The sequence below is a fragment of the Aquarana catesbeiana genome, linkage group LG01, assembly GCF_042186555.1.
Source record: "Aquarana catesbeiana isolate 2022-GZ linkage group LG01, ASM4218655v1, whole genome shotgun sequence".
Classification (NCBI taxonomy): Eukaryota; Metazoa; Chordata; class Amphibia; order Anura; family Ranidae; genus Aquarana; species Aquarana catesbeiana.
This window is the reverse complement of record NC_133324.1, coordinates 540,700,518-540,772,606: the sequence shown is the minus strand read 5'-3', so window position 1 is coordinate 540,772,606 and position 72,089 is coordinate 540,700,518. Positions and strand designations below refer to the sequence as shown.

General features: G+C 44.1%; 1 protein-coding gene across 1 annotated transcript; it reads left to right on the top strand.

The window, feature by feature from the left end:
- The first annotated feature begins 36,858 nt into the window (after positions 1-36,858).
- Positions 36,859-71,357, top strand: MYDGF (myeloid derived growth factor). The gene is made up of 6 exons (XM_073595015.1): positions 36,859-37,029; positions 58,874-58,924; positions 60,901-60,962; positions 61,052-61,133; positions 61,283-61,337; positions 70,754-71,357. The coding sequence occupies exons 1-6, from the start codon at positions 36,895-36,897 to the stop codon at positions 70,831-70,833; spliced, it is 465 nt and encodes a 154-aa protein (XP_073451116.1). The 5' UTR covers positions 36,859-36,894; the 3' UTR covers positions 70,834-71,357.
- Positions 71,358-72,089: the final 732 nt, after the last annotated feature.

Genomic DNA, 72,089 nt, shown 5'->3' with positions numbered 1-72,089 from the left:
AAATAGGGCAGTCGCCTAAGGCCCGCGCTCCCAGGGGCCTCGCAGCCGACTAATTTGCCTGATGTGCGTGTGGAAGATGGGAGGGAATGTCCCCCGTCAGTGTCCCCAAGCTGGCAGGGTGAGTGGGCTGGGCTGGTAAAGCGTCACCACTGGCTGCTGCAGACGAATTGTAGAAGAGGCGGAGCTGCCAGCCACTGCTGAACCCGCCAGGAAGTAGGGGCGGACTGGGCAGAGGGGCCCCGTAAAAATGGCGCTTGCTCTGCACCGCTGCAGACAGCCATGACACCCGCCGGCCGCCGCTGCACTGTGTGAAATCTGCAGCAGAGCGGTGCGAGTATGCAGAGGTGGCCTCTTAATTAGGCGGTCGCCTTAGGTCTCGCCCTCAGAAGGGCCTCGCTCTTGCGGCCGCCTAATTTGCCTCAGGAGTGTAAGGAAATATCGGTCAGTGTGCCCAAGCAAGCCGGCGGGGTGAGCGGGCGGCGGGCGCTCCACACAGACTGACGCTTTGGCCGCCTGTCTGAGCTGAGCCACCGGGTCCGTGGACAAGGGAGAAGAACAACACACATCATCTCGGCTGCCGCTGTGTCCAATAGCAGGCTCCACCATCGTGGCGCCGTTCTCCTAGCCTTTCCCGCAAAGTCGGCGGCCCCAGTCCATGGCGGGTAGTTCTCCACAGCACAGACACACAGACTTCAACTTGGCCCTCTGCAGAGACAACTCCCAGATTGCACTGCAGGGCACTCAGAGAGAACATCACGTGCTTCTCTTGCTGCCTTTAGTAGGGGACCAAGGCGAGGAGCAGGTAGGTACATCTTACTACGTGCTGTCTGTACCCTGTCTGTCTATGGTCTCATCATGGGGCACAGTGGCAGCATTTGATGGGAACAGTGGTGGCATTTGATGGGGCACAGTGGCAGAATTTGATGGGGCACAGTGGTGGCATTTGATGGGGCACAGTGGCGGCATTTGATGGGGCACAGTGGCGGCATTTGATGGGGCACAGTGGCGGCATTTGATGGGGCACAGTGGCAGAATTTGATGGGGCAGTGTGGCAGAATTTGATGGGCACAGTGGCAGAATTTGATGGGGCACAGTGGCAGAATTTGATGGGCACAGTGGATGCAATTGATGGGCACAGTGGCTGCATGTGATGGGTACATTGGCTGCGTTTGATGGGCACATTGGCTGCGTTTGATGGGCACATTGGCTGCGTTTGGTGGGCACAGAGGCTGCATTTGATGGGCACAGTGGCTGCATTTGATGGGCACAGTGGCTGCATTTGATGGGGCACAGTGGCAGTATTTGATGGGCACAGTGAGGCTGCATTTAATTGGACACAGTGAGGCTGCATTTGAATGGGCACAGTGACTGCGCTTGATGGGCACAGTGGCTGCGTTTGGGCACAGTGGCTGCATTTGATGGGCACAGTGGTAGCATTTGATGGGGCACAGTGGCAGTATTTGATGGGGCACAGTGGCAGTATTTGATGGGGCACAGTGAGGCTGCATTTGATGGGCACAGTGAGGCTGCATTTGATTGGGCACAGTGGCTGCATTTGAAGGGCACAGTGGCTGCATTTGAAGGGCACAGTGGCTGCATTTGATGGGCACAGTGGTTGCATTTGATTGGGCACAGTGAGGCTGCATTTGATTAGGCACAGTGAGGCTACATTTCATTGGGCACCATGGCTGCGTTTGGTGGGCACAGTGGCTGCGTTTGGGGGGCACAGTGGCTGTGTTTGATGGGCAACACTGAGGCTGCAATTGATGTTTTTGTTTTCCTGAATTTTTCAGTTTGTTTGCGCCTCCCCAAAAATTTTGAGCACCAGCCGCCACTGGATGGGATCATCATTGTGCTGCTTCTCCTTACTCGTTGAATGACAGGCTGAGGGCATGTACATTCCAGTGTGGGCTTCAAGGAAGGCCGTTGAATGAGGCTGGCTGTCGTTCAAACTGGAGGGCTTATTTTATTTTTAATGGGCTTTTTTTATTTATCTTGCTGCAGTTCTGCTTTCAAAATAAACGCCAGGCAAACAGCTATTCACACACATATGTGAAATGTTTCATCTACCAAAAGATTTATAATTCTGTGCTGTGATTTTTGTGATTCAAATTCCTCTGCCAGACAGTACAGCCAGAATGGTGCACCACCTTCTCTATTACAGTTAAGTAATACAGCAGTGTTATTTACCTTCTCCCTAAACCTGCTGATAATGAAGAAGCATTACACTAATAAGTTATCAATTATGCTCATTCTGTTGTTATCATGGCCGCTCAGTCTCTGACCATCGCCTGTATCATTGTCCCCACACAGTCTCTGACTGTCTCCTGTATCATTGTCCGCACAGTCTTTGACCATCTCCTGTATCATTGTCCACACAGTCTCTGACCGTCTCCTGCATCTTTATGGTGTGATTGTCTGTCAGCACCCTGTCTGTGGCTCCAAAGTTTGATACCGTGTTAGCCAGGTAAGAGTTTGCTTGTCATTACCATAATAAAACCAACTCCTGTATCATTGTCCACATGCAGTCTCTGACCATCTCCTATATCATTGTCCGCACACAGTCCCTGACCATTTCCTGTATCATTGTCCACACACAGTCTCTGACTGTCTCCTGTATCATTGTCTGCATAGTCTCTGACTGTCTCCTGTATCATTGTCTGCATAGTCTCTGACCGTCTTCTGTATCACTGTCTGTATAGTCTCTGACCGTCTCCTGTATCATTGTCTGCACAGTCTCTGACCGTCTCCTGTATCATTTTCCGCACAGTCTCTGACTGTCTCCTGTATCATTGTCCGCACACAGTCTCTGACCGTCTCCTGTGTCATTGTTCGCACAGAGTCTCTGACCGTCTCCTGTGTCATTGTTCGCACAGAGTCTCTGACCGTCTCCTGTATCATTGTCCGCACAGTCTCTGACCGTCTCCTGCATCTTTGTGGCGTGAGTGGGGCCTCATGTCTAAGTTTTGCCTAAGGCCTCACAAAGTCTAGAGCCGCCTCTGCGAGTATGCTATGAGTCCAACCGACGCATTCACTTCCCTGTCAGGCGGAGTGATCTCCGCCTAACACTCCGCCTGACAGGAGCTTCCTAGTCCTGCCCAGCGTGATTTCATTCACAGGCTGGGAGGTGGGATGAAAAGGCAGAGGAGATTGCTGCTGCACAGACCTGCGAGGAGCCAGTGAAGCCCCATGCAACAGTGCAAGTTTGCAGAGGCTAAAAACCTTACCTAAGGCACTGTTGTCACAGTGGCTTAGCTGTGTTAACTTACATGAAGCGTTTAAATCTTTGGGGGGGTTAATTTACAATGGTATTTGTAATATGCAGCATGGAGGGGGTTAATGCATTACTCTACATTAGTGACCAGTGGCAGTTAATTAACCCCTTTGTGCTGCATTAGTGGCAACAGTATCAGTGTTAATTAACACCTATATTGTGCAGCATGAAGGGGTTCATAAACACTGATACTGTTGCCACTAATGTAGCATAAAGGGGTTAAATAACTGCCACTGGTCACTAATGCATCAGTGGTGTATTTGATACTACCCCCCCACCATATACTCCGCACCCCTCTCATGTCATACTACCCACTATACACTCCGCACCCCTCTCATGTCTTACTACCCCCCACCATACACTCCAAACCCCTCTCATGTACATACTACCCACCATACACTCTGCACCCCTCTCATGTCATACTATCCACCATACACTCCGCACCCCTCTCATGTCTTACTACCCCCCACCATACACTCCGAACCCCTCTCATGTACATACTACCCACCATACACTCCGCACCCCTCTCATGTCATACTATCCACCATACACTCCGCAGCCATCTCATGTCATACTACCCCTCACCATACACTCAGCACCCCTCTCATGTACATACTACCCCCACCATACACTCCGCACCCCTCTCATGTACATACTACCCACCATACACTCCGCACCCCTCTCATGTCATACTATCCACCATACACTCCGCAGCCATCTCATGTCATACTACCCCTCACCATACACTCAGCACCCCTCTCATGTACATACTACCCCCACCATACACTCCGCACCCCTCTCATGTACATACTACCCACCATACACTCCGCACCCCTCTCATGTCATACTATCCACCATACACTCCGCAGCCATCTCATGTCATACTACCCCTCACCATACACTCAGCACCCCTCTCATGTACATACTACCCCCACCATACACTCCGCACCCCTCTCATGTACATACTACCCACCATACACTCCACACCCCTCTGCTCTACATACTACCCACCATACACTCCGCACCCCTCTCATGTACATACTACCCACCTCCATACACTCCACACCCTCTCATGTCTTACTACCCACCATACACTCCGCACCCCTCTCATGTCTTACTACCCCCCACCATACACTCCGCACCCCTCTCATGTACATACTACCCACCATACACTCCGCACCCCTCTCATGTCATACTATCCACCATACACTCCGCAGCCATCTCATGTCATACTACCCCTCACCATACACTCAGCACCCCTCTCATGTACATACTACCCCCACCATACACTCCGCACCCCTCTCATGTACATACTACCCACCATACACTCCACACCCCTCTGCTCTACATACTACCCACACCATACACTCCGCACCCCTCTCATGTACATACTACCCACCTCCATACACTCCACACCCTCTCATGTCTTACTACCCACCATACACTCCGCACCCCTCTAATGTCTTACTACCCCCCACCATACACTCCGCACCCCTCTCATGTCATACTACCCAGCATACACTCCGCACCCCTCTCATATCATACTATCCCCCACCATACACTCCGCACCCCTCTCCTCTACATACTACCCACCATACACTCCGCACCCCTCTCATGTACATACTACCCACCTCCATACACTCCATATCCCTCTCCTCTACATACTACTTGCCTCCATAGAATCCGCACCCCTCTCATGTACATATTACCCGCCGTCATACCATCCACTTTCCTCTCCTACTTAAGTTTACCGCCATTGTACAGTAGGGGCCCCTACTAGGGAGATGGTGACCGTGGCATACAGAAAAAATAGTGAGTGTGGATAAATTATGCTACCTATTGGGCATGGCTTTTTAGTTTGATTAGAAATTTTAGTCTGTTTTTTTTTTTAATTTTCTTTACAGTTTTATTTTTTATTTTTTTTACAATCTTTTTATTTATTTTTTACGTTTTTTGGTAAGAGTTTTTGGTTTCTTTGGTGATATATCAGGGGTCTAAATGGACCCCTGAAGTCTCACTTTTGAGAAAGAGAAAAGAAAATGAGGAAACACATTCCCCAGTTCCTTTCTCTATAGCGTCAGCTGCACTGCAGATGAATGAACAGGAGGCAGAGGTTCCTGTTAATTCATAAACTAAAGCATAGTATGCTATGAATGAACACAGTGAGTGATCAGTTCCAATCACTCACTGTGTTCTTTTAGAAAAGGTAGGGGCTGGTAAATGTAATTTACCAGCCCCTTTTCCCGGCCTCCATCCTGAAGATCCCCCCTACAGCAGTCAGCGGGAGAGCAGAGGAGGGAAATCGGCAGCGCTGTGGGGGGCACACTGTTATTTTTTTTATTGCTTGAATTATTTTTCCCATTATGGGCGTGAGTGGGGCCTCATGTCTAAGTTTTGCCTTAGGCCTCACAAAGCCTAGAGCTGCCTCTGCATGTATATCTTCTGTCCTCACCTTGATATACTATTTAGAAAGTGCACGTCCTGTTAGAATTTTCACTTCCTGATTCCCCTGTAGGAGGAGATCATTAATAGACACTGTGAGAGACTGTGAGACAGCTGATTGGAGGAAAGGCGCACACACCCCCTCTCCACACAGGCAGAGGTTGCCTGTGTATAGTTTAGCGGTTTGTTAATCTATTTATAGCAACCTCCTCCGACACACGCTTCTTTCTCTGGGTCTCGGAGAACTTGTCAAAAGTTCTCAGGCTGATAACAGAGGACAGGAGCAGGACAAAGCTATGAGACCTAGGGCTTCGAAGAGAGATAACAAAACACTACAGATATATTTGCCCAGCTCAAAGTTCATGAATCTGGTTTACACCCACATTAAGGACCAGGCCTATTTTTGACACTGTTGATTACAAGTTAAAATCATTTTCTTTTAGCTAAAAAAATTAATTAGAACCAAACATTATATATTGTTTTTCAGACACCCTAGAGAATAAAATGATCGTTGCAATACTTTATGTCACACTGTATTTGCGCAGCGGTCTTACAAACACATTTTTTTTGGAAAAAATACACTTTTTTCAATTAAAAATTAAGAACACAGTAAAGTTAGCCCAATTTGTCTCTAGATTGTAAAAGATGATTTTATGCTGAGTAAATCGACACCCAACATGTCATGCTTCAAAATTGCGCCCGCTTGTGGAATGGCGACATACTTTGGCACTTAAAAATCTCCATCGGCGACGTTTAAAAATTTCTACAGGTAACCAGTTTTGAGTTAGAGAGGAGGTCTTGTGCTAGAAATATTGCTCTCGCTCCAACAATCGTGGCGATACCTCACATGTGTGGTTTGAACACGGTTTTTATATGTGGGCGCGACTTACGTATGCTTTCGCTTCTGCTCGTGAGCTCGGAGGGATGGGGCGCTTTAAAAAAATAATGTATTTTTCTTATTTATTTTACTTCTTTTTATTTTTACACTGTCTTTAAAAAAAAAAAAAAAAATAGATCACTTTTATTCCTATTACAAGGAATGTAAACATCCCTTGTAATAGAAAAAAACATGACAGAACCTCTTTAATGTGAGATCTGGAGTCAAAAAGACCTCAGATCTCACATTTACACTTAAAAGCAATAAAAAACAAAAAAAAAATGTCCCTTTAAGGCTGTTGGGCGGAAGTGACGTTTGCTGTCGCTGCCGTCATCCAATGGCATAGAGTCGAGTGGGGGCCATCATTTCCTCACTTGACTTAGTGGCAAGCAGGGGAAAGCATTGGATCGTCTCCGCCGCTACCGACGGATCCAGTAAGCAGCGGAGACAAACAGGACACGGCAGGGGGGAGGCACTTCTCCCGCTGCCATCGATAAAAGTGATCTTGTGGCGAAACCGCTGCTGAGACCACTTTCATCATAAAGTGGACCACCCGCCGTTGAAGAAAATACCAGGTTATGGCAGTTATCTGCTGCCGTAACAACAGTATTTAACGTCAAAGAACAGACGTATATCGTAAAATAACAAGAAGCATAACGTAAAACACGTCCAAATAGTAGTAAAATAGCAAGTAACACCCACATAATGTGGATCAGCTTAAATGGTGGAGGACACATAATTTTTTCTGCTGTTATTCACATTTGTTTTGGACTTAATTAGAAAGATTGTTCCCTTTTGTGAGCTTTACCATCACACCCCACACTTTATGACGATAGGCGGACTGAGACAAGGCACACATTACAAGGAATTGTGCATTTGGGAGCATTCTACTTAGATTGATATGGCTGTGATTGCTGTACTTCCACACAAAGTCCACACACTGGCAGATTTGATGTGGATCATATTGGATGGGGGGAGGACATTTCATTCTTTCTGCCGTTATTCACACTTGTTTTGGAGTTTATTAGAAACATTTTTTTGCACTTTGAGCCATGGTTCACACTTATGCAATGCGGGAAACGCAGCAAACCCTGTGCGTTTCCCACAACTGCATTGCAATTGCACTGCATGTTAGATTAACGACATCCTGAAACAGCTCGCAAAATACAATGCGATTGCCAAAATTCAGGTGCAGAAAAAAAAGGGTCCTGCACCATTTTGGTGTGGATGCAATGCGATTTGAGCCATACAAAATGTATGGCTCAAACTGTACCGCACAGTCATTGCATGTGATGTGAACAGGAATGAGGTGCGATTCCTGTGCGAATCACATGTGGTGTTTGCAATGCACAAGTGTGACCCAGGCTGAGGGCTGAGTGTATTTTGTTATATTTATATAGACACATATTTCGTGATATTTTGACTATTTGTTTTAATCACACGCATGTGATCGTCGTATGAGGGTTCATATGCGAGTGTGCGTGATTAGCAATTGAAGCGTGTAGCGTTCCGCTGCTTTCAATGGGGCTGACTCATGCAGCTAATTGTGGGAACCCTTGCTGGGGTAATTGCATCCAATCGCAGGCAGGGTGCATTCACAGGGGTGAATGTACCTGTAATCTCTAATGCAGCGATCACATACACGTGTTGGGCCCTGCATAGTCTGCATCCAGGGCCAATCACTTGTATGTGATTGCTGCATGAGAGATTACATGCGAGTGGGTAAGATTAGCTGTGAGAGCCTCAATGGAGCTGACTTTCTCAGCTGATTGCGAGAACCCTGCTGGTGTTTTTGCATGTAACCAGAGGCAAGGTGCAATTGCATGTTTGAATGCACCTTAATAGCTTGTCCAAAAGGAAAGTGATCTCTGGGGGTATTGAATAGAAACAGTATTCCCTCGCTAAGACAGACAGCAGCCAATAACCCCCAACCATGTGAGTTGTTATGCTTTACAGCTTCTACCTCCTGTGCCTAGCAGAATCACTCCATCAAGTTATAATGTCAAGAAGGAACTAGCCAAGCCTGAGAAAGGGAGATGCAGCCAGGTAGAGACACTAGAAACTTCCAGAATGCTGTGGAATAGCCTCTAACTTGGGGGTTGGCAACCTGGGAATCGCGGGCAGGTGACGGGTAGATTGTGAACACGTTCCTTATTACATAGTAGGTGAGGCTAAAAAAAGACACAAGTCCATCAAGTCCAACCTGTGTGTGTGATTATAGGTCAGTATTACAGTTTCTGCCTTTTTGACCGCAAGTGATTTCCCCCTAGAGCTGAAGAGTGGCGCGTGTGCAGGCTCAGCCAATCCTAGGCCACAAAGGCATTCCCTGCCCCGCAGCATGTCCTGTGCATAAGTGCGAATAACTCAGGTTGGTTTGGGCTCTTCTCCTGAGTGTAGTATGCTCAACCCACCAGCTCTCCTATCCAATCCATCCAAGGTGCTTGTGGGTCAGGGGTGGCCCGTCCATTAAGGGCGCATGGGCGCCGCCCCCTCTCTCCAGCCACCCCCTCTACGAATAGCATGAATCTATCCATGGCCACCACCATCCCCTATTCAGGCGTCCGGACCCTTTTCGGATGCCGGGCGCCCGAATTACAGCGGCGGGGGTGTATTTGTGAAGCACCTGATTAGAGCCATAGGCTCAAATAGGCTTCAAAAAAGGTGGACTTGGAGCGCAAAGCATTGCGCTCTGAGTCCACCCAGGTGTGTTAGAAAAGCACTGAACCGCCTCTCCGCCAATCAAGAAGCGCGGGTCTGTTACCGGTCACCTGATAGGCATCCAATAGCAGTGCCTGCCCATTTAGCCAATCAGGAGGAGGGGAGGAGACGCATGAAGGACACAGCTCGCCGCTGTCTGACCCGCTGCAAGGTCCCACAGCTCGCCGCCATTATCTGCTGCCTAACCCACCACCAGGATGGGGTAAGTGCCGGTCAGATGACGGGTGAGTGGGGGGAGTCACAGTGGCTGCTATTGATGGACACAGTGGCTGCAATTGATGGGGCACAGTGGCAGCATTTGATGGGGCACAGTGGCAGCATTTGATGGGGCACAGTGGCAGCATTTGATGGGGCACAGTGGCTGCAATTGATGGGGCACAGTGGCTGCATTTGATGGGGCACAGTGGCTGCATTTGATGGGGCACAGTGGCTGCATTTTATGGGACACAGTGGCTGCATTTGATGGGTACAGTGGCTGCATTTGATGGGTACAGTGGCTGCTATTGATTGCACAGTGGCTGCATTTGATGAGTACAGTGGCTGCATTTGATGAGTACAGTGGCTGCTATTGATTGCACAGTGGCTGCATTTGATGGGTACAGTGGCTGCATTTGATGGGTACAGTGGCTGCATTTGATGGGTACAGTGGCTGCATTTGATGGGTACAGTGGCTGCATTTGATGGGTACAGTGGCTGCTATTGATTGTACAGTGGCTGCATTTGATGAGTACAGTGGCTGCATTTGATGGGCACAGTGGCTGCATTTGATGGGCACAGTGGCTGCATTTGATGGGCACAGTGGCTGCTCTTGATGGGCACAGTGGCTGCTCTTGATGGGCACAGTGACTACATTTGATGGGCACAGCGGCTACATTTGATGGACACAGTTTCTGCAATTGATGGCACTGTGGCTGCAACTGATGGGCACAGTGGCTGCATTTGATGGGCACAGTGGCTGCATTTGATGGCACACTGGCTGCAATTGATGGCACAGTGAGGCTGCAATTTATGGGTTTTTTTTTTAGCATTTTTCAGAATTTTTCAGTTTGTTTGCACCCCTCCAAAAGATTTTGAGCACCAGCCGCCAAAGTTGTGGGTGATATTATGCGGGAAGGAGGCAAAAGGAGGGACAGTGGGTATCAGCACCAGAACAGGTAGATCTGCCATAGCAGCTTCCTTGTGCCACTCTTCATCAGAAAACAACCTCTATGCCCTGCTGACACCACAGTGCCATGCCCTTCTGACCCCCAGTCCTGTGCCAGATGGTGCCCGTGGGAAGTAGCAGGAGCCAGGAGACAAGCCAGCTCAAAGCCAAGGTCAGGTACAGTGTGTGGACAAGAGCAAGCATAGTCAGGAGGATAGTCAAGGTCATACGCAGAAGATCAGTATAAGACAGTCTGTTTAACAAGCCAAGGTCAGATCAGGAGGCAGGCAGAAGGCAGGTCCAGGGGCAAGCCAAATCGGTAACAGGCATCCACAGATGCAAAGGTAACACAGGAACAAATGCACTGGAGAGCTGAAGATCAACCAGCAATCACAGAGGGTGACTGGCCCATTTATGAAAGCTGTTTGGTGCCGGTCTGGGCCGGGAGCATGCACGACACCATTCCTGCAGCCATGTAAAATACTGACAGGACTGACAGGTCTTTGTGAGCCTCTGCTATGGATAGTGCCCTGACAGAGATACACATACACTATGTTATAGGGAAAATTGTGCTATAGTAATCTCCCACACATTCAGGGTCAGGGCAGACATACACAGTGTCAGATTCAGAATATTTTATTAATCCCAAAGGGAAATTGATAATCCCAAGGGGAATTTATTGTCAGGATTGAAAACACAGGCACATAGACAAATGTCAGGACACACACAAACACACTATCTGCCCCTAAGCCCACTAAGCTTTGCATTGTCTGAAATTAGCAAAGCCAGTAGAACAGCATTTCCATTTGGAGCTTCCATATGCTGTCCCATAAAATTATCCTATAAAAAGGTTATACATCTATATCCTTTTTGTACCAGCACTGCCTGTCACGTACCTGGTAGGAGTCTGAAATGACGAAGTCAGCCTCTCTTGTATCTCCAATCCAAGCCCCACTGGAGGTGGAACAGATGGTGGCAAGGATCAGGAGGAACACGAGTGCCTGTGAATGCTGCGTGCAGAACTTGCAGGAAGTGTTGCAGACTGGAAAGTGCAGGCAGGGTTTCTGGTGAAGAACTGGAACCAGCAAAGCTGAGAGGATGGACGGCCAGCACAGGTACTCGGAAACAGTGTGGAGCCAAACAGGAGACAGGAGCGAGGTCATCAGGTAAGCCGGGTTCAGCAACGGGCAGGCAGCGAGGTAACAAGGCATAAACAGGAGCAAGGTCAAACAGGAAGCCAGGATCAGGAACCGGTAATCAGAGTAATCAGAGTCCAGAAACAGGGTCAGGAAAGCCAGGGTTCAGCAACAGGAAATCAAGTCAGACAAACAGGGTTTCAGAATCTCAGGACACAGCTGAAGATCAAGCAGCACTTGTCAGAAGTCAGAGCAACCCTTAAATAGGCTAGCTGGCGCCAATTGTGGCCAGATGTGTGCTCCTGCACGTGCACGCAGTGCGACGCGCATGCGCATTGGTGTGCAGGGAAATCTGCCGATGCCCGTGAATGCGCACATGTGCGCACCGGGCGCATTCTGACAGTTCTCTTACACTGCCATTACACCAGTCAATTCTAGGGAAACTGAAATCTCTCATTATTGTTCCTGTACCAGCACTATTTGCGTCAGGAGCTGAGCCTCTGCCGCAGACTGTAACATATTTCAATAATTAAAGTGGTTGCAAACCTCATTTATGAAATTTGACCTAAGCATATATATCAGTAGTGTTTACTTGACTCTCACCAAAGCTCTATGTGCCGTTTCTTTCTGTTGCTCCATTCCTCTGTTATCAGCAGTCATTTCTGACAAATTCTTCAACACACGAGATAAAGGCAGCTGAAAATTTGTGTCGGGGAGGGCGCTTAGAGGTAAATAGGCAGAGAGCTTGTCTAGTCATAATACAGCTCTGCAAGTTCCTTTGTTCCTCTGCCTAAGTGGAGGGGGGTATGTCTCCTTCCTATAATCAGCTCTCACATAGTGTAAGCCCAGACTCTCCACCCACTGCTGAAACAGAAAGAAAGATTTGTAACACGATCTGCACTTTCCAAAGAGTGTAGAAAGGGAAAGACAGCAGATATACATATATAGTAAAACCTATGTAGGGGGGATTTGTTTCCTCTCTGTGTGAGGGTTTAAAACCACACAAGGGACTAATCATATTGCCCATAATGCCTCAGTACCATCACACGCTTTACTAAGAAGGTCCTCTTTCATTAAACATTTAGAGAGATGTTACAGCTCCAAGCCGGTATGAAAATCTCTCAAACTTTGTAACTCCATGTGCTGACCCAGATGCAATCCGTCTTTGCTCTATGAACTCAATAGGAAAACAGGTCACATTTATCATGTCAGCTCGCACCCATCTTTAAAAAACCTGGACACAGAACACAGAAGCCCCACCTAGAACAGCTCCGCTCTACTGTTTCACCCAATATGGACCTGATCGTGGTCATCTTTCACACTCACTTTTAGATAACTTCTCACAGATACCACCACTCTTTCCATTTACCATGTCCTTACCAAAGAAAACAAATCCAGAGATATCACCAGGCCAGTAATGTAAACAATGAAGAAAAGATTCTGCAATACCAATGAAATCATAGTAATTTTCATCTTTTGGAAGGATTAAAGATTGAGTGTATTTATCAAGCACTGGTACAAAAACAAACAGGAACCAAAAGGGAAATCATTAGATTGATGTAATATAAATATAAATATAAAGAACAGCTCCTGCAGGCCATACATGGCCTGCTCTTGCTTTCCAGGGTCATGTTATCAATTGTATTCCTAGAATACAAATACGGAGAACAGAACAGAATTCAAATACGGAGTCTCTTTATGCCTCTCTTTGACCTACAAAGGAAATCAATATACATGGGAAATGCCAGAGGGGGCACAGATCTGCTTGACCCTCGCCCACCCACTGCTCCATCTAGCTCACCTCCCGGTCATGATGGATCCACAATGCCAAGCCCTACATGCAAAGTCCACTCTCCAGGCAACAAGTTAAGGAAGTAGGCCTCTAGATAACAGACAGGTCACTGCTCCACATTCCCTAAGTCAACATCTGAAGGTTGAAGACCAATGATTTTAGAACCTCTTGATGAAAAAGACTCTGATGAGTAGACTACTTTTTGTTGATACCCATGCTAACTGTAGCTGTGGATTGAAGCAACAACTGTTAATCTCATACTCGTTCTGCAGACTCACTTATAAGTTCCCAGCACAGCTAAATCTTAAAATATACAAAGAATACTGTCCTGGCTTTTGCTTGCATACAGGAATGCACGCCTTCACCTGTATATAACTTATCCCTGCTGAAATCACGAGCAGTTTCCAATCCCCAAAAAATTGATGTCCACAGTGAATTCCTACTTCATAAACCTATTTTTATATATTTCTGACATCCCACTGGAATGATGGTAAGCTGATTTCCCCCCTGCAACTGCTCTAACGCAGAAAGCCCAAACCCTTATCTCGGATAGGATTTACATAAGGGCTCATAAATACTGCATATCATATTTAATCTACTTAGCTTGAATGGACTAAAGATGTAACTGACAATTACACATGCCACTTTCACCAAATGACTTCATAGAAGATGTTATGCTAATGTATTCCAGAAGGATAAGCCAGGACATTACAGCTTGGCTTTTCAGTGACCCTAAATGCAGGAGACAGACAACAGTTTATATTAACAAATACCAACTTAGTTGGCCAATACTATTTACTAATTACTAAGTATTATTAATACTAATACCTACTAATAATCAGTACTCATTTTTTCAAGCATATCTATAGCTTATAGTGGAGCTTGACAAATTTGCTTTGACTCTAGGAGCCAGCAAAAAAAGTTAGGAGCCAGTTTTTTGTTGGGTTTTTTGCAGACATTTAAAAAAATAATTTTAGGCCTGAAGATTACCTAAAACCTCCAACAATATGGATTTTCTTAAAAGCAGACACCCTAAAGAATAAAATAGTGGTAGTTCCACTTAAATTAAAAGCCGAGGTTGCACCGAGTAAATAGATACTCAACATGTCAAACCTTAAACATGTCAGTACCCTATATTTTCCATAGGAGATGCTTTAAAAACGCCTTTTAAGTCATCAGTTTAGCGCTACGAAAGGAGGTCTAGTACTAGAATTATTATCTCATTGCGGGGTGCGCGGTGATAAGTAACATGTGTATCGCATTCAACGTTTTTAGGAGTAGGTACCCCACCACGAGCGCTTACGTTTGTATATGTGGGGGGCCTCAATTTTTTTTGTGGGGGGGGGATTTTATGTGCTTGGGTGTAACTTTAATTTCTTACAATTAAAAAACTCTTTTTTTTTTATTTAACTTTTTCTTTTCCATCACAAAGGGCACAAAAAGTCCCCTAAGTGAAGATTTTTTTTGGTTCTCTTTAACCGCTTGCCGACCGCCGCACACAGATGTATGTCGGCAGAATGGCACAGGCAGGCAAATGGGCGTACCTGTACGTCCCTTTAATTTTGCCGCTTATCGGGAGCAGGCGCGTGCCGCACGCTGTGGGAGCGTGCCCCCGGGTCCCAGGAACTCGATGTTCGCTGGTGGCCCGTAATTGTGGTGTTGAGAGGTAGAACGGGGTGAGGTTGAAAAAAGACACAAGTCCATCAAGTCCAACCTATCCCCATTCTGCCTTGTGACATGACAGAGACCTACTGCTCCCTGTCATCGGGAGCAGTGATCGCTGTCATGTCAGTGGAAGCCCATCCCCCCCACAGTTTAACACCTCCCTAGGACACACTTAACCCCTAGTGTTTAACCTCTTCCCTGCCAGTGTCATTTACACAGTAATCAGTGCATTTTTATAGCACTGATCGCTGTATAAATGACAATGGTCCCAAAATAGTGTCAAAAGTGTCCGCCATAATGTCGCAGTCACGATAAAAATCGCAGATCGCTGCAATTACTAATAAAAAAAAATTACTACAAATGCCATAAAACTATCCCATATTTTGTAGATGCTATAACTTTTGTGCAAACCAATCAATATACGCTTATTGTGATTTATTTTTTTATATGTATTTATATATTTGTATTTATATGTAGAAGAATATATATTGGCCTAAACTGAGGAAAAAATTTGTTTTTTTTATAAATATTTGGGGGATATTTAATATAGCAAAAAGTAAAAAATATTGCTTTTTTTTTTTTCAAAATTGCTCTTTTTTTGTTTATAGCGCAAAAAATAAAAACCGCAGAGGTAATCAAAATACCATCAAAAAGAAAGCTCTATTCGTGCGAAAAGAAGGACGTCAAAAAAATGCTCTGGTCAGGAAGGGGGTAAAATCTTCTGGGGCTGAAATGACTAATCAGATCCAGGGTCTAAAGGACCCTGCATGTCTCCCCTATGCTCCACTGAATATAATGCAATGCACATCGCACTGCATTACATTCTTTCCCAGCATTGATGGCCAGGGAAACCGTCAAAGGGGACCCCGAAGTGACATCACATCCAGGTCAAAAACTAGAAGGGGAGGAGAGCAGACACATGTCCGCTCCCCACCACTAACCCCTCTACCTAGCGGCACCCGCTATGCTGGTCCTAGGCTCACAGATGGGCAAGCAGAGCACGGGATACATAGCGGGGCGGCGTGTGGGGAGAATTCAGGCGGCAGCCCAGGCACCAGATCGAAACTTCTGGTCACAATGGCGAACTGGCGCCTGTGGTTTGTCGAGCCCTGGTTTATAGCAATGACTTCTAACTGTGCACTGAAACTGTTAACCCCCGACAGGAGAGGACTCCCTGGGACTAAGAAGCCCTATGAGACTGCCTTTGGTACTTGCTGCAAGATATACCTACATTTACCTCAGTTAGGAACTTCTACTCTATTATAGCACACTGAATACTGAATAAAAACCTTGACACGGCAGTGCAGATTCTACATGTTTGTTCCAAATGTTGTGCAACTATAACTTATTTTAGACAGGAAAATTTGAAACAGCCCTAACAGCACCTCTCTGGCGGTAGTTCCCTTAAGAACTACATGTGCCTTTTTAGGACAAGCATTTCCACCTGTGTTGGTAACATTACCGATACATTACATAGCTACATAGTTTAGACGGTGTGTGTGTGATTTTTATTCTCTATCAATTCTCGCAGGTCTGCATATTCTGTTTGCTGAGGAAGCCATATACTGTAAGTTGTCGACACTCTGTCTCATTCTAGTGACTCACTTCCTGGGGGAGGTAGTTTCACATTTTTACTACTATAACCTAAAGAACTCTTTCCTCAATTTAAGGTTAACCAGTTCGGCTCCAGGGCAATTTTTTTTTTATTTTTGGCATACATGTAAAAATCTTAATTTTTGGCAACAAAGTTTATTAAACCCCCAGAACATTATATATTTTTTTAAAGTAGAGGTCCTGTACAATAAAAAGGTGATAGTTTCAAATTTTTGTTTCACATGATATTTGTGCAACTGTTTATTAAATGCTAATTTTCAGAAAATAATATAATACAATGAATTTTAGTGCAAAACCACACCATATAATACCCATTTTTGGTTAAAATATAAAATATGAAGTTGCATTGAGTAAATAGATACCACACATTCCATGTCTTAAAATTACTTGCGCCCGCAATATCGCCAACAAAAGATGCTGCCCAAAAATCCCCATAGGTGATGCTTTAAAAGCCTTTACAGCACATCAGTTTAAAGTTAGCTAGTAGCTCTTGTGCTAGAATTATTGTTCTAACTCTAACGTTTGCGGTGGTATGTCACTTGTGGGATGCGACAGCGGTTTACATGCACAAGCACACCCTGGGCTCGCATTTGCGCAGGTGTGCGGGGCTACAGGGGCTTTCGGTGATTTTTTCTTTTTTTTTTAACTATATTTAATTAGATTTTTTTTTTTTACTTTTTTGCTTTTATTTTTATATTTATTTTTACTTGATTGCTATCACAAGGGGTTAATAAACCCCTATGTGATAGCATTAGGCAGGTGACAGGTACTCTTTAAGGAGACATTAGGTGTCTGATAGACCCAAATGTCTCCCCTACCATCACACCATCTAACCAAGCACAGATCGGCTTGGTTAGAAGTGTCCCCTGGCTGTGCTGGCCAGAAAAGGATGCATTATGAAACCGGAAGTGACATCACTTCTAGTTTCACTGTTTGCATTTGAAATCGAGGCATGGATTTGCCTCGGTCTCACTGCAATCTCTCTCCCCCACCTGGCACGTGTTCTTAAGCTTCAGTGTGTGCAGGACAGCCCAGGAACCATGGGAGGAGGAGGATGCGCCGGCGGGGCAGAAGCAGGAAGGGGAGGGGGAGGCACTGCGCGGCTGACTCTGAGAAAGTGGTCGGCAGCTTTGAAGCCGGTTTCACTTTGAAGCCGGTCGCCTGCTGAACAAAACCTACATAGGCTGATAGCGGCTGCTGCTGCAGCCATTAGCCTGTGATTAAGGGTTCACTCTTTGGACATACATAATACGTCCAAAAAGCTCAATTGGTTAAAGTGTTTGTGAACATAAAATAAGAAATCATGTTCCTGTCTCTTTAAGGCACGATAAACTGCATAGTGATCTTGCAATGGTATTTAGTCCTTTCCATGTTGTATGTATGTAACATGTTGGTGAGAATTGTCAGAATTGACTGGGCAGTAAGTGCTTAATTATGCACTGTATCTAGTTCACCATTACCAAGCTCCATGTGTTAAAGACTTCACCCAAGACTCACACCCAAGACTCATTTTTCAGGTTTGCAGGGGTGCCTGTAGGCTGAATCAACTCTTTTCTCAAAGTTGCTGGCAATGAAATTTGTGCCAAGATCCTTGCTACCCCTATCTGCTGCTGCCGTGATGGATGTTATGAAGAATGCAGCAGAGTGATATTCTGTGGCAGGAAGGCAGAGCACAAAACCCATGTGAGTAAATCTGTCTGGCATATCCTCCCATAACTAAAATATTGGTCTGGGTTGGAGTGACTGTTTAAAGACACTATAATGGCACACAATATCAAATTATATTTTAATACCAGCATATTTCTTCATTTCCAAATAATTGTGAGGTGTACTGGCTGTCTTTTTGATTTATAGATGAAAAAAAATGGAATAAAAACACTTAGTGTTTATTAAACACTCAAAAGGATGGTCTAGCTGTCCAAAATTATATTAAATTAATTTGGGTACAATGTTGCATGTTGTAATTTGTCAGTTAAACTATCACAGTGCTGAAAATTAAAAACAAATGAAGGGAGTGTAACATGCTGGTACTGAGGGCATGGGCGTCTGCAGAACTTTTTTCGGGGGGCATCATTTTAAGGTTACCCATTCTCCACCCCTTTTTTGACAATGTCATGAGGGGGAGGGGCTTAGTCATTATTACATAAAGAGCAGGCCAGGGTCCCCCATATAGATTCCCTTTAGAGCAGGCCAGTGCAGGTCCCCCATAGAATAGACCCGTCTTTACTTAGTCTTCTTACCTTTTTTCACCACTCCGCATTACATGGTGGGCACAGCACATTATACGGTGAGCACTGTACTTTACACAGTGGGCACACCACAATACAAGTGGGCACAGCACACCACATTACATATGGGTACACCACACGGCATTGTGGAAACAGCACATTACACAGAGGGCACACTACTCTGCATCACATGGTGGGCACTGTACAGCACAGGAGATGACATGATGGGCACAGCACATTACACAGAGGGCACACTACTCCGCAATACATGGTGGGCACTGAACAGCACAGCAGATGACATAGTGGGCACAGCACATTACATGGAGGGTATGCCACTCAGTATTACATGGTGGGCACAATGCATCACATGGTGGGCACAATACATCACATGGTGGTCACTGCACATGGTGGTCACAATACATCACATGGTGGTCACAATACATCACATGGTGGTCACTGCACATGGTGGGCACAATAAAGCACATGGTGGGCACAATACATCACATGGTGGTCACTGCACATGGTGGGCACAATACATCACATGTGGTCAATGCACATGACATGGGGGTAAGCAGCAGCTTGTCCCCCAGGACAATCATTTCACCCCCAAAGGTCAGTTTCTACACAATCCCCCCTGTTTACTGACCTCGTTTTAGCAGCATGGTAGATATTCTTTCTCCCGGGCTCCTGCTGAAGGGGGTGACATCTTTCGGCAGTCCTACAGTGGCCCCGACCCGTGGGTTTACGTCCTCTGCAGCGTTTCCTAGGCTTTGCCAACTATTATCGGGAGTTTATTCGTAACTTCTCGTCTCTGGTCAAGCCCTTGACTGATATGACCAGAAAGGACGGTAACCCACAGAGTTGGTCTCCGGAGTCCATTAAGGTCTTTGAGAGTCTCAAGGCTGCCTTTTTTTCTGCTCCTGTGTTGGCACATCCTGATCCTACGTTGACTTTTATCCTAGAAGTTGCTTCTGAGACTGGAGTTGGCGCCCTTCTGTCTCAACGTCCTAACTCTGAGAGCACTATGCATCCATGTGGCTACTTTTCCAAGAAATTGTCACCTGCAGAGTGCAATTACGAGATTGGTGACAGAGAGCTGTTGGCGATCATTTTAGCCCTGAAAGAATGGAGACATCTCCTTGAAGGTACCACTGTGCCGGTTCTCATTCTTACTGACCATAAAAATCTCACATTCTTGTCTGAGGCTAAGTGCCTCTCTCCCAAAAGGGTGCGATGGGCTCTTTTCTTGTCGAGTTTTAATTACATTGTCTCATTCTTACCCGGTACTAAGAATGTAAGGGCTGACGCCTTGTCACAACAATTTTCCTCCACTTCCAAGTTGGAGTCGGTTCGGGTTCCTGTGATTCCTCCTGATCATATTCCGGCTACGGTTCGCACCAGTCTTACTTCTCCTTTGGATGACAAAATTCTTGCTGCTCAGGTCCATGCTCCTCCTGAGAAACCTTGTGACTGCTGCTTTGTCCCAGAGAGTCTCCGTACTGCCCTGCTCCAGACTTACCATTTTCCTAAGACAGCTGGCCACCCTGGGAAGAATCAACTCGTATGGGCCATTTCCCAACAATTCTGGTGGCCTAGTCTACGGGCTGATGTAACTGTCTTCGTAGCTGCCTGTTCCGTGTGTGCTCAGAGTAAGACTCGACGACACCTTCCAGTGGGCCTCCTACAACCCATACCCAATGGAGAGAGGCCCTGGACCAACCTGTCCATGGATTTCATTGTGGAGTTACCCAACTCCCAAGGCAACACTGTTATCCTTATGGTGGTTGACCGGTTCTCAAAGATGTGTCATTGTATTCCACTTAAGAAGTTGCCCACTTCTAAGGAACTGGCTTCCATTTTTTGAGATCTTTCGCTTACATGGGCTACCCAAGGTGATTGTCCCGGACAGGGGTAGTCAGGTTGTCTCTCGGTTCTGGCGAGCCTTTTGTGCACAGTTGGGAATTCAGCTTGCTTTCTCCTCTGCGTACCACCCGCAGTCTAATGGGGCCACAGAATGAGCCAATCAGTCCTTGGGGCAATTCTTACGTTGCTATATTTCTGACCATCATAACAACTGGTCAGACCTATTACCGTGGACAGAGTTTGCTCACAACAGTGCCTTGAATTCTGCTTCCCGATTGTCCCCGTTTATGGCTAATTATGGTTTCGAACCTCCCATGTTGCCTAACTCGTTTGTTCTGCAGAGTATTGCTACGTTAGAGGAGCATCTCCGTGGTCTTCGTTCAACTTGGGCACAAGTTAAGGAGACTTTGCAATATGCTAACGATAGGTACAGACTCCATGCTGACCGCTGATGCCTGCCTGCACTTCCTACCAGGTTGGGGACAGAGTCTGGCTGTCGTCTCGCAACTTCCGACTTCGTGTTCCTTTTTTGAAGTTCGCACCTTGGTTTATTGGGCCTTTCCGTATCCTTTGCAGGATTAACCCAGTGGCTTACGCCTTGGACCTTCCTCCTAGTATGCGCATCTCAAATGTGTTTTATGTCTCCTTATTGAAACCTTTGGTCTGCAATCACTTTACCACCTCGGTGCCACATCCTCACCCTATTCAGGTTGAGAACCATGAGGAGTATGAAGTACAATCCATTGTTGACTCCCGTAGGTTCCGTGGGCGCATACAGTATCTGGTGCATTGGCAGGGGTACGGTCCGGAGGAGCGCTTTTGGTTCTCATCCTCAGACGTACATGCCCCTGTCCTCCTCCCGTGATTTCCATAGATGTTTTCCCCTCAAGCCCGGTGGTCCTCCAAGGGGGAGGGGTCGTTGAGGAGGGGGTACTGTCAGGACTGGGCTCAGCCCTCTCTGAGCCCTCTCTGAGCTGGCCACTCAGCTGTCGGCTAATTGCCAGCTCCCATCTCTCTCCACAGTTACCCAACTGTTGCTGATTCTGTTCATCAGTCCTGCCTACTTAAAGGCGTCCAGCTCACTTGATCTCTGCCTCCGCCTTTGTCAACATCACAGAGACTTTCTCCTGCATTCCTGTTGAAGACTCACTTGGCTGACTTTCCTTCTGGCTCCTGATCCTGCTTGCTGTACTACTACATTTATCTCTGGCTCTCTGACATTTGCTTGGCTGACTACCCGATCCGGTTACTGAACTCTGGCTTGTTTTGACTACGCTTACTTTGTTTACCTTATTATTATTATTATTATTATACAAGTGTGATTTAACTTTACTTCTGTCTCAGTCTGATTCATGGTTCCTGATACTGCAGGAATGAAATCATGCGAGTTCAGCTGAACTCGCACGATTTCATTCCCGCATGTCAGTCCCGACTTCAGGGGCGATTTCAGAAACATCTGGGTGGGTTTCTGCACAGATGTCAATAAAAAAAATCATACCCCAAAATCGCCAAAAGTAGTACAGAAACTTCTTTTGGGAATCGATGTGGCGTCGCACAGTTTCGGACGCTGCAATTGCCACCGATTCGGCATGTGATTTGACATGTTAAATCGCATGTGAACCAGGGCTGAAGGCTAGAGATTCACTGCTGGAGTCCAGTTCTGCACTAATTGGTCTTTGTGACATCATCATGCTGTTGCAGTTATTAAGACCTAACAAGGCCACATTGCTGGGCAGCCTATTGGGATCGTCATGCAGCTGTGTGCATTGTTCCATAGACAATAATGCACCTATGTTCAGATCACATCACATGTTTTATTCCCATGTGCAAGAGGCCAAAGGCCTTGTTCACATGAGGCTTACTACAGCAAAGCGGTTGCTAAAAGTTAGCTTATTCGCCTAAGGCGCAACTGTACTTTTAAGCAGGACTTTCCAATGCAGGCCTCCGATCTTAAGACTAAGTTTGTGGAAAAAGGATACCTTAGTACTGATTTGGACAGAACCATTGATGAGGTTGCCCACATGGATAGGGCCTTAATGTTGAAGGGTAAAAAAAGGGTTGCCAATAATGATAACACACATGAGTTCTCTTTGGTAACCACTTACTCTCGGCAACATTATATCAAGAAAATCCTCAAAAAACATTGGGCTGTGTTAAAGAATGATAAAGTGTTGGGTCCATCTTTACCTGAATGTCCACAAGTCATCTATAGAGGAGTACCTACCTTGAGATTACAGGTTGCCCCCAATGTACTCGATGCCCCAAATAGGGTCTCCTTCTTCCAGAACTCTAAAGGTTTTTTCCCGTGTCGTAAATGTAAAGTGTGTCGTATTAACAGCAATAAAAATAAGAGAATTTGTCAATTTAAGTCAAATTCCACCGCCAGGGTTTATGATATAGACACTTTTATTACTTGCACATTTAAGAATGTTGTATATTTGTTGACCTGTCCATGCGGTCTACAATATGTGGGCCGCACTATGAGAGCCATGAATGTGCGGGTCAAAGAACATCTAACCAACATTAAGAAGGGTTTTCCTAAACATACAGTCTCACGTCATTATCTTGAATGCCACAATAAAAACCCGGCAGGGACCATGATCACCGCTGTTGATCGTTTCACACCCCATTGGAGAGGCAGTTACACCAAGAGAGAAATCTTGAGGTTAGAAACCCGATGGATACACACCCTGAAATGCTATACGCCCCATGTGCTAATTGTTGATTGGGACGTTAATAGCTTTATTAATAACAGCTAGCTGTAACATTTCTCTCCATTTGTTTCTAGTTAGACTATTTTTTCATTTGTTGTTTCTTTTTTTTTCCTTTTTTTTTTTTTATCTGTATCCCTCTTTTTTGATTAATAGGAGCACGCTTTTTAATGATACTTATTTCTCAATGAAGTTTTACATGACATATTTTAATATATGTATTATTTTATTTTGTAAATGTAAATTTGTATCATATTACCTGTTATTTTATTGGTTTTTGACTAACTAAAAATGCCCAGCGTTTTTGCCATGTCCTTTGGGTCGTATAGTAAAGCATCCGTTAGTTCGCTGCTTGTCCGTGCTCATCTGACATGGTTCTAATCTCTTTTTCTCTTTTTTTCATTGGATGGATGGCCTGCCGATGATGCAGTATCGCGTCATCTGTTGCCATGTCCATTCCCTCTTTGCTGATGACGCTTGGTCGCGTCATTTGTTGCCAGCCATGTCCTCCCTATCTCCTTTTAGGATGTGGGCGCAGTACGCTGGTTATCTTGGTTACGGCGGAGCGACGCGATGTCGTCTGCTCACGCTATTGGATTTCGTACGCATGCGCATTGCACACCGCACGATACACGTACATTTAACTTGGTCATTGTTTACTTTTTAGTTACGTGCGGAACGACGTGATGCCGTCTCCTCACGTTATACACCAGTGGATTCGTGCGCATGCGCAATACATGCTGCACGATACACACACACTCAGCTGTTATGTGTTACACCGGATCACTCCCTCTCTGATCCTCCCACTGTTTTGACATCCGTTAGGAAGAAACATGTCAGGCAGGTTGACATCCGCACGCTGAATGCTGCAGCCGATAGTCCTTTTTTCTGATGCATGCTAACTTGAACTTCTAACTGTAAGTTACTACATTAAAGTTTTTATATTATCAATACGGGCTTCACTATGGGTCCTTCATTTCTCTTCTCGGGTTTATGATGACTACTTATTGGGAAGCCCTATCTCTGATGTGATCATTTGGAGTTGTGGAAGTGTAAAGGAAGTTACACGGAGGGTGTTGTCTGACGAGGGGTTCCAGGGAGCTGGATTTTTTTGGAAAAGGATGTTAAGTAACTAAGTTTTTACCCCGTTCGTCTTTCAGTACAGTCACCATAAAGAGGATAAGCGAGCACCTTACCTTAGGGTGGGACTACTGTCTGCAACACTTTATGCCCAAAGGCCTGATCTTTGGCTGACAGCAGGTCCAACCTGTAGTGCTTCACGAACGTGGCAAAATTGGACCACGTTGCAGCCCTACAGATCTGCTCTGGAGAAGCACCAGCCCACTCTGCTTGAGAAGTTGCCATTGCCCTAGTGGAATGTGCCTTAATACCCTCCGGGGGCTCCAACCCCCGACCACATAAGCCTGACTAATGGCCAACCTTAACCATCTGGCTATTGTACGTCTAGAGGCTCTGGACCCTTTCTTAGCCCCTGAAAATAACACAAAAAAGGAATCAGATTTCCTAAACTGTTTTGTACTAGGTACTGAAGGACGCACCTTCTAACATCCAATTTATGAAAAATATGTTCCTGTTCCCTCACAGGACTGTAGGTAAAATAATTTCTTGGCCTCTATGAAAATTAGAGGCCACCTTTGGCAAATCCGTTTTAAAAATCACACGGCCTGGGAAAACCTGAAAAATGGGTGCCCAAATAGAGAGGGCTTTGAGTTCACTCACTCTTCTTGCCGTGGTGATCGCCACCAAAAACACTGTTGAGGGTGACCAATTTTAACGTACAGGACCCCAACGGCTCAAAAGGTTCCCCTGTAAGGGCCTGTAAAACTAAAGAAAGATCCCACACGGGGAAGGGGGAGATTCTGACTGGTTTCCGCCTGCCTAAGGCTTTGAAAAACGTAGCTATCCAAGGATCCATTGCTAGCGGCTTTTCCAGGAAAACGCTCAGGGCGGATACCTGTCCTTTCAAGGTGCTAAGGGTTAACCCTTTGTCCGCTCCTGACTGCAGAAATTCCAACACTGCTACAGAGCTGCATACATCAAAGGAGCTTTCTGTGCACCAGCTATTGATGCGTCTCCACACCTTTTGGTAGATAGCTTGCGACTCCCTTTTCCTGCAATTAGGAGAGTCGCCACTAAACGATCCAAGAAGCCCTTGCCCTTCAGCAATTCCTCCTCAGTAGCCACCCTGTGAGATTCCACTGCTCCACCTAGGGACAACAGATCGGCCCCTGAGAAAGAAGATCCTCCTGGATAGGCAGAATCCAGGGAGGTTCCACAGCCAGACCCATCAATATGGAGAACCACGGCCTCCTGGGCCTGTGTGGCGCGATCAGAATGAGAGTTGTGTCTTCTGACTGAAACTTTCTCAGAACTGGTGGAATCAAAGACAGGAGGGGGTAAGGCATAACACCTTGAGAAATGCCAGCTCTGAGCCAGTGCATCCACCCCGACTGCCCTGTCCTATCTGCTCAGGGAAAAGAAAAGGCGCGCTATTGTGTTCTCCCTCGAAACGAAGAGATCCACACAAGGTACCCCCCACTTTTGAGTGACCATCTCGAAGATGTCCTGGTTCAAAACCCAGTCCCCCTCCCTCAGCATCTTCCTGCTGAGAAAGTCCGCTACCTGGTATTGTTCCCCCTTCAAATGAGTGACAGAATATTTGTTTCGGCCCACTTGAGGATGGATTCTGCCACGACCCACAAGGCCTGCTCCCGGTACCCCCTTGCCTGTTGACCGCTAAGGAGCTGACCTGCACGTGTTTTCTCCCTGGAGTTCTCTCTGAAAGGCTCTGAGTGCCAAAGCTATTGCCCTCAGTTCCCTCCAGTTTGAGGACTGCTCTGCGTCCTCTCTCCTCCAAGTACCCTGTGCCATCCCAGAATCTAGGTGCGCCCCCCAACCTGTGCCGCTCGTATTGGTTGTGACCGTCCTGGAGACTGATAGAACCCACTCCAGGCCCTGTGATAGATTGGACACCTTTCTCCACCACCACAGGGACCTCTTAACCTGACACGGCACAGATACCAGGGAGTCCAGGGACCCTTGACTGTGGTCCCAATCCTCAGGATAAACAGTTGTAGATGGCGTAAATGCAGCCCTACCCACTGATCTGCCGGGAGCGTGGGTGTCAGTAAGCTCAAAGCTGACATGGCTTTTCTTACTGAGACCTGACGGCTGCCCTGAAGCACCAACATTGCCTTGTCCACCTTCTGGATCTTTTCTAAGGGAAGGAAGACCTTTTGCTTTGTTGAGTCTAACAAGTAGCCCAGGAAGGTGACCTTTTGGGAGGGAACCAAGCTGAATTTCTCCAGATTCAAGAGCCACCCCAAGTTTTCTAGGATGTCTCTTGTTACCTGTAGATCCTGGGATAACTGCTCCGGAGAAGAGGCAAACAGGAGTAGATCGTCTATGTATGCGACTACCGAGATGCCTTTGAGCCACAGAAAGGCCAGGACTTCCACCATGACTTTGGTGAAGATGCGGGGGAAGAGGATAGCCCAAAGGGGGAGTGCCCTGAACTCTAAATGGAACGTCCCTTTCCCGGTTTTTACCACCAACCTGGTAGCCCTATGCGACTGGGATGTGCAGATAGGCATCCTTCAAATCTATCGATGCCATTAAGCAGTTCGGTGGAAGAAGTGCCTTCACCGAGTAGACAGAGTACATCCGGAATCTCCTGTAGGTAGACATTCAGAAGCTTCGGGTTCATGATAAGCCTGAACTTTCCCAAGGGTTTGCGGACCACAAAGATGTGCTGGGATTCGTAACACCACCTCCTGTTCCTCCAACTCATGTAGGAAGGATAGAAGAGCTGACAATTTTTCTGCGCATTTTGGCATCTCGTGACAAGAAGTCTATGCGGAGGAGATTCTGAGAACTTCAGCCGGTATCCTTCTCTTATGATCGCTAACACAAACTGGTTGGAGGTGATCATCTTCCACTGTGGGAGGAAGGCCCCCAATCTTCCTCCCACGGTGGTTAACCCGTTATTGGGTCTTCTTGGGCTGTTCAGGAGAGCGAAAAATCGCCCCTCTACGCCCCTTGCCCTTCCACCCCCAACCTTCTTCTGACGTTCAGCTTTTGGGGCTTCAAACTTTCTCTGAGGGCGAGACTTTCTTTTAGTCTGCTCTCCAACTTTCCATTTGATGGGAAAGGCCTTTTTCTTGTCGGCTGTCCAATCCAAAACAGCCTCCAATCCTGAAATAGGGAGAAGGGGCTGTAGGCATAAAGCCTGGGGATTTTAAAGGTGTCGATAACAAAGATTATAACAATCAATTCAAATTGTGTTGGAAATAAAAAAAGGAATTTTTATTACAATTTAGATTAAAAAGAGCCTATCAATAGGCCATACATTGTACAACATTGTCCAAACAGTTTTTTCATAAAGTGCAAATAACAATTTATGATACAAATACCACATATAGTCTCGACATGTTTCGCTCAGTGGAGCTTCTTCGGGAGATCGTGTGGTATTATTTTTAAAAAACTGAAATTAATATAAAGAGAAAAGACATCAGTACAAAATAACATATAAACGCATATTTGTAGTAGAAATAAATCTTGCAGATCAATATATCAATTTGGTAAAGTATGGCATTTAAATTTATAAAGGTCATTATTTATATTGGTTTACATTTAATTGGTATAAAAAAAAAAAAAAAAATTAATTAAATATAAATATAATGAAGTAGACTGTAACCTTACCAAGAAACAATATTTATACAGTGAAACTGGAAATTTATCAGGTAGTGAAGAGATTAATCCCTATGTTGACCCCCTCTCGTTAGGGTTCCCGGATCGCCAAATCGCTTGCAGAGGCAATATTTCTAAAGTCACAATTTTTTTGGATACATATAGATATATGTTGCCAACTGAAAAAAATTGGATACATGTAATTGAAAGAATATTAATAAATGTTTAAATTTATTAAAAAAAGAGAATTAATTAATTATGTTCAACAGCAATCATTATATTATTGGGATTTTTTACCTGAATATATTTTAAGGGTAGAATCAATTTTGCTTTGCATAGGACATCCAGGGTGTTTTGTGGGACAAGAGCACCAACCATAGGATGTAAAAAGGAAACCTCAAAAAAGGGGAGAGGTAGGGACGGTCTGAAAAAGGAAGGGATAAAGATCAGCCTTCATTTAAATCTATTAGCCATTTACATAGCCCAGTAGTAAAAGATTTACTCTCAGTTTAAATAGATCCCAGACACCTTAGAGTGGGGGAAAATCTAATAGATAAAACAATAAAAGTTAGCATTCAAAAAAGAGCTGCCTACCTTGCAGAAATATCTTGGGGTTTCAGTAAAGTGAGGGGGAGAGATCCTTCCCTCCTCCTTCAATGGTGTCCAGCAGAGAAGTGACAGCGAGATACAAACAAACTCCCTGTTTAAATATTGCACTCCGGAGCGGCTAGCGTCTGACGTCACCGCCGCTCCGCGGACGTATATGGGACCTTATTGCGCATGCGCACGCATTGGCTTAGGCGGCGTTATAAGCTGTTAAGGAACACAGCAGTCGATCGTCATTTTTAAAGTGGTTTTGCCCTCACATGATGGGAGGGGGGCTGGCGTGGCTCGGAGGGATAGATGCTGATAATACAGACATGAATGAGCCAAAATAAAAAGTAGTAGAGGTCTATTTAACAGTGCGAAGCATAACGCAGAGGGCCAGGAGAGGCATTTGGAGACGGGGCCATTGATTGGAGACCAACATTCTAACAAATGCCTGGGTGTCCGTGCAAGCTTGTAAAGGGCTAATCAGGATCGAGGAGGGGTCAAAACATAAAAGAACCAACTGATATATGAAAAAATAATAAAAATAAAATAATAACATAAAGAAATAAGTATTCATAATAAAAATTATTATCAGGAGGTAAGTGCTTAGGAAAAAATGAAAATATAAAAAAAAAAATTAATAATTGATTGAATAAATTAGAAAAAAAAATAAATAAAAAAAAAGCATATATGTATATATACAAAAATATGGCATACATAAAATACTCATACAGATAATATGTATTTAATCCAAGAGAAAAAGGGACATGTTTTGATGTTTTTTCATAGAAAGGGTTTGTAGCTTAAAGCATCATTCAGGCCTGGGGCTTTTAAAGCCTCTAAGTTTGAGATCCATTTGGCCTCACGTTGTAATAGAATTTGGTCATAATTACCACCCCTTTCTCCTGGAGGGACATATTCTAAGGCTACAAAGCGCAGCATTTTTTTCTAATTTATTCAATCAATTATTAATTTTATTTTTTTTTATATTTTCATTTTTTCCTAAGCACTTACCTCCTGATAATAATTTTTATTATGAATACTTATTTCTTTATGTTATTATTTTATTTTTATTATTTTTTCATATATCGATTGGTTCTTTTATGTTTTGACCCCTCCTCGATCCTGATTAGCCCTTTACAAGCTTGCACGGACACCCAGGCATTTGTTAGAATGTTGGTCTCCAATCAATGGCCCCGTCTCCAAATGCCTCTCCTGGCCCTCTGCGTTATGCCTCGCACTGTTAAATAGACCTCTACTACTTTTTATTTTGGCTCATTCATGTCTGTATTATCAGCATCTATCCCTCCGAGCCACGCCAGCCCCCCTCCCATCATGTGAGGGCAAAACCACTTTAAAAATGCCGATCGACTGCTGTGTTCCTTAACAGCTTATAACGCCGCCTAAGCCAATGCGTGCGCATGCGCAATAAGGTCCCATATACGTCCGCGGAGCGGCGGTGACGTCAGACGCCAGCCGCTCCGGAGTGCAATATTTAAACAGGGAGTTTGTTTGTATCTCGCTGTCACTTCTCTGCTGGACACCATTGAAGGAGGAGGGAAGGATCTCTCCCCTCACTTTACTGAAACCCCAAGATATTTCTGCAAGGTAGGCAGCTCTTTTTTGAATGCTAACTTTTATTGTTTTATCTATTAGATTTTCCCCCACTCTAAGGTGTCTGGGATCTATTTAAACTGAGAGTAAATCTTTTACTACTGGGCTATGTAAATGGCTAATAGATTTAAATGAAGGCTGATCTTTATCCCTTCCTTTTTCAGACCGTCCCTACCTCTCCCCTTTTTTGAGGTTTCCTTTTTACATCCTATGGTTGGTGCTCCTGTCCCACAAAACACCCTGGATGTCCTATGCAAAGCAAAATTGATTCTACCCTTAAAATATATTCAGGTAAAAAAATCCCAATAATATAATGATTGCTGTTGAACATAATTAATTAATTCTCTTTTTTTAATAAATTTAAACATTTATTAATATTCTTTCAATTACATGTATCCAATTTTTTTCAGTTGGCAACATATATCTATATGTATCCAAAAAAATTGTGACTTTAGAAATATTGCCTCTGCAAGCGATTTGGCGATCCGGGAACCCTAACGAGAGGGGGTCAACATAGGGATTAATCTCTTCACTACCTGATAAATTTCCAGTTTCACTGTATAAATATTGTTTCTTGGTAAGGTTACAGTCTACTTCATTATATTTATATTTAATTAATTTTTTTTTTTTTTTTTTTTATACCAATTAAATGTAAACCAATATAAATAATGACCTTTATAAATTTAAATGCCATACTTTACCAAATTGATATATTGATCTGCAAGATTTATTTCTACTACAAATATGCGTTTATATGTTATTTTGTACTGATGTCTTTTCTCTTTATATTAATTTCAGTTTTTTAAAAATAATACCACACGATCTCCCAAAGAAGCTCCACTGAGCGAAACATGTCAAGACTATATGTGGTATTTGTATCATAAATTGTTATTTGCACTTTATGAAAAAACTGTTTGGACAATGTTGTACAATGTATGGCCTATTGATAGGCTCTTTTTAATCTAAATTGTAATAAAAATTCCTTTTTTTATTTCCAACACAATTTGAATTGATTGTTATAATCTTTGTTATCGACACCTTTAAAATCCCCAGGCTTTATGCCTACAGCCCCTTCTCCCTATTTCTACTATATATGGGATGTGGTGTCTTATTTGTTGGTCCTTCTTGTTTCCTTCTTTCATCATATGAGCCTCCAATCCTGGTCCAAACAAAAGATCCCCTGTGAGTGGAATCCCGCAGAGTTTAACCTTAGACGCGCTGTCTCCCTGCCACGTCTTAAGCCATAAGGCCCTTAGTGCTGAGTTGGCCAGAGCTGAGGACCTTGCGGACATGCGCACTGATTTGGCTGAAGCATCCGCAATGTACGCCACCCCCTTAAGTAGCATGGGGAAGGAAGACAAAATAGTTTCTTTTGGTGTCCCCGCTTCAATGTGCGCCTTAATCTGAGTAAGCCAATAGTCCATATTGCGGGCCACCACTGTGACCGCCATGGCAGGCTTAAGGTTTCCCTTCGACAAGTCCCAGGACTTCTTCAAGAGCGAGTCCATCCTTCTGTCCAAGGGGTCTGAGAGTGCCCCTATGTCTTTGAAGGCCAGGTCCGTATGCCTGGAAACCTGTGAAAAAGCTGCGTCTAGCCTAGGAGATTTATTCCAGACTAGAGCCTCCTCTTCCGCAAAGGGAAACCTTTGTTTCAAAGCCCCTGAAAAGAAAGGTTTCCTTTCAGGATCTAGCCATTCCCTTTTGATGGCTTCGACCAAGACATCATGGACCGGGAACACCCTCCTTTACTGTTCCCCCAGACCTTTGTACATCTGGTCATGGAGCGATAACGCCTTATTTTACTCTTGTCTTCCCAAAGTGGTGTGGATAGCTCCTAAGAGTACCTCCACTTCAGCAAGGGAAAGTTTATAACGAGAGTTTCTTGTGGATTCCCCATCCACCCCCTCTCCATCCGACTCCCCCTGGGAGTCTGAAGCGGTGCTGTATGGCTCCTCCTAAATTTCCTCTCTGGAGTCCCCTGGTCTCTCTCCACTAACAGAAGGAATATCCACTGGACTAGGTGTAACACTCTGCTGCGCTGGTGGAGGATTACTCTGGGGCTGCGGCAACTGGAAACTAGAAAAGAGTGCTTTCTAGACTGAAAGGTGCTAGAAAGCTCCTTGACGGACGCTGTCAGGTCCGTACCCTGTTCTGCCGCCTGCTCCCTCACTAACCCCTCAATGCACTCCTTACAGAACGCCTTGGTCCAGAAATCCCCCATGGTGACTCTGCATGAGGGACATTTCTTCTTAGTACCGTGGGGTGACTTGTTTTTGTCTGTGGCTTTCTGAAACACAGAAAGAGAGAGAAGCCATAAATGTTTAAGCCCACCAGCGCTACCACAGAGGACCACCGGGAGTGCCCCCCCAAGACCAACCACCACCAGTGACAGTGCCCAACCACCACAATGACAATGCCTACACAGCATAGCTTTTCATGCCCATGCAGATAAACATGTCCCTCCATGGGCATTGCTGCCCCACATGAATGAGACCTAAATCTTGGGTCAGGAACCTGTAGATTGTGATCTACCAGTAGATCGCAGCCAGGTGATTGGTAGATCGTGGTCTGGGCTTGCTGACCCGCCATCCCAGAGCATCAAACAGAGTGCAATGTAGAGGGACTACTTGTAAAGTTAGAGCTGTAGTAGGGTACAAGAGCTGGATAAGACATGTTTTTACCATCCCAGCCCCAACCGCATCCCCTTTAGCTGCAGTGGCCAGGGGTGTACATATGTCGTAGCTGCAGCAGGAGTTATACACCCTGTCATAGTTGGTGTGTGTAGCACCTGCCAAGCATAACCCATTCAAGTGAATGAGGCCGCTCTGCAACCTTCTGCAACTCAGCAAACAAGGGGTTAAAGCAGGCATCTTTGCGTTGCTTTATCATCATCTGCTTTAACCCCTTGGACCCTGCAAAAGCATGTAGTTGTGGGCGCTTGCAGGGCTGCCCCATTTCCTTGAATGGGTCACAATTGGCAAGCGGTAGCACCCACCAAAAGCAACAGGGGGTTTAATTCCCGCTGCGGCATGTGTACACCTTTGGCTGCTGCCTCAGCAGCTAAGGGGGGTAGGGATTGGGGGAGATAAACTTAACCACAGGCCCTAAGGGTGCTGCTGCCAAATGCAACTAAGGGCTCATTCACAAGTGCAGCCAGTGGCGTCACTAGGTTTGGTGTCACCTGGTGCGGTAAAAAAAATGTGTCACCCCCCCCCCCACCCCCCTATTTTTGAGTCGGCAGCCCAGCGTTGGAGCTCGTTGGCATGCATTGCAGTGGGCATTAAGGCCTGCAAGCAGTATTAAGGCTAGAGGATAGCAGGTTAGGCACTTCCTAATGGCTCAGTCCCTAGGAACAGTAATGGATAATGGCCAACAAGCCCCCTTACCAGACCCTGTGAAAATGCAATGGTAATCCCTCTGGCTGGACGTTCGCTCACTCTGGGTTGCCCAGGCCAGCCCTGGTCAGTAGTGTAGCACAGCTGTGTACCGTGACAGTGGCTCAGTTTTTCTCCCTCTGGTGGTGCTGGGCAGTGTGGCTCTCTCTCTCTTTAGTGGTGTGGTTACAGCATTGCTCTCTCTTTGGTGGTGCTGTGCAGCAGCGTGGCTCTCTCTCTGGTGGTGGGGGTACAGTGGTACAGCGTGGCTCTCTGCGGTGGTGCGGGTACAGCGTGGCTCTCTATGGTGGCACAGATACAGCGTGGCTCTCTATGGTGGCGCAGATACAGCATGGCTCTCTATGGTGGTGCGGATAGAACGTGGCTCTCTATGATGGTGCGGGTACAGCGAGGCTCTCTCTCTCTGGTGGTGCTGGGCACAGTGTAGCTCTCTCTCTCTCTGGTGGTGTGGGTACTGCGTGGCTCTCTATGGTGGTGCGGGTACAGCGTGGCTCTCTATGGTGGTGTGGGTACAGCATTGCTCTCTCTCTGGTGGTGCTGGGCAGCAGCGTGGCTCTCTCTCTGATGGTGCTGGGCAGCAGCGTGGCTCTCTCTGATGGTGTAGGTACAGTGGTACAGCGTGGCTCTCTATGGTGGTGTGGGTACAGCGTGGCTCTCTATGGTGGCGCAGATACAGCGTGGCTCTCTATGGTGGCGCAGATACAGCGTGGCTCTCTATGGTGGTGCAGATACAGCGTGGCTCTCTATGGTGGTGCAGATACAGCGTGGCTCTCTATGGTGGTGCAGATACAACGTGGCTCTCTATGGTGGTGCGGGTACAGCATGGCTCTCTCTCTGGTGGTGCTGGGAAGCAGTGTGGTTCTCTCTCTGGTGGTGCAGGTACAGCGTATCTCTCTCTGGTGGTGCGGGTACAGCGTAGCTCTCTCTGGTGGTGCGGGTACAGCGTAGCTCTCTCTCTCTCTGGTGGTGCGGGTACAGCGTAGCGCTCTATCTCTGGTGGTGTGGGTACAACGTAGCGCTCTCTCTATGGTGGAGCGGGTATAGCGTGGCTCTCTATGGTGGTGCGGGTACAGCGTGGCTCTCTCTCTGGTAGTGCTGAGCAGCAGCATGGCTCTCTCTCTGGTGGTGTGGGTACAGCGTAGCTCTCTCTCTCTGGTGGTGCGGGTACAGCGTAGCTCTCTCTCTGGTGGTTCGGGTACAGCATGGCTCTCTCTTTTTAGCGGGACTGCGACATTGCGGTGGACAAATCTGACCCCAAGTGACACTTTTTGGGGACCAGTGACATTATTACAGTGATCAGTGCTAAAAAAATGCACTGATCAATGTATAAATGACACTGGCAGCAAAATGGTTAACACTAGGAGGAGATCGAAGGGTTAACTGTGTTCCCTGGGTGTGTTCTAACTGTGTGGGGGATGGGCTCACTGGGACAACACAGAGATCGCTGTTCCTGATCACTAGGAACGGCAGATCTTAGTATTGTCCCGTCAGAACGGGGATCCGCCTTGTTTACATAGGCAGATCCATCAAATCCCTGTTCTGCCTCTCTATACCGCGATCGTGGGTGGCCAGTGGACTCGATGTCCGCATGGGCGTGGTTTAAATTGAATTGTGGGCGTGGCTTAAATAGGGCGTGGCCCGAGGGGTGTGGTCCGAGTCTGAGATGAATGAGGGAGGAGGGAGAAAGAAAGAAAGAGATAGCGAAGGAAGGAGTGAGAAGGAAGGAAAGAAAGGGGGATGGAGGAACAGCAGGCCCACATCTTACACCACAATAGAAATGCTTATGCCAGAAAGTTTAATCATCAGCAGATAAAGATACTCCAAACACTGGTGTTAGCGCTTAAATCATCATAACACCATGGTTGTTATAGTGTCAGGATGATTGAAGTGCATTATTTCTATTATTACATTGTAATATAAAATGAAATAGTTCAACTCACCATAATGCATAATCAGTGGGAGCCCTGAGCGTGTTAATTGTCACGTCGCCTGCCACCAGAGGCCATCAGGCTTCAACAGCGGAGTGCCTCCTTACATCAGGCGTCCCCAGCGGAGGCCCTCCTTACATCAGGTGTCCCCAGCCGAGTGCCTCCTTACATCAGGCATCCCCAGCAGAGTGCTTTCTTACATCGGGTGTCCCCAGTGCAGTAGAGTCCCTTGGCTCTGCCTCTAACAGACCGGTGTTGTGCCAACATCGGTTTCCCCAAGAAAACCTGTTACCCCTGGCTCTTGGCTTCTCTAAGCTCCAAAAGCAAAATCCCGGGATTTTAATGGGATGGCCTCCGATTGGGACAAGGGTCCGAAAATTGGGACTGTTGGAAAGTATGCAATTAGAAGGCAGCAAGCGGACATCTTTTTACACCCACCGAAGTCTTGCATTTCACACTTATTTTTACCAGTAAACTGACCTTATATAGTGAAACACAGTATTTGGAAGTCCATGAAACTGTTTTGATGTTGAATTTTAAAAGCAGTGTTCTGTCAGATCAGAAAACCTGTGAGATCAGCAGGCTTGCCGCTGTTTTAAAATTCAACATCAAAACAGTCACACTGACTTCCAAATACTGTATGTCACTATATAAACTCAGTTTACTGGTAAATATAAATGAGAAATGCAAGACTTCGGTGGGTGTAAAAAGATGTCCGCTTGCCGCCTTCTCGATGTAGGCTTACTGCGGACGAGTGCGGGGTGTACCAAGATGGCTGCGACAGAACGTCACTTGCGTTGCATTTTTTTTTTTTTTGCTGGGTAGCGGTGCAGCTTTCTGATAGGACACCTGATACACAACGCTGAGTCTGTGAAGGGAAGTACAGTTACCAATACCAAAGTGTCAGCACAGCTTCACCATATCGAATCAAGTGTGTCCACGTTTATTAGAGTATGCCAACGGACTCCTACAAAATGGCAGCGGTGAAGACTAGCTCCCGAAGCTCCGCGCTACACAAACTATGCGTCAAATATTTACAAACGCATTCCGTGTATACAATTCTTTTTTTTCTTGACTACCTACCGAAATTCATTTGTATTATTTCTTGCTCTCGATAACAGGCTACGTGTATAACAAGACGTAGGCTTTTGGCTCCCCCTAGTGGTAAGTGGTAATACTGCTCTTCCTGAATATGGCGGCGTCCGTGATTGTAAGGATAGTGCTCGGTCTGCTGGTTGTTATCGGGGCTCGGGCAGAGGACACAGCGAGTACAGAAGAATTTGACGTTAAGCCAGGCGGTGTGGAGTACACATATACCCGGACACTGGTCAGATATCTTTTAATTGTTAAAACGCTAATGGAAATCTGTGCTGTCATTTTGAACTATATCACCTAAGATGTCCACCAGACAACATACTGAGCATTGTAGGTATGTGGTTCAAATGCCAAAGTAGCATCACTTCCACTGTGTGCTATTACTACATTCCTCCCAGGACGTATTGATGAAAACGTGCCAATTCAGCGCTGGACACCTGTGTGTGTGTGTGTATCTGCGGTACGAAAGCAGAAGAAAATGGGGGCCCCCTTCATTTTAAAAGAGAAGAAGTATGGGTTTGTTTTTTGGATATCAATACTTCTCTAGGAGGATGCAGCATCAGACCGATGCTGCAGCTGTCCTCCGACGCCCCTACATTGAGAACCGAGCGATCGAACATCACCGATGTCTCACTCCTCCCCAAGAGGAGAGCTGCTGACTGTCAGTCAGCGTCTCTCCTCCTCCGCGCTCATTGGAGAGCTGAGCTGTGGAGGGGCGGGGGAGCGGCCGTCTCATTGGCTTGCTGAGACTTCCATCAATCAAGGCAGCTGGCGGATCCAGACTTGGAAGTCGTAATGACGTGGTGCCTGGACTGATGGCAGTGACGTCAGTGGAGAGCGGACGTCAGACCGCTCTCCACTGAAAACGAGTCACAGGAATGCAAAACGAATTGCACTCCTGTGACCAATAGGAGAAGCTCAGGCTGGATTTCTTTTAAAGTGGAGTTCCACCCGAAAATGGAACTTCCACTTTAGGTGCAGGTGACACCCTGACATGCCACATTTGGCATGTCATTTTTTGGGGGGAGGAGCAGGTACCCTGTTTTTACAGGCACCCAGTTCCCATCTCCTCCTCTGGCTCTGCGGCGCCGGAAGGAAGATCACCTCTCCCCCCTTCCTCCAATCTTCTGGGACGTCACAGATCTGGCCATTCACAGCGCAGCTTGCGCACAGCTGGGCGTCCACAGTTAAAATGCCGGCACCGCAGAGAGGAGGGGGACAGGAGCGAGGCTTCGTACACCCGATTAGCTGGACCGTGGGATAGGCGAGAGTCTGATTATTAAAAGTCAGCAGCTATGCTTTTTATACCAGCTGAATTTTAAATGGTTGGAACTCCGCTTTAAGTCTTAAAGTGGTGTTCCGGCCGAAATTATACTTTTTAAATAAAAATACCCCTATAATACACAAGCTTAATGTATTCTAGTAAAGTTAGTCTGTAAACTAAGGTCTGTTTTGTTAGTTTATGGCAGTAGTTTGTTATTTTATAAACTTACAGCAGGCCGTGGGCATCTGAAGCCAGACTGTATTTCTTCCTGGATCTCATCCTTGCAGATCTCGCACATGCTCAGTGCAGCACAAGCAGTGTAATAGGTTTCAGGTCAGGTTTCCATAGCAACGGCCGTGTCAGAGGAAGTTGCTGCCCCTTCCCAGAAGGCATTGCAAACAGGAAATGATGCGATGGGCCGCAGCCAGGGAGGAGGAAGTGATAAATGAATACAGCAGATATACAGTAAGTGCTGAGAAAAAATTTTAAATATCCAATTCGTTTACAGTGCACAGTTTAGTGAGGGATGCTGAAGAGTTGTAAAAGTGGGTGGAACTCCACTTTAATGTACTAGTGTGCACCACATACTAATACATTATGACAGACTTGCCTGGACACAGAGCCGTCCAGCACAGCTTCCAACTTCACCCGGTCTTCTGGGTTTGCGGATTCGGGCCCAGGGCCACAATGATGTCACTCCTGCGCGGGAACTCTGGCACAAAGCTCTGAAGGTACGGGTATGCCATTGTTTGGACAAATTGTCAAACCCACGTCACTTCCTGTGACATGGCATCAGCTTTTTCACTAAGCCATGCGCACTGTGAATGGGCAGCGCGTCATCAATTGATGTCAGCGCTACTGAGGAATTTGCATGTCAAATTCCTTGACCGACAGCCATCTTGGTGCACCCCGCACTCGGCCGCAGTAAGCCTGCAGTCAGAAGTGGGCAGCGGACAACTTTTTACACCTACCAATAAACTGAGCTTATATATAGTGAAATACAGTATTTTGAAGTCCATGACACTGTTTTGATGTTGAATTTTAAAAGCAGCAGCAAGCCTGATCTCACAGGTTTGCTAATCTGACCGCTGCTTTTAAAATTCAACATGAAAACAGACGGATTTCTAAATACTGTATTTTACTATATAAGCTCAGTTTAGTCGTAAAAATAAGTGTGAAATGCAAAACTTGGGTGGGTGTAAAAAGATGTCTGCTGCCGCCTTCTGACTGCAGGCTTACTGCGGCCGAGTGCAGGGTGTACCAAGATGGCCGTCGGTCGAAGAATTTTCATACAAATTCCTCGGTGTCCTGTTGACGACATTGATGATGCGATGCGCAGTGCGTGTGGTTTAGTGAAACAGCTGATACCGCATCACAGGAAGTGACATGGGTTCGATATTCTGCCAGGTTCGACATTTTGTCTAAATACTGTAAATACTGTCCCTTCAGAATGCATGCACCAGTGAGCTCACTGGCTGCATGCTGTGTGAATATCTCCTAAACAGTGCAAGTTTAGGAGATATTCACTGTACCTACAGGTAAGCCTTTATTATAGGCTTACCTGTAGGTACAAGTTAAAAAGTGGACTTTAAACCCAACATCAAATTGTAATCTATTGCAGCTTAGCAATCATTAGATGTGGTGGCTGCATTCGTTTGTTTTTTTTTTTTTTTTTTAGGCTTTTTCTCACTCTGTTTTCACCTAGTGATCTGGCCAGTAACACACCTGTATTAGAGTGCCCCCACTATGGATAGAGGGGCACAACAAACAGCATCATTTTCAGTCTGGAGCAGTGTTTCTCAACCTTTTTTCAGTCAGGGGACCCTTTAAAATTCCACACAATCTCAAGGCACCCCATTCTAAAATTTAAAAAGCAAAACTAATAGTTTTGTATAATGAGGCAACATCCACATGCGTAGGACACCCATAGCGGTGATTTATTCTTCCAAAGCCTTTGCACACTGATACCGATTAGTATTCCAATGTTTCTCTTCTCCCTTGGTTTCCCTCCCTCTCTATCTCTCAGCTAATGTGATCGTGGGGCAGGGCAGGGGCAGGTGCCCGATGTCCTCCTTATTAACTGATGACATCGTTGGTTGTTAGGACACTGGTGGCTAGATAGTTGAAATGGTGCACAATGAAAACCTGTGGCTTTGCGTAACTAATAGGCAGGCTTGATCCACTAACTTGTATACAGTTTGTGGGCAATTTCTAGGTATTTTACTAAGACACCCTGTAGAGTTGCCCAATTCATCGTTAAAATCATGATCTCGATTCAACCCCCCTGACGATCTGTATTGCAGAGTTTGCCGATTCTTTCATATAGCAAGTGGAGAGACTTATCTGCTCACTCAGCTGTCAAAACATGAAACATTGTAACTAACTCTTCTTTCTTAGATCAAAGGGCTAAACTTCTGTGTATAAAGAAAAAATCCAGGCAGTCTGCCAAGTTTTTAACAATGTGTAAATGCAGGAAGTTTAACCACTTAAAGGCTGAATCTTTTTTCTGACACTTGTTTCTTAAGTTAAAATCAGTAATTTTTGCTAGAAAATTTCTTGGAAATTTCTTGGAACCCCCGAAACATTCAGTCTGCGACTGAATTGCCTAGCATTTCCAACCAGAATCAGTAGGTAGTGTCCGAATTGGAGAGCTAGTCGGAAGATGAAGACAATAAAGGGGCCTCAGGCTTTGCCTTTGGCCAAATAGAGCCTTTTGTAAGGGCAATTGCCTTGGGTAAACTGGAGGAAACTCTCCACAAAGTTAGAAAGCATTTCCCAAATCTCGAGAGATTAGGTCTTATTTCCTTTCATTGAAGGACTGAGTTAATCCAACAAGAATGGCAGGGGCCAGAGAAAAAGGCCTGTATAAACAATTTGTCAAATCTGTATCCCCTGAAAGAGCCAAAGGGCAATCTGCTGCCGTCGCCTCTGATGGTGGATGCATTATTAATGCAACTGGCAAGTCAGGTCACCTCGCGGTTACATTTAAGGATGCTCTAGTCCGAAAATTAGATCTAGATCTAAAGTGCTTTATGTACTGTAGCATCTGCAGGTGCCTGCAGACCAGCATTAACATTTTCAGAGGTAGACAGAGCAATATCAGGTGGACTGGTCATTTTAACCACTTAAGGACCAAGTCTCTTTCTGAGATTTGGTGTTTACAACTTAAAAACATATATATTTTTTTTTTCGCTAGAAAATTACTTAGAACCCCCAAACATTATATATTTTTTTTTCTAACACCCTAGAGAATAAAATGGCGGTTGTTGCAATACTTTGTCACACTGTATTTACACAGCGGTCTTACAAGCGCACTTTTTTTTTTTATTAAAAAATAAGACAACAGTAAAGTTAGCACCATTTTTTTTATATATTATGAAAGATAATGTCATGCTGAGTAAATTGATACCCAACATGTCATGCTTCAAAATTGCCCCTGCTCGTGGAATGGCAATGAACTTACCCTTAAAAATCTCCATAGGTGACGTTTAAAAAATTCTACAGGTTGCATGTTTTGAGTTACAGGAGGTCTAGGGCTAGAATTATTGCTCTCGCTCTAACGATCGTTGCGGTTTGAATACTGTTTTCATATGTGGGTGCTGCTCACGTATGAGTTCTCTTCTGCATGTGAGCTCGGCTGGACGGGGAGCGTTTTAAACTTTTTTTTTTCTTATTTATTTTACTTTTTTATTTTTATACTGTTCTTTAAAAAAAATGGGTCACTTTTATTCCTATTACAAGGAATGTAAACATCCCTTGTAATAGAAAAAAAAAGCATGACAGGACCTCTTTAAACATGAGATCTGGGGTCAAAAAGACCTCAGATCTTATATTTACACTAAAATGCAATAATAAAAAAAAATTAAATGTCATTTAAAAAAAAATTATATATATATATATATTTAGAAGATTTTAAGTTCATTATTATTTTAAGTGATAAAAGTTTCTGAAAAATATATGAAACACATAAATGTTATATGTAATTTGTGATGGTTTCTGAAGGTTAACAGGATGGAGGACAGAGGACAGAGGAGTGGTTTAGCTGGGTAGATATTTCTATTTTGAGTTGCTATGTCAGGACAATGGGTGGAGTAATGTTGCTTATCTTTAGACTATAGCCATTTAAAGTATATATGCAAATATGGGTGTTACTAGGATATGCTGACATAACATTTTGAAACAGTATAAGAATGGATCAGATTCATGGTAGAATAGGAATGGAGTAGGGTTAACAAGAGAAAAGTAACCCAACACTTTGGAGAATGTAACATCAAGATGTCTCCTCCTCCTCCTCCTTCTGAGACCATCACCATGCCACATGTTATCGATGTAAGTCTGGTCTTTGCTTATCTTTCTGAACAAATAAACAACCTTTCTGGAAGCATCGTATGAACGAAGGATTCTTCAATTTCTACTAAGAAACTAATTCCTAAAAGTAAGTTGGAAATGCGGCCTTGGACAAAGTACAGAAACATATCTCCTATACACCCTACCCCCTAGGAGAGAGGACACTGATATTTATATAACATAAAGACATTGCTATACATCCAGAAACGCCCCTGAGAATAAGAATTGATAATATCTAGAATTATAGATATTTATACTTTTCTTATATATATATATATATATAATCGCTTCCGCCCTGCAATGGTATGAAGACGGGTGGGGGCCATCTTCTCACTTGTCTCCATACCTCACAGGACCCGATCACCTCCTCCTCTACCGGCGGCTCCAGTAAGCAGCGGAGGGCACCAGAGCGTGGCAGAGACCACTTTTATCTGAAAGTGGACCGCCCACTGAAAAAGAGGATACCGGGGTTATGGTAGCTAGCTGCTGCCATAACAATGATATCCCTCTTCAAAGTACCGATGTATAACGACGGTGGGCCCTATTGGAGGAAATGGAGAGAGACAAGGTGGTAACCGTTTTGTAAGAGCAGAAATTGGCTGGAGACTCTGTGGCTGCGTCAGTAGACATTGTTTGATGTTCTTCAAGAGCGATGTTCCTTACGGTCACTACAAGGAGTGCATTATGGCTGAAGCCATGGTCGGCAGATTCCGCCTTAAGGGCCAGTTCACATCATAGAAACTCAGTCCGGATGCATTCCAGTTACTTTGCTGCATGCGTGTTTTTGATGCAGTCCAGTGCATTCCCTCCCCCCCCCCTTTTTTTTTTTTTCTTAACCTTAAATAAGAACATGTGTTTTACAGTGCATTTTTGTGCGTTAAGATGCATTTTACAGCGTTCCAGTACAGTGCAGGAAAAATACAGCATGTACTACTTTTTTTTTTTTTTTTTTGTTTTTTTTTTTTCCTGGAACTGCAAGCACTGGTGTGAACCATGCCGTTGAAAACCATATAACCTACTTTTCATGTGTTTTTGATGCAGAAAATAAAAACGCACTGGACTGCATGTGGTGTGGACTGACCTTTTAAATCCAGCTGGTACAAGATACCAGATGATGGCTCTAGTCTATTTGGCAGTAAATTGGATACAGACATCTCAAGGGTGACCACTGGCAGGTCAGGGCGGATATCATCTAATAAAGAATCCGAAAAGGTCCAGCATACAAATGGCAACTCGCGGGTAGATATGAGGATGCAAAATCCTACGGAGCCATAAAAATCTAAGGCACCTGTCTTGGGAGAACAGCAGAAGTCTTTTTAAGAGCCCCTTCGCACTGCCAGCGCGGGGGCGTCGGTGGTAAAGCACCGCTAAGCTTTGCCGTAGTTTCTGCAGCGCTAGCGGGGTGCTTTTAACCCCCGCTAGTGGACGAATAAAGGGTTAAAAGCGCCGCTGCCTAGGCGCTCTGCAGGCGCTTCCCATTGATTTCAATGGCCAGGGGTGCTTTAGGAGCGGTGTATACACCACTCCTAAAGCTTTTACATTGGGATTGTAGATAAGGCTAAAGCGCCTGGAAAAACCCCTAGTGTGAAAGGGGTCTAAGGGTGCACTTATACAGAGGGTGCCTGTGGCTGCAGGCATCATCCTGGTACAGTTTTTTAAAGTGGGCAGTTGGCTCTTTAGTGATAACAACCGATACGGCTAAAAGCTAAAGGAGCGGGAGAGGACGTCCCCATTCCGCCGGGAGATCCGAGCCACCAGCCGGCATGTCCGCCAGCTAGGCTGAGACCCGAACGAAGCCGGATTCGGCTCACATCGGGTCTCCGATGTAAAATCCCAGAATCAACGTCGCTTCCAGTTTACTCGGCTGCCAATGGCGCCGATTTATTAAAAAAAAAAAAAAAAAAGAAAGACAATATTCAGAATCGCCAATTTTTCTGAATACTTTTAAGTGAAAAGGAGCAATTTGGGGTCAATCCCTCCATAAAGAGTACCTGTCACCACCTATTACCATAAGGGATGTTTACATTCCTTGTGACAGCAATAAAAATGATCAAAATTTGTTTTTGTTTTTTTAAAGGGACAATTAAAAAAAATGGTGTCTGTGTGTATGTATATATGTGTGTGTGTGTGTGTGTGTGTGTATGTGTGTGTGTGTGTGTGTGTGTGTGTGTATATATATATATATATATATATATATATATATATATATATATATATATATATATATATATATATATATATATATATATATATATATTATACACACACAGTGGGGACAGAGAGCATTCAGGCCCCCTTAATTTTTTTACTCTTTGTTATATTGCAGCCATTTGCTAAAATCATTTTAAGTTCATTTTTTTCCTCATTAATGTACACACAGCACCCCATATTGACAGAAAAACACAGAATTGTTGACGTTTTTGCAGATTTATTAAAAAAAGAAAAACTGAAATATCACATAGTTATAGTTAGTCAGGTTGAAAAAAGACACAAGTCCATCCAGTTCAACCTTAAAAACAATAAATAAATAAAATAAAAAATATCGTACAATCCAATATACCCAATTTTATACCCTCAGTTGATCCAGAGGAAGGCAAAAAACCCCAGCAGAGCATGCTCCAATTTTGCTACAGCAGGGGAAAAAATTCCTTCCTGATCCCCCAAGAGGCAATCGGATTTTCCCTGGATCAACTTTACCTATAAATGTCAGTACCCAGTTATATTATGTACATTTAGGAAAGTATCCAGGCCTTTCTTAAAGCAATGTACTGAGTTGGCCAGAACCACCTCTGGCAGGAGTCTATTCACAGTAAGAGCTATGAAAATGTGGAAAAAACCTTTGCGTATTTGGAGATGAAATCTCTTTTTCCTCAAGAAGTAAAGAGTGCCTCTGGGTTGACCGTAAAGAGAATAACTCAACACCAAGTTCACTATATGGACCCCTTATATATTTGAACATGTTGATCATATCCCCCCTTATTCTCTTCTCAAGAGTGAATAAATTCAGTTCCTCTAATCTTTCCTCATAGCTGAGCTCTCCAGTTCCACAATATCCTTTTTGAGAACTGGTGCCCAAAACTGAGCTGCGTATTCCAGATGAGGTCTTACTAATGATTTGAACAGGGGCAAAACTCTCTCTCTCTGTCTCTGTCTCTGTCTCTGTCTCTGTCTCTGTCTCTGTCTCTGTCTCTGTCTCTCTCTCTCTCTCTCTCTCTGACTTTGCTCGCTTTGGAAACCTCAGCTTGGCATTGCATGCTATTATTGAGCTTATGATCTACCAAAACCCCCAGATCCTTCTCCACCACGGATTCCCCCAGATGCTCAGAATAATCTAGAGTGGGTGACTGGGGACAAAGAAGGCAAATTTATTAAATACTTTCTCACATGGTCCTAAGTATTCAGACCCTTTGCTGACACTCATATATTTAACTCAGGTGCTGTCCATTTCTTCTGATCATCCTTCAGATGGTTCTTCACCTTCATTTGAGTCCAGCTGTGTTTGATTTTACTGATTGGACTTGATTAGAAAAGCCACACACCTGTCTATATAATACCTTACAGCTTACAGTGCATGTCAGAGCAAATGAGAATCATGAGGTCAAAGGAACTGCCTGAAGAGCTCAGAGATAGAATTGTGGCAAGGCACAGATCTGGCCAAGGTTAAAAAATAATTTATGCTACACTTAAGGTTCCTAAGAGCACAGTGGCCTCCATAATCCTTAAATGGAAGACGTTTGGGGACGACCAGAACCTTTCCTAGTGCTGGCCGTCCGTACAAACTGAGCTATCGGGGGGAGAAGAGCCATGATGAGAGAGGTAAAGAAGAACCCAAAGATCACTGGCTGAGCTCCAGAGATGCAGTCGGGAGGTGGGAGAAAGTTGTAGAAAGTCAACCATCACTGCAGCCCTCCACCAGTCGGGGCTTTATGGCACAGTCATCCGACTAAAAGCCTTTCCTCAGTGCAAGACACATGAAAGCCCACAAGGAGTTTGCTAAAAAAACACCTGAAGGACTCCAAGATGGTGAGAAATAAGATTCTCTGGTCTGATGAGACCAAGATAGAACTTTTTGGCCTGAATTCTAAGCGGTATTTGTGGAGAAAACCAGGCATTGCTCATCACCTGTCCAATACAGTCCCAACAGTGAAGCATGGTGGTGGCAGCATCATGCTGAGGGGGTGTTTTTCAGCTGCAGGGACAGGACGACTGATTGCATTCGAGGGAAAGATGAATGCGGCCAAGTACAGGGATATCTCCAGAGTGCTCAGGACTTCAGACTGGGCCGAAGATTTACCTTCCAACAAGACAATGACCCTAAGCACACAGCTAAAATAACGAGTGGCTTCACAACAACTCCGTGACTGTTCTTGAATGGCCCAGCCAGAGCCCTGACTCAAACCCAATTGAGCATCTCTGGAGAGACCTAAAAATGGCTGTCCACCAACGTTTACCATCCAACCTGAAAGAACTGGAGAGGATCTGCAAGGAGGAATGGCAGAGGATCCCCAAATCCAGGTGTGAAAAACTTGTTGCATCTTTCCCAAAAAGACTCATGGCTGTATTAGATCAAAAGGGGTGCTTCTACTAAATACAGAGCAAAGGGTCTGAATACTTAGGACCATGTGATATTTCAGTTTTTCTTTTTTAATAAATCTGCAAAAATGTCAACAATTCTGTGTTTTTCTGTCAATATGGGGTGCTGTGTGTACATTAATGAGGAAAAAAATGAACTTAAATGATTTTAGCAAATGGCTGCAATATAACAAAGAGTGAAAAATTTAAGGGGGTCTGAATACTTTCCGTCCCCACTGTGTGTGTGTATATGTGTGTATGTATGTATGTATGTATGTATGTATGTATGTATGTATGTATGTATGTATATATATATATATGTGTGTATATATATATATATATATATATATATATATATATATATATATATATATATATATATATATATATATATATATAAAGCTGCACGATTCTGGGAAAAATGAGAATCGCGATTCTTTTGCTTAGAATACAGATCACGATTCTCTCACGATTCTTTAAAATGGTTAAATTTAAAAGAGAAAAATCAGCTGTAGACGGCGCATGCGCAATCAACACGCCGCTCGCTCCAGATGCTCGGGGCTGGTTATTCATTTAATACAGCAAGGGGCGGATGCTTTTCTCAAAGGGGCGGATCTATAGTTAACCATACATCTGCCCCTTTGAGAAAAGTATCCGCCCCTTGCTGTATTAAATAACCAGCCCCGAGCATTGGGAGCGAGCGGCGTGTTGATTGCGCTTGCACAGTCCAGGCCGGCACTATGCTCTATGCCGACTGACGTCAGTTCTGGTTGCTGATGTCAGTTCCAATATCGGCGCCATTTGCGTTCCACGCTGGTTCCGTGCTTCCAACTGGGAGATCCGGAAAATCGAGCTAATCCAGCTTGCAGATCGCGCGGGGGGGGGGGGGGGTTGTGAATCGAAATCGCGATCTTGTATACGATTAATCGTGCAGCTTAATATTTATTATATATATAAAATGTATTTTTTTTTTTGTTTTAAAGCATGCTAGCGCAAAAAAGAAAACGCATACGTAAGTCGCGCCCGCAAATATAAACGGTGTTCAAATTACACGTGAGGTATCGTAAGAGTAAGAGCAATAATTCTAGCAAAAGACCTCCTCTGTAACTCTAACCTGATAACCATTTTTTCGAAGCGTGGAGACTTTTAGGTACCGTAGTTTGTTGCCATTCCACGAGTGTGCGCAATTTCAAAGCATGACATGTTAGGTATCTATTTACTCGGCGTAACATAATCTTTCACTTTACTGTTTAGTTTTTTTTTTTTTTTAATTCATGGAAGTGTATTTCCCAAAAACATGCGTGTTTAAAAGACTGCTGCGGAAATACCGTGCAACATAAAATATTGCAATGATCACCATTTTATTTTCTAGGGTCTCTGCTAAAAAAAAAAAAAAAAAAAATATGTTTGGGGGTTCTAAGTAATTTTCTAGCAAAAAATACTGTTTTTAACTTGTAAGCAAAAAATGTCAAATGGGCTTGGGCTTGAAAGGGTTAAACAATGTCTACCTTCCGATCACTTCCAGCCAGCCAGACTACCGGATTTGATGGAAAAAGGAAAAAAATTCTACTCCAGTTGGTAGCTGACTGAATTTAAAAAATAAGCGATTGTGAAGATTCCAAGTACCCAGAGGAGATGAGGATTCGGTTAACCTCCTTTACATGTAAAAAAAAAAAATGTTTAAATATTAAAATCGGGCGATCTGTGCCCAGTGCTAAATTCAGAAAACTCAAGCACAGAAAGTTGGAGTCGTTCAAGATAGATAATCTCCAATCAATTCTATTAGGCCTCATGCATACTGGATGTTTTTACAGCTGCTGTTTTTAGCTTCAGGCATTTATTTTTCTGCAGCCAGTAAACTCCCCAGCATGTTATCCTATGTGTCCATGCACACATCGGCTGTTATCAGCATTTTTTGGCTGGGAAAAATAAAACAGAACTCTAGTGGGTCTTAAGAGAAGTTTTTCAGCTGTTAAAAACACTTTAACTCTGATAAAAGCTATTCTGCATTTATCAGCGTTTTTGAGCCATAAGCTTTTGTGGGAGTATAATTTTGCTAAAAAAAACCCTGAAAAACGCTACTGCAAAAACGCAGCAAAACTTATTCTACAGCTAATGATACTGGCGTTTTTATAATGTCCAGTGTGCATAAGGCCTTATTAAATCTAGGAGATTGGATGTAGGTTTATCAGACGCCTATTTGTCCCAATCCATCCTGCATTTCATTTCCACTACCAGTTTCGGTGCCTTTCCTTTTTCGTCTGTCCACCTCCTCCAGGACATTCACAAAGGTCCTACTGTCTGCCATAGCGAGGGGGATAGGAATACACCACTGCTTAGACGGCATCATTTTTCTAGCCAGCAATCAGAAAATGCTTATCCAGCATCGGGATGCTCTGCTACACGATCTACAAAATACTGATCGCTAATTAATTGGAAGAACAGCCAGCCCAAGGAATAAGGTTCTTGGGTTCATTTTTGGATACACAGAAAAAAATCTGTAGAACTTCCACGCTGGAAGATCTGTCCTCTGTTAGACAAAGTCTTAGGTGCTTTGGGAGCAGTCTCTTCCAGCAGAACAGTGTCTGAGTATCCTCCTTTTGTTCTTAATTGACCAATTGTTTCCAAATGGAACTTTATCCCGTCAGATGCCAGCCAGAGAGGTTGAAGGATACATTTCAAAGAGCAGGCTGCTCAAGGTCAGCTTACGAGGTATAGTATTTCATGCTCTCGAACAGACAGCAGCGTCCAAAGCCCTTATGGGGTGCTTTAAACACTGGAACAACGCTTTTGTTCCTTTTTTTTATAAGTGGAACAAAAGTTGTACTGTGCCTAGGTAGCAGTGGAAGGGTAGAATTCTTAGGCTGCCAGTGGAACTTCCAGTATTGATAATTGCAATTTATACCATTTTGGCTGAGGAGGCTCTGGTGTCTGTCTCTCCTGAAGTTGAGCATTGAGTCACCACTGTCTCTCTCATGGCCAGTTTTGCCATCCAGCCCCAAGAGACTACATTTGATAGCATGAGAGTTGAGAGGCAGAGACTACTAAGTCAAGGATGCTCAGTGCAGGTAGTGGCTACCTTGTGTCAAGCCAGAGAGGTCTCCATGAATAAGACTTACCAGAGAATATGGGTAAAATTCCTGGAGGCAAAAGCCTGGAGTCCTTTATCACCAAAACCAGCCAAAGTTCTGCAGTTCTTACAACTGGGGCTGGACAGGGGCCTAGGTTCAAATACGTTTAAAGTTCAACCTTGTCCGCACTTACAGGGGTTTAAGAAGCCCTTAACCCTTTAGTGATGCAATTTTCAAAGATTTGCATGAAGTTAAAGACTTGCCAGGAAACCATTGTTCCCTAAGTGGCTCTTGCCTTTGGTCCTCAAAGCTATTTCAAGGCCTCATTTCTATCCCACAGAATTGGCTACACTCTGAAATGTAACACTAAAGACTATTTCTGGTTGCTACAACCTCTGTTAAAAGGGTGTCAGAGGTGCAGGCTTTGTACTCGCCTAACATTCTACCCTGACAGAATAGTCCTAAAAAACCCCAGACACCTTTATCCATAAGGTATCTTTCTCCTTCCACTTTAACCAGGAAGTAAATTTACCATATTTGGTGAAGCAGGAGAACCACTTCCCCCTGGATGTTGGTCCAATTCTGATAGGCTACTTAGCTGCTACCTTTTCATTCAGGAAAGCTAAAATCTGTGCTTGGTCCTGCATGGCTCACCCAGAACACCTTCATTATGCCATTATGCTCATGATAGTGCGCTACTGACCATTACAAATTTTTTGCGTGCACCCTCGCATATGGCGAGTTAGTTCCTATTGTATGCTGCCATGATGCGCCAGGAAAACCGAAAATTGTATACTCGCCTTTCCATAATGTTCCTTTCTTGGTGCATGTTCATGGCAGCATACAGATTCCCACCGAAATGGTGAGCGTTAAATAGAATGCTGCAAGGCGGGTCTTTCTTTGATTTATAGTTAGTCCTATCAGGTTGTGGGGGAGGAGCCACAACCTAAAGTATGCTGCCATGAAGATGCACCAGGAAAGGAAAATTACAGAAATGTGACTACAATTTTACATTTTCTGGTTCTTTGGATCTAAATGAACTTTAAACCCTTGTAGTGTGGGGGTCCCATTCCAAGGGAGGATTTTTCCTTTCCCGAGTTCAGCTTTAGGGCTCTTGTATACAAACTACTAAAAACGCCACAATTTTAGGCATTCAGGGTTTTATTTTTTTACTGATCTAAATGCAGCCCATTGTTTTTAATGAGGCTGTGCACAGGCGCGTAAACATGCGTTGTATATAGCTCAGTAAAAAAAATACAAAAATATCCATTGTTGCACAGTTTTATTACACACCCCAGGATAAGCTAGAAGTTTTTTGTTTTTTTTTCTCTGGGGGGAGAACCTCTGGGGGAATCTAGGATGGAAAAGGACCTGGGGGTCCTAGTAGATGATAGCAGCAGCTTGGCATGGCATGCCATTGCTGAGCCTAACAAAGCAAACAGAATATTGGCATGCATTAAAAAGGGGATTAATTCCAGAGATAAAACAATAATTCTCCCGCTCTTCAAGACTCTGGTCCGGCCGCACCTGGAGTATGCTGTACAGTCCTCAGGAAGGATGTACTGGAAATGGAGCGAGTACAAAGAAGGGCAACAAAGCTAATAAAGGATCTGGAGAATCTTAGTTATGAGGAAAGGTTGCGAGCACTGAACTTATTCTCTCTGGAGAAGAGACGCTTGAGAGGGGATATGATTTCAATATACAAATACCATACTGGTGACCCCACATTAGGGAAAATTTTTTTATTGCAGAAGGGAGTTTAACGAGACTCGTGGCCACTCATTAAAATTAGAAGAAAAGAGGTTTAACCTTAAACTACGTAGAGGGTTCTTTACTGTAAGCGGCAAAGATGTGGAATTCTCTTCCACAGGCGGTGGTCTCAGCGGGGGGCATCGATGGTTTCAAGAAACCTATTAGATAAGCACCTGACATATCACACACATAGGTTGGACTTCATGGACATGGTTTTTTTTCGACCTCGCATACTATATAACTATGTAACATGCGTGTACATGCATTTATTCTACAGCTCATCTTTGTTTTTATACAGGAGGTTTTTTTTTGCCAGAAATCAGATTTTCATAGATCAGTAATGTGTGCAAATATCATATTGGCTAATTCACAGTATGTGCGCTGACAGACATTTTTACTGCATTGTAAATCTGTCACCACAAGGACGCACAGGAAACAATTGTTTCATGTGTGTCCCATTCACACTGCACCGCAGCTTGGGACTGAGCTAAAATGCAGATATGCTGCATTTTATTTCAGTGCACCATAGCGAATGTCATGGAACTGTACAGCGGGGCAGCAAAAGTACTGCTGTTCAGTGCCATGAGTGAAGTGTACATTTTGTACACTTTATGTAAAGTAGTGTTAAAGGGGGAGAACTGCATGATGTGCTGAATTGCGCAGCACACTGCCTCGTACCGCATCCGGCAATGGACAGCTGCTGGAGCAGTAATGCCCAACTCGATAATGCCCAAACAAAAATTTACTTACCTTATCCTCCCCACTGCTAGACAGGTGGTGTCAGCATAGTCTGCTCTAGGGTCCTGGCATCATCAAGACCTATTCAGAGTCCGTAGCCCTGCATTGTACATGTTGATGGAAAGAGACAGTTTACTGCCAGAGCATGGGGGAGTGCCAACTGCCAGGAGAACAGAGGATTAGGTAGATAAACTGTTTCTCTTGTCCCCTAGATAAAACGAGCAAGTAACCCTTGCAATGTGGCCACAGTCCCACTTCATGGGATAGTTTACCTTTTCTTGGAGTTGGGCTTTAAGGACTTAAGTACACTTGCCTTTGTGGGGGATGTAAAAAAACTGTGTTTGAGCTGTGTGTTTTTTACCATCAACCCCCCCCCCCCCTACCAAGCTGCAAAGGCAGCCAGATGCCAAAATTTATACCCTCTATCGCATTCAGATTTACTTGATGACATTACTGAACAACTGCAGGACAGAGCGCCAAAGAACAGTGGCTTCGGGGGACCAGTCGCACAGAGAGGGGAAGCCTTCAGCAGAGAGGGATGAAGTAAAAGTGCTTTTTAATGATACTCTAGGCAAAAATGAACATTTAACAACTTGCAGTGCAATTGAAGACCCACATTATTTTCCTGGAGTTCATCTTTTTTTAAGATAGAATTTCAATGACCCATTGGGATTGTTATCTTGATTAATAAGTGTAGAGTGCGCATTAAAATTGGGGAATGAGTATCCCTGATCTCTAGAAATGCCCTCTGATCTGCAGTACAGGTTGCAGAAGCTCTATTGGCTCCAAAAACCAGAAGCACAATGTAGGTTAGGTTGTAAGCTGTAAATGTTGGAGAGCTGTGATAAATCTGAGATAGATAAACATAGTGTAGTCTATAGTAAGGAAAAGTAATCTTAAAAGTATCAAACCAGAAAAATTTAAACAGGGTATATAATGGGGAAAAATAAGTCATAAGTAAAGGTTAGCAGATCAAGAGATCTAGACATGTCCTATCTAAATGTGAATGTACAATATATAGTGCATTCTTAAAGTATTCAGACCCCTTTTCACTTTCTTCAGTTTTGTTGTGTTTGCAGCCTGATACTACAGTTGTTTAAATGCATATTGTTTCTCTATAGTCTACACTCAGTAACTCCCATATAGTGAAAACAGAATTTTATAAATGTTTGCAAATTTATGAAAAGGAAAAAACTGAAATATCACATTGGGATAAGTATTCAGACCCTTTGCAACAACACTTAAAATTTAGCTCAGGTGCCTCCCATTTCTCTTGATCATTGCTGAGATGTTCTACACCCTAATTGGAGTCCATCTGTGGTAAATTAAATTGATTGGACGTGATTTGGAAAGGCACACATCTCTGTGAAAGGCCTCACAGCTGACAATGCATCCTGTATCAGAGCAAAAGACATGAGGTCAAAGGAATTGCCTGCAGAGCTCAGAGACAGGATTATTGCAAGGCACAGATCTGGGGAAGGCTAAAGAAACATTTCTGCTGCACTAAAGGTTCTCTTGAGCACAGTGGCCTCCATAATTCTCAAATAAAAAAAGTTTGACACAACTAGGACTCTTCCAAGAGCTGGTCCCCCCGGCCAAACTGAGCAATCAGGGGGGAAGGGCCTTAGTAAGAGAAGTGACCAAGAACCTGATGGCCACTCTGAGTGAGCTTCAGAGATCCTGTGTGGAGATGGGACGAATTTCCAGAAGGACATCCATCACTGCAACCCTCCGCCAATCTGGGCTTTATGGCAGAGTGGCTAGACAGAAGCCTCTCCTCTGTGCAAAACACATGAAAGCCCGCTTGCAGTTTGCAAAAAAAAAAGCACCCAAAGGGCTCTGACTGTGAGGAGCAAGATTCTCTGGTCTAATAAAACTGAGATTAAACAGTTTTACCTCAATTCTAAAGGGTATGTCTTCAGAAAACCAGGCACCGCTCATCACCTGCCCAATACCATCCTAACAGTGAAGGATGGCAGTGGCAGCATCATCGGGGGGGGGTTCAGCAGCAGGGACTTGGTTAAGGGAAAGCTGGATGGAGCAAAGTACAGAGAGATCCTCAATGAAGACCTGTTCCACAGCGCAGAGGCTTGGTTTACACCTATGCGTTTTTTTTGTTGTTTTTTTTTTATGCTTTTTGCACTACAGTCCATTTAACATGGTTTTCTATGGGACACATTCACATCTGTTTTTTTTTTTGCTTTTGCATTTTTGGAAAGGGTCAGGGACTTTTTTTTTTTTTTTTAAAGCAAAATGGTGCATTTTTGGTTCAATTAACTTCAATGGAGAAGCTGCAGTGCGTTTTTGCTGCGATTTGCATTTTTTAATCCACTCAACAACAAATTGGCAAAACGCAAAGTGCACTGCAGAAACTGAATTAAAAGCAAACTGCATAGGTGTAAACTAAGCCTCAGACTGGGCCAAAGGTTCAGCTTCCAACATGACAATGATCCTAAGCACACAGGAAAGACAACACAGGAGTGGCTTAGGGACAACTCTGTGAATGTCCTAGAGTGGCCCAGCCAGAGCCCTGACTTCAACCCTATTCACCATCTCTGGAGAGATCTGAAAATAACTGTCCACCGACAATCCCCATCCAACCTTACTGAGCTTGAAAGGATTTGCCAAGAAGAATGGCAAAAAATCCCCCAAGCCAGGTGTGCAAAGCTTGTTGCGTCATATCCAAAAAGACTCGAGGCTGTAATTGCTGCCAAAGGTGGTTCAACAAAGTATTGAGTAGGGGGTGTTGAAAATAATCGTCGAATTAATGCATCGCAATGCAGCCTTGAACGTTGCTGCATCACGATTGCATGACTGATGTCAAACCTGCGTGTCCTGCCAGCATACTCTAAATTAAAAAAAAAAATCACTGCCAGCCCATCTGTTTAATGAATCCATCCTGAGACTCGGCTGATCACAGATCCGTGTAAGGGGTCGATCCCGGCCCCTTACCACGTGATCAGCTGTCAGCCAATGACGGCTGATCACGTGATGTAAACAGAAGCTCAGTAGTAATCAATATATTTTTTTCCTCACGCTGGGGAAAAAAAGCTGATCACTGGCTTCTGTCAGAGGGACATCAGTCCCTCACACAGAAAGCCTCGGCTGCATTTTCTGTGCCCACCAGTGTCAGCTGCCAGTGCCACCTAGCAGTGCCCACAGTGCCACCCATCAATGCCCACCAGTGCTGCCAATCAATGCCCATCAGTGTCTCATAGGCAGCACTAATCTGTGGCACTTATTATGAGACACTGATGGGCATTAATGGGTGGCACTGATGGGCACTGGTAGGTGACACTGATAATCAGTGCCACAGATCAGTGCTGCCTATCAGTGTCACCTACCAGTGCCCATCTGTGCCACCTCATCAGTGCTCATCAGTGCCGCCTTATCAGTGCCCATCAGTGCAGCCTCATCAACGCACATAAGTGAAGGAAAAAAATTTATAACAAAACTATGAAACGGTTTTGTTTTTTGTTTTTTTCAAAATTTTCGGTCCTTTTGTTTAGCAAAAAATAAACAACTCAGCAGCAATTAAATACCACCAAAAGAAAGCTCTGTGTGAAAAAAATTATAAAAATTTCATTCAGGTACACTGTAGCATGACTGAGCAATTGTCATTTAAAGAGTGACAGCGCTGAAAGCTGAAAATTGGTCTGTGCAGGAAGGGGGTTTAAGTGCCCAGTAAGCAAGTGGTTAAACAAAATTCCACTAGTGTATAGTCGGCTTAATGCTCAGTTTGCCTCCCTATTGATCTTTTTAATGTTATTTTACATGACTCAGTAGTTGCCTTAGCTACAGTTAATATTTCACACCTTTTGTCAACACCAGTTATGAGTTTATGGGAGTAGGGAAATTTAAATGATAGGTAAACTCTAATCTGATGATTTTCAAATGTACTATGCAAGATTTTTAGATAAATGCTGTAATATATTAATCCTTTCAAAAATAATGCTAGAAATAGTTTTTCTCAATCTTAAAGTGATTGTAAACCTCAGACGTGAAATATGTACAAAGCATATCCCGTAGTGTGTACTAGTCTCAATTAGGAGTACTAAGGCTCGGTTCACACATGGGCGGCACGACTTGCAGGTCGCCTCAGCGAGGCGACCTGCAAACGACTGCGGGGCGACTTGCGAGACGACTTCTGCATAGAAGTCTATGCAAGTCGCCCCAAGTCGCCCCCAAAGTAATACAGGAACCTTTTTCTAAGTCGGAGCGACTTGCGTCGCTCCAATTAGAACGGTTCCATAGCACAGAACGGGAGGCGACTTGTCAGGCGACTAGGTCGCCTGACAAGTCGCCCCAGTGTGAACCGAGCCTAAGTGTCATTACTGTCTGCTTATTTGTTTCTCTGCTATCAACATGAATAATTTTTGACAAGTTTTCCTGACACAGAGAAAAATGGTGACGGGAGGGACCTCCACCTGACTGACAGCTTCAACTTGTTGTGTGAAGGAGGGCATGTCTCCTCCCTCCAATCAGCTCTCAGAGCTCTCCTCACTGAGCTATGCAAAGTGTGACTTTAGCTCTCCACCCTCTTTTATTTCTACACTCTCAGACAAGCTTTATAAATTCTGCACTTTGAACAGATATAGAGAGGAGAAGACTGCAGCTAAACAGGTACAACGTATGTAGGAGAACGTGTTTCATCTGTGTGTATTACCTGAGGCCAGTCACTTCATTGGGTATATGTAAGAATTTACAAACATTAATTCTCAATCAAGACATTTCTGAAACTTATAAAAATAAGATTGCAGCTGAGCTCCACAAGCATTACAGCAGTTATACATTCATTTTGGCAGAAAAGAGACTCTGCTATCCTGGCTGTGCTCAACAGCTGTTGGATCTGCTCTTTTACAGGTGGGGGGAAGGGACAGGTCCTGCTCCCCCCCTCCCCCCCCCCCCTTCTCCGGGCCATTCACAAAGCAGAGCCTGAGACTGTGCATTTTGTGAGTAGCCTGGAGGAGAGCGGAACAGAGATGCAGCTGTAGTGCTGGGGTTTGTTAGACCTTCAGTGTTTACACACAAGTACAGTTTTCTTTTTTGCCAACAGAATGTATAACTGATGTAATTTTGGTGAGTTTTATTTGTCTGGAGTTGGTCTTTTAATATTTGGGTTGATCACACTTTTTAATACAGTAGCGCAGTTACTTGAAGTTTCTGAAAGTACATGCGTGGTAGGTTGTTTCAAGCATCCTGAATTTGCACCAGTTCCACCACAGACTTTGACCATCTACATCCTCCTGTCTCTGTAGTTTATACTAGACTGGCTCACTGATATCGAGATCAGGGTACCATCCATTGCATAATTCCTTCTTCTTTATGCATTCCCTATGTGGTTTTTCATGCAGCAAAATTAATTTGGGACTGATCAGAAGCCTCTCTGACAGTACTGCAGGATAGATAATTATCTGCGCTAGGGTGACTTCAATTTTGACCAAATCACCAAATAACATTTGCACAAATAATTGTCCAAAACCGTAAGGAACCTCTGCCATGCTTTACTATTCTCTAGCCCTTCAATGTACAACTGCATTCTGTTAGCCATTCATTTCATCAGTCCTAGGCATTTTTCAGTGCCCTAGTCTTATGTTTTCATGCATAGGTCAGGTGAGTCTCTCGGCTTTGCTTCCACCTCAGAGGAATAACTTATGGCCACAACTCTTTACATACAGACAAGTCTAATAAGACCTCTGCAGACTATAGATAGGTGTACCAGGGTCTCAGTGTTGATGCATTTATCGTCTGCTGTGCTTAGTTTCCATGGTCACTGCGATGCCAGTCCTCAGCCATGACAGTTTACTTTGGCTTTGCAGAACAACTTTGATAGCGCAGTCTGCTGCAGTTTTTTTTTTTTTTTTTGGTTAGGAGGGGTATAGCTCGTGCATGATGACTTTCTTGTGTCTTTTTGCTATGCTTATGCTTTTATGCATTGCCTGTTTGTTACATTTCACTTGGCTATACGCCTATGAAGAGTTCACTTTTTTTTTTTTTCCCTTTAAGACTTTATTGTATTTCTCCACTTTTTGCTAAAGGAATCTTTGAAACTTACATATTTACTTTAGTTCACTAAAATTATTTTCTTAAACATTTTAGGTCTCCTGCATTAGTGCGTTTAATAAAGTGCCTAAGATGTTTTTAAATTTTACTGTATGTCCTAAACAGGAAACTATAATTTTTGTCTTTGGGAAATGGTTCCTTTTTTTTTTTAATAGAGTGATGAATATCTAATCCTGAGCATGTACTGTGTAAAATGTTCTTACCTGCAAGAATGTGGTCTTCAAGGTGCTTGTTTCCATTCTGACTTTTTTTTTTTTTTTTTCTCCTAGGGAAGCTTTTCATGCAAATTTACTTATGCTGCTCAGGGAGGAACTAATGAGGTATGAATTCTGATTGCATTTAAGGGAATGTAAAGTGGTTTCATATGTATATTATGGTCATAAACATATATAAAATATATTTTTGTTTTAGGTAATCTACTTTTGAGCCCTCAGATGGAAGGTGGAGATTTTAGGCTTCATGTACACGGGACATTTTTACAACCTCTCCTGAACGATTTAACTTGACAGATAGTAACCCACACCTAAAACGTCCGTTTTTGCCACGTTTACATGTCGCGTTTAGCGGCGTTTTGTCACGTTTACGCTTAGAGGCATTTTTTTAAATAGCCAAAAATGAAAAACGCCTGAAAACGAAATGCGGCTAAAGGCGAGTTACTGCATTTATAAGCGTTTGGCGCTTGAAATGCCTCTAAACTCAGCTTCTGAACCCATTTTTTTGCGTTCCAAAAAAAGCCTCTAAACTCAACTGCCTAGAAACAACTGTAAACAACCCTGTGTTGTGTACATGTGCTGATAAGATAACATAGAGGAGAGTTCAGGAGCAGTTGAAAAGCATGCCCAACTGCTTCTAAACTTCCGTTTACCAGCAGCATTGTACATCAGGCCTTAGGTGTCTTTTACATTTCCAGTCTGTTTGCCTTTTTTTTTTTTTTTTTTTTTGGTAAAGGCTGTTTACAGAATTCATAAACTCATGCTAAAATCTACACACACAGTGACTCGCCCCGTATCGGATGGACTAGTCAAAAATTTGTCAAAGGGTTATCTATCTGTAAACATTCAAGGAACACAGACAATTCAGTACTTCATGGAATGCAAGAGAATTGCTTGGTGCAATTGTGCACTATAAGTCTGGTGTGCCCTTTTCCAATTGTCTATTTTTGTGCTCTGTAAACCAATGAAAAATGTAATCAATTTTACGTAATTAAACAAAGAATTGCATCAGTAACATCATAGTTTTACAATATCCCTAAATCTGCAATTCCACAATGGAGATGAATATAAGGTATGCATACAGTACTTGTTTTCCTTGTGTAGAATGCCAGATGTATAGGTATGCACAATTGCACCAAAAACCTATAGGGAAATCGAAGAAGGAAAAGGATCTGTGGGTCCTTGTAGATCAACCTTAGTAATAGCATGCAATTCCAAGCTGCAGCAAGGCTAGCAGTCTGTTAGCATGCATTGAAAATATTTACTTAAGAAATAAAACCATAATTCTAACTTTTGGTTCGGCCACATCTTGAGTATGCCATTTTAGTTTCAGTCACCAATCCAAGTAGAATGTGCTTGAACTGGAGAGTCCAGAGAAGGACTAACAATCTAATCCATCTAAATCTGCTAGTGCTTCCAACGCTACCTTCCCTCGAGATTCACAATGCTGCTGTCCAAGTGTGTCTCTGTTGCTTCTCCATACAGAGTGGAGGCAGGAAGTATGTTATTGGCTGGATCATCAGGTGGAAATATGGGGGGGGGGGGGGGGGTAAAGAAGAAAGCTAATGCAGCCACCACATTTAAGGATTGTAAAGCTGCAAAAATGTTACATTTTGGTTAAATACCAGGTAGAGTTCAAAACGCTTTACATTTTTTGTCAAATGGAAGACCTTAGGTGGGCAATGGAGGCTCTGCCATTTGACAATATATTGACAGGTGTGGTGCTTAACTCAGCCCTTCACCCTGTGTTTTCTTTGTATGGACATTTTTTGCAATTTGAATACATTTTTGACTCTTATGAACATCCGTGTGCAGTCATCCAATTTTCATGTCTGACATTTCACAGTACGAGCCATGTCCAGACTTGATTGTTTGGAGCTGAATGATGGTTTGGGGTTTAACTCTAAGTTATGCCAAAGTCGAGGCTCAATACATTGCTTGGGCCTTGGATCTAAGCGGTTCAAAAGCATAGATGGGATTCATTTTAAGCCTACTGCTTTTACTGTTACCAGCACTGTTTTTTATAAGCATAATCTCTTATATGTATTTTATATAGACTGCGTGAAATTTTTTTCATCCAATAGAAATGGCAGATGAACATTGAGATGAACGAGGATAGACAATATTTTTCCTGCTCAATATGGAGGTAAAAGAGAATACAGCTTCTTATACAAGCTAGCGGTGTATACTACAAGTACATTTTGCCTTTCACAACTGCTGTGGTCGTTTTTTCAGGCCTCTGGGAACATCTTATTTATTTTTCCTCAAATTCAAAGCGGAAGTAACAGGAGGAAAAATAGAGTTCTGTGAAGCTTATGTAAGTATGACCTAAAAAAAAAATATTTACCACAGTTTCAAACCATAAACCATATTGGGTAATGCAGTCAAATGTAGAAAAAATAATGATTTGACTATGACCTGGTTAATTACTCCATTAGTTAATATGCACGTCTTTCTTATTTTCAGTCTCAGGAAAACAAACCATTGAAGAAATCTGAATATGATGTAACTGATACTGCAGGTGAGATCTGTATTTAACATTATTTTTTTAATAATGGAAAACACCAGTTTTGCCTTCTAGCCTTTTATGGGGAATTCCCCTCTTAGACAGTTGTTCCTGGAACAAGGGTCCCAATTAAATTTTCCCTCAACTTTTGTCCTGGGCACAGCTTTAAGGGTGCATTCACACCTGCGAATGTACCTGCACTCCAATTACATGTGAAAACCCCAGCGGGGTTCATCTGCATGAGCCAGCCCCATTGCAAGTGGTTGAATGATGGTAATCACGCCTACTCGCATGTAATTGCCTATGCAGTGATCAGCCCTAGATGCATACTGGCTGCTGAGGTTCCCACAAGTAATCAGAGTGTGGGTGCATTCGCAAGTGGGAATGCACTTTTAAAAGTTTGGATTTACCTCAGTTGTGGTAACAATAGTCATCAGTACAAATAGTGGTGACTCTCCCCAAAAGGGAAACGGAAAACAATTAAAACTTGACAAAGTCTCTCACTATGTTTAAAACTACAAAATACAGTATTGCCTAGAGTTACACTTTAACTGCTTCAGCCCCGGAAGATTCTACCCCCTTCCTGAGCAGAGCACCTTTTGCGATTCGGCACTGCGTCGCTTTAACTGACAATTGCGCAGTCGTGCGATTGTTGCACCCAAACAAAATTGGCGTAAATTTTTCCCACAAATAGAGCTTTCTTTTGGTGGTATTTGATCACCTCTGTGGTTTTTTATTTTTTGCGCTATAGACAAAAAAGAGCGACCATTTTGAAAAAAAACAATATTTTTTACTTTTTGCTATAATATCCCCCAAAAATATATATAAAAAAAATGTTCCTCCAGTTTAAGCTGATATGTATTCTTCTGCATATTTTTGGTAAAAAAAAATCGTAGTAAGCGTATATTGATTGGTTTGCGCAACAGTAGGGGATAGTTTTGTGACATTTTTATTATTTTTTTTTTTTTTTTACTAGTTATGGTGGCGATCTGCGATTTTTATCGGGACTGCGACATTATGGTGGACACATCGGACAATTTTGACACATTTTTTGGACCATTGGCATTAATACAGCAATCAGTGCTATAAAAATGCATCGATTTACTGTAAAAATGCCACTGGATCCACATCCTGTCAGGTGAGAGGAGAGCGATCTGTGTTCCCTTGTACGTCCCCGCCCCCTACAGTTAGAATCATTCCCTAGGAAACATATTAACCCCTTTTCTCCCCCTAGTGGTTAACCCCTTCACTGCCTGTCACATTTACACAGTAATCAATGCAATTTTATAGCATTGATCGCTGTATAAATGTGATTGGTCCCAAAAATGTGTCAAAAGTGTCCGATGTGTCGCCATAATGTCGCAGTCACGAAAAAAAAACGCAATTGCCGCTATTACTAGTAAAATAAATAATTTTTTTTTTTTTTTTAAATGCCATAAATCTATCCTGTATTTTGTAGACGCTATAACTTTTGCGCAAACCAATCAATATACGCTTATTGCAATTTTTTTTTTACCAAAAATATGTAGAAGAATACATATCGGCCGAAACTGAGGAAAAAATTTGTTTTTTTTAAAAAACAATTGGGATGTTTATTATAGCAAAAAGTAAAAAATATTGTGTTTTTTTTTTCAAAATTGTCGCTCTTCTTTTGTTTATAGCGCAAAAAATAAAAACCGCGGAGGTGATCAAATACCACCAAAAGAAAGCTCTATTTGTGGGGAAAAAAAGAACGTCAATTTTTTTTGGGTGCAATGTCGCACGACCGCGCAATTGTCGTTTAAAGTGCGACAGCGCTGAAAACTAAAAATTGGCCTGGGAAGGAAGGGGGTGAAAATGCCCTGTATTGAACCGGTTAAAAAAAAAGACGTGGCTGTGACAAGCTCTGCCTGCCCAGCCGTGTCATTCATTCAGAGAGTTCTGTGAGTGGGAAAGTACAAGTACCAACAGCGTTTGCGGCTGTCTGCTTGTAGTTCTCATGGAACTTACCAGGGTGCTGTTCAGCGCTCTAGGTAGTTCATTGAGTCTTCCTGTCATTATGTAACTACCTGCTCGTATGAGCAGACAGCTTACACTGACAATCTGCAAAAGTCCTGCATAGCACCCACGATCTTCTGATCGGGGATGCAATGCTTTACAGTTTCCTAATTAAAAAAAATTCTTTATTTTTTATATTTTTTTCTTTCTCCCTGCAAAAAAACTTGCATTTATTCTTTTTTTTTTTTTTTTTTTTTGAAAAGGTGAACTTATCCTTTAAGTTCGGTTTTGGCTTATTTATAGAAATAAAGGCTCCTACGGAACAGCAAAAGCAGCTAGGTTTACCACCTTGATTTATCAGCATTTAGCAAATAAACAGATTTCTATTGGGCAGGATTAAAATGTTTTGGATTTAGCAGTTTTCTATGGGCTCCCCACTGCTAACTAATCACTGGCATAAAAAAAAACAAAAAAAACATTGTCTAAATGCCCCTATCTCTTTAGGGTTTCACATCACCACCTGCATGACATGAACACTCTCTTGTGGCTGTCCAATGATGGAGTCCTCTCTGGATCCAGAAATAAGTCTGTAGTTGTTAGCGTGAAGGGACGGGGGACCGGCCTGCATGGCCACCTTTGCAGCACTGGTTTAATGACCTCTCACACCTGGAAACAACAACGACAAGGGATCTGTTCTCACTCTTTTACTTTGCTCAGTGTGCTTGTAGGTACATGCAAACCTAGTACATCTGAATACCAACACATAATAAAAAAAAAAAGGCATATTCTTGTTGTGCAGCCCAACTGCATAATAAGTAAAAAAAAAAAATCGTGGTTTCAAGTGGGCTTTAATGACTGAAGTGATCTGAAACCCAGACAAATCTTAGAATTGCAAAATTGTTGATTTCTCTTTTAATGTATGCATACAGATTTTTCCACTCCTGTACAGAATTAATTAATATTCATTAAAGTCTAAACTCAAAACTAAATATGTAATATATTGAAGATTACTAGTCGTTGGTGTTGTGGCTGCTAAACCGCTAGTTTATAGAAGATAGCCAAGAAGAAAGATATATTCATCAGTACAGCTCACAGAAATTGACAAGTGTATTTCTTACCAGATCAGAAGGTATATTTTGTATTTGCTGACAATGTTCTTAACTGGGGGGGTGGGGGGGGATAAATGCAGCCACCACATCTAAGGACTGTAAACTGCAAGATATTGTAATTTTGTTTTTGGGTCTAGTTATCCCTTAAGTCCCTATTTTTCTAAGTTGTCTACTGATCAGACTAATCTACTGGCAGATACAGTATTCAGGAGAATCAAAAAGAGATGAATTGGCAATTCTCCCAATTCAATTGTTTATATATTCCCTGTTTTTATGGGATTCCATGCATAATTCAAAGACCTACTGGTTGGTTAATCAGTTTTCACCACTCCATTGACTTTCGTGTGATTTTTTTTTTTTTTTTTTTAGAGACATGGGGAGTGTAATTTTCTCTAATCGTCTTTCAGGACAGCTTTGGAGAGAGAGTATGCTCCACCCATTTTCAAGGAAACGCATGCAGCCTTTTTAAACCCTCCTCTTCCACCATGGCCTCCAGTTATTTTGTTTCCTCCACCATGGTGGAAGCGCTGCAGGAACCAGGGGGAGTTTTGCTCTCTCCAAGGGAAGGGGTATTGACTCACCTCAGTGCATGTTTCTTAAGGACCATCCCAGCTCCCCCCAGTATGGGCAGGGGGTGCTCCGGAGTTCCCAGCCTCTCCAGTTCAGTGGAGCAATGGCCCTCAAGAAGCTATTGTCCTTGTGCCCGGGATCTGTGGTATTGCTAAGGAGGCCAGGCGGGCGGCTGCTGGTTTGTAGCTTTCCCCGCATGTCGGTCCAGGCCGGCGGGTGATGTCACGTCCAGTGATGCGGCTTCCTGTAGGGGGGGGGGGGGGGGCGACGGTCAGGGGGCGGGTCAGTCGGCTGGTGTTTCCTGTTCCGGCCCTCGTGGATGACGCCGGGACCGGGCGATCCAAAGCCAGATGGCTTCTGTCAGTTCCCCGCTGCGCTCTCTGCAGAAATGGACAAGAGACCGACAGCCCAGGCAGAAGCAGGTGCCTCAAGCACCGGCCAGGACCAGGTAAGAGGGGTACACTGGTGCCCCCATCTTCTCCGTATGGGCTGTTTATTTAATGTTTGTGCCTCCCTGTGGGGAGCCTGTGACTCCACTCGGAACCTGCAGCCTGGACGGAGGTTGTTTGTTTGTTTTTCCTTGCTGGGCTGACACCGTTTTGGGGCACATGGTTTCCTTTTTGTATGGAGGGCTGTCTCACTCAGCGGTGATGGCTACAAGGGTGAGAGACGCTTGGTTGAATCCTGTTTCTATTCCTTATAGGTTAAAGCATCAGCAAAAGCTAAACCTCCTCCATCAGCTCAAAGGAAATGCCCATCTTGCAAGAATCCTCTGAGATTCATGTGCAGAACCTGTATAGCAGAGCTTTTTGAAGAGGAAACATCCCAACAATGCAAGGATCTGTTTTCCCCTGTACGAGAACTTACGAACTCTCTGAGCTTGGTCAGATATCTGCTGGTCAAAAGCCCGGCAAGCCAGGTTGAACCCCAACAAACGCTGTCCAGGCCCTGAGTATCCACCTCTAGGGCAGCAGAGGCTATTGACTCAGGGGATGAGGGAACAAGTACTCTTCCTTCTCTCTGGGACGAGGAAGATGATAGCCGGGCGTCCAGGTACAAGCTATCGCTGAGAAGGTAGATCTCTTAAGAGAAATCTACACAAATCTAGAGATCCAGGAGGAAAAGGTGCAATTGTCAGTACATGAGTGTTTCCGGTCCATAGGGTCCTCTGATGCAATTAAAGAGTAGAAAGACCCAGAGAGAGGTTCTTTTCCAAAACCCTCAAAAAAAGGTTCCCTTTGAAGATTAGGAGACTGAGGTTTGGAACAAGAAACCCAGAGTTGATGCCGCGATCTTGCAAGTATCCCATCGCACGGACCTAGCGTTCGAAGAATGGGGGTACTAAAAGACGAGATGGATAAGAGGGTTCCTTCCTGAAAAAAATGGATTCCACATCATTCAGTCTCAAACCCACTATGGCTTCCATGGTTGTAGCAAGGAACCTGGAATGTTAGATAGAAAAGCTTAAGGGTCATGTAGAGGCAGGTACATCACAGAAAGACTTGCTGGAATCCTTTCCACTGATGCTGAAAGCGGTAAAGTATATGGCTGATGCTTCAGCAGAATCAGTAAAAATGTCGGAGAGATCTTCAGCGCTGGTGAGCGCTAGGTGTGCTATCTGACTAAATACTTGGACTGGTGATACAGCATCCAAGATAAAGTTATGCGGACTACCCTTCTCGGGCGACCTACTGTTTGGTCCAGATCTTGAGACGGTACTGGACAGAACAGCTGACAAGAAGGCGTTTCCATCCAAGAAGAAATGGCCACTCAAAGAAATTTCGTGCTGTTCAACAGCCCCACAAAAATAGGGACCAGAAGAACCGCTGGGCCTCCCAGAAGGGTAAGGGAAGAGGGGGAGTTCTCTTCAGACCCCCTGATCAGCCCCCTAAAAACAATTGACAATCTTCTCCCAGTGGGGGAAAGATTATCTTCTTTTCACCCACAGTGGGAAAAGACAACTACAAGCCTGTTCGTAAAAAGCATAATCACCCAGGGGTACAGTTTGGCATTCTCTGAAACCCCCCCGAGCAGATTCTATGTCACCAATCTTCCAAAAGACAAGGAAAAAGCTTCCGCAATGACGAGCCTACTTCAGGATATGATACAACAGGAAGTCATTATCCAAGTCCCAAAACATCAGGAAGGTCTATTTACACATCTTCCTAGTGAAGAAACCCTCGGGAAAGTATCGTTTAATACTGAATTTGAAGATTCTGAACAAGTCGATTCGTTACAAACATTTCTGGATGGACACGATCTACTCTATCGAAACTGTTGTTCCCAAATTTGCTTTATGACATCCTTGGACCTAAGGGACGCTTATCTGCATGTCCCCATAGGCCAAGCCTCCCAACGGTTTCTCCGTCTAGCCCTTAACCTGGGGAATTCAGTATGTTCAGAGCTCTGCCTTTCGGACTATCATCCTCCCCCAGGATCTTTACAAAAGTAATGGCGGAAGCACTGGAGCCTCTGAAGCTAAGAGAGATATTGATCGTCCGGTACCTGGACGATCTGTTACTCTTATGCCCCGTGCACACGGTTGGATTTTCCGACGGAAAATGTGTGATAGGACCTTGTTGTCGGAAATTCCGACCGTGTGTGGGCTCCATCACACATTTTCCATCGGATTTTCCGACATACAAAGTTTGAGAGCAGGATATAAAATTTTCCGACAACAAAATCCGTTGTCGGAAATTCCGATCGTGTGTACACAAATCCGACGCACAAAGTGCCACGCATGCTCAGGATAAATTAAGAGATGAAAGCTATTGGCCACTGCCCCGTTTATAGTCCCAACGTACGTGTTTTAAGTCACCGCGTTCAGAATGATCGGATTTTCCGACAACTTTGTGTGACCGTGTGTATGCAAGACAAGTTTGAGCCAACATCCGTCTGAAAAAATCCATGGATTTTGTTGTCAGAATGTCCGATTAACGTCCGACCGTGTGTACGGGCATCTCTAAAGTCAAATCTAGATCCAGCACAAGAGGTGAAGTTTCTGGGCTACACCATAAACTCGGTGCTTCAGAAAGTCTTCCTCCCACAGGAGAAGCCAGACAAGGTCCAATGTGCAGTAAGACGGATTCAAACCAATCTCTGGGTCTGTCCGGGCAGCTATGGCATTGTTGGGACTTCTCACGGCATCCATTCCAGCCATACAGTGGGCCAGGCTACATTCCCGACCAGATGAACATCAAAGGTGATCACACCAGGAGCCTCTAGAAAAACAGATAAGGATCACCTCAAACGTAAGAAGAGTGCTCTGGTGGTGGCGGGATTTGACAAACCTAATAAAAGGTCTCCCCTGGGTCTTTCCCATGGACAAGTGTCTAACGACGGACACGAGTGCCTGGGTTTGGGGAGCCCACCTGGATGGCCAGACCTCGCAGGGTTCCTGGTCCAAGGCAAAAGCACGGACGTACCCAAATTGGCGAGAACTAAGCACCATCTTTCTCGGACTCCTATCCTTTCAAGAGGTAGTCAGGGGTCAACATGTACAGGTACTCTCGGACAATACAACAGCGGTAGCCTATGTATTGAAACAGGGAGGAACCAGGAGCAAAGGGCTCTTAGAGTTTGCCAGCCAGTTGCTCACCTGGGCAGAGCGAAACGTGGCATCGCTATAGGCGATTCATCTGAAGTGGTTCCAGAACTTGCTAGCAGATCTGCTTATCAGAAGGAGAGTAGTAGAAGCGGAGTGGAGTCTGAACCAAGAGGTCTTCTTGAAGGTAATCGAAATTTGGGGACTACCCCAAATAGATCTGTTCGCGAGCCAGCAGAACTTAAGTGCGGACGTTTTTCTCACTTCACCGGGAAGATCAGGCCATCCCTGGCATTACCAGCTGTGCTACGCTCCCCCCCCCCCCTCCAGCTGATACTACTGGTCCTCACGAAGTTCAGAGAAGAAAACACAAATCTGATCCTGGTCACTCTCTTCTGGCCGAAGGGGCCCTGGTTCGTGGCTCTGCTAAATATAGCTGCAAAACCTCCCTGGAAGCTACCATCCAGGAAGGACCTACTAACACAGGGGACTCTGAACCATCCGGAAGCAGGTCGACTACAACTGACTGCCTGCTTTCTGAAAAAGACCTCCTAAGGGCCGGTCAAAAAAGCTTGTGAAAACCCTGCTCTTCAGTAGGAAGAAAATGACACAGGACATATACCTTAAAGTATGGAAAAAGTTTAACTCCTGGCGCTCTTCTAAGGGTTTCCAGTTCAAAAGTATAGTTTCAGTCCTAGAATTCCTCCATGAGGGAATGGAGAAGGGGCTGGCAGCCAGCACCCTTAAAACCCAGGTGGCAGCTCTTTCAGTTTCCTTTGAAAAGACTCTATACAAAGAAGTGTTTATTTCCAGATTTTTTGGATTCACACCATTGCGAATTAGATGCGGGATCTCCGCATCTAGTTTGCAATAGCAGGAGATTTTGACCGACTCTCTATGGAGCCGGTTCCCATATCTCCACAGCAGGTCCGGTGTGTTTTGCAGAAAAACCCCTTGCGTCTTTTGGTCCGAATTCGGGCTGAAATCGGACCTGAAACTGTGAACTAGCACGCACCAGATCCCTGCTCTGAGCTGCACGCGGCTCACATCTGAACCAAGCCTAAAATTTTTTCCCCAGTTGGGATTTTTCCATTGTGTTGCAGGGTCTCATGGAAGCTCCTTTTGAACCACTGCAGGAAGCATCCTTAAAAGATTTCGTTCTCAAAACAATTTTTTTTAGTGGCCATCACGTCAGCCAGAAGGATCGGTGAGCTTCAGACCTTTTGCGGTCATGGAACCCTATTTGATGGTTTGTTTGGATCGGGTAATCCTTCGGACAGATCTGGCATTTCTACCTAAGGTTGCCCCACCTCAGCTCCAGCTAATCCAGGAGAGGAAGCTTTCCATACACTGGATGTAAGGAGATGCCTGCTACAGTACCTAAGGGTCACCAAAACATTTAGGAAATTGAATGCTCTCTTTATAATCTTCTCGGGATCCCGCAAAGAGGAAAAAGCTTCCAAGTGCACTCTAGGTAGGTGGCTTAAATGGGCAATCATAGAAGCCTACAAAGCTAAGGGAGAAGTACCCCCTTCAGGTATCGCTGCCCACTCTACTAGATCAACGACAGTTTCCTGGGCCGAAAGGGCTGGTGCCAAGCCTGAACAAATATGTAAGGCTGCTACCTGGTCCAACTTCTCTACGTTCCTCAGGCACTATAGGTTGGACCTGCTGTCCTCCGCAGATCAAGCCTTCGACAGGAAGGTGCTGCAGGCAGTAGTCCCACCCTAAGTAAGTTTCTCGGTTACCCTCTCCAAGGCTGTCCTGAAACATGATTTGAGAAAAACTTAAACTTACGGGTGGCAGTTTTTCTAAGAGCCTTTCAGGACAGCCGTTACTACCCTCACTGTTGTCTTAGAAGTGTTTTAAGTATCTGTCATGGTTGTTTGGTGGTTTTCTGTGCTTTATTTCCCAGCATGTCGGAGACCACACAATAACTGAGGCCATGGTGGAAGAGGAGGGTTTAAAAAGGCTACATGTGTTTCCTGGGAAATGGGCGGAGCTAAGCTCTCTCCAAGGCTGTCCTGAAAGGCTCTTAGAAATGCCATCACTGGTAAGTGTTTTTTTTTTTTTTTTTTTTTTCCTGAGTGGGCATATGTAAATTTAACCATTCCACATTTAGCCATTGTTTCTTTGAAATCCTGTGGAATATGTCAGCATTAGAAAAAAAAAAAAATTCTCCAGCCTGCATAATGTTTTTTTTTTTTTTTTTTTTCTTTCTTTATTTTTAGTATCTGACAGACCTGGTTCCTTTTCTGCATCTTTATACAAACTATTACTCGTGGCAAAGAGTGACCGGGAAGAACTGTGAAGCAAACAGCACGATTCTGAAATAAGAATTATAATAAACATTATAAGCAGGTGGCTTTTTAGATGGACCTGGATTTATCAATCCAAGCAGTACATTCCTCTGATTGTTTCAGGGACTTCTTTTCGGATACAAAGACCCAGCTATATCAGACCTCATGTATGTTGTATTTGCATGGTAAAACATTTTTTTAAGCATCTATCTATGCCATCAGTTCATTTGTACTAGAATACAATTCCTATAATAAGTATTCACCCCCTTGGAAGTTTGCAGAGATCTCTTTTTACTTTGACGTGAAAGTGTCTTTCTACTTGGATTTTCACTGTAGAAAAAAAAATGACTTGTCATTCGGTGTTCTATGACAACAATTGTAAACGTATCCAAGGGGGATAGATACTTTGTATAGAAGCTGTCTGGTAAGAAAAAATACAACTTCTGAATGTATCCGTCTTGAACGAAACTGTCCTTTTCTAGGGAGATCTTCACTTGGGAGTTTGTGGGAATTAAACATTTCTTTTTTCACTAAAGCTGTAGTAAGTACCATTTATTTTTTTTAAACATTTCCAAATTAATCGGTAAATAGTTTCTTGAATATGCATGCTAGCTAACCCTGGGTTAAACACACTAATGCAACAAGGTCTAGTGCAGAGTGAAGAAAGGTACTTTGACTTTTAACCACTTGCCCACGGGGCACTTAAACCCCCTTCCTGCTCAGGCCAATTTTCAGCTTTCAGCGCCCTAACACTTTGAGAATGACAATTGCGCGGTCATGCTACACTATCCAAATACAATTTTTATAATTTTTTTTTTTCACACAAATAGAGCTTTCTTTTGGTGGTATTTAATCACTACTGGGATTTTTATTTTTTGCTAAACAAAAAAAGACCAAAAATTTTGAAAAGAAAACTTATAAAATTTTGCAAACAGGTAATCTTTCTCCTTCATTGATGTGTGCTGATGAGGCTGCACTGATGGGGACTGATAGGTGGCATTGATGGGCGGAACTGAAGGGCACTGGTAGGTGGCACTGATGGGTATTGATAGGTGGCACTGGTGGGCATTGATAGGCAGCATTGATTTGCACTGGTGGGCACAGATGCGGCGGCTCTCCGTGTTCGGGACCAATGTCCCTCACGCTGTCAGCGTGAGGAAAAAAAATAGCCGATTACCAGCTCTGTTTACATCACGTGATCAGCTGTCTTTGACGGACAGCTGATAACGTGGTAAGGCCTCGGGATTGGCCCCTTACTCCGATCTAT

Bases quoted from the DNA above. Each gene is read 5' to 3' on its own strand.
- MYDGF (XM_073595015.1), top strand. From the start codon at position 36,895: ATGGCGGCGTCCGTGATTGTAAGGATAGTGCTCGGTCTGCTGGTTGTT. The intron at 61,134-61,282 runs GTAAGTATGACC...TCTTATTTTCAG, and splicing joins TAGAGTTCTGTGAAGCTTAT to TCTCAGGAAAACAAACCATT. The intron at 61,338-70,753 runs GTGAGATCTGTA...CTTTATTTTTAG, and splicing joins TGATGTAACTGATACTGCAG to TATCTGACAGACCTGGTTCC.